We start from the raw sequence: 72,089 nt of genomic DNA, 5'->3' as shown, positions 1-72,089 counted from the left end.
GGTTACACTTTTACTTTGTGTAGCCTCAACACAAATAACTTTACCAGCAAGTAGAGCTACACAAGAAGAAATTCATTTTGAATGAGGATAGAAAGCCAGTCTCAAAGTTTCATGGGCAAAAATTGTCTAAAAAAACCTATTGTGTCAACTACAGTTGCACTATTTGATATAAAGATTTAGATTTTATAAATTTACATTTCTAAATAAACTAATTTTGAATAATTAAAGGCACACAATGAGTATATAATGAAAAGCCACTATACACTATTAATATTTCTTTGGAGTTCTGCTTCTCAATTCTATAGTGTTTTGGGGACAGGGTGGTTTAAATAAGGGAAAGAATTTAAAAAAGGGAGCTAAATCTACCCTATGTTTCAATCCAGGCAATGTAATGTCACTGGACTTACTAACTCAGTTTTCCATCCACAGGAAGACAATGCAAATTATCTACTGCAATACACACACATTTAAGCCGAAGTATCCTTTTATTACAGAGCCTTTTGGACTAACACAACCTTCCTCCCAGCAAGGAAATAAGTGGTTGGTTTTAGTTCAAATGAGTTTTTGACTCTTGTTCACCAAGCTGCTCTGCTCAAAATGTGGTAAGAATTGAGAAGACAGGACTGAAAGAACTAAGCCTACATCACCATTGGTAAATAACTCCTGGATCCGTACCTTCAGTGTCAGTGCCCCAAGAAAGATCGTGTTAGAAAATAAGCTCTAGATTTGCTGGCTAAGTACTGGCTAAAAATATCTTAGAGAAGACATCAGTAGATGCACATTGTTTGCTAACAAACATAAACCAACAGTGATGTTTGAAGGTAAAGGAGTCATGCTATTTATTTACAATCCAGCTGCAATCTGATGATTGTTTCCTTCCTTAAACCAAGGCACTTTTTTTTTTTTTGAGAAGGGAACAAACAAACAGAAACACCCCACTATGTTTAATCGTAACGCCTCTTTCTGTCAGTGAGGTCATTCATTAACTGCCACACCACAATAATTGCCCCTGTTGTTTATTACATGGGTTGCCAAGACTTGATCTTCTATTATAGCATTGTTGAATAGTAGAAATTAGACAAAGTTCCAGGCAAATAATGCCATCATTTAACCACCACAAATGTGAATTGCTATTTCTTATCTGCTTGCAATAACAGACTTATCACAGTAGGCATTTTCTAGATGGAGACTAGTGGCTTTAATTTTACATGTAATCATTAAAATCTAATTGGTGTGAGGTTTCCTTGGAGCAGATAAGATGTCTAATATAGTCGTAATTACTGCTTAAAACTTACATTATCTCAGGCTATTTTAAATGAAAAGGAAGTAGTGTTATGACAGTCAATCTTAAAACATACAGAAAACTACAAAATATGGTCATTGGAGAAGATCCATGCAAATCATTCTGAATAGGTAGCATTGAGGAATTGGGGATGGTTCTTCCTGCAATGCACAGGTATGCAAAGCTTGATATTAGCCTCAACATTTGAAGCTGCACTGTCACATTGATAGTGCTGCCTGTGAGCAAATAACTTCCATAGACCCTATCCAGCACATTCAATCTGTAAATAAATGAAAGTTGACTACCTTCTTTCCTCTAAAACCCAGTTCAGAATATGGCATGCCAAAGTATTTGAGAAGTCATGTTGATGTGTTAAGGCAGACATGTTTCACAATTGTGAGTTTCTTGGACTGTTTAGCAAAAGATATTAGCTTATCTGTTCAAAAAAATAAAAGTTTACCTTCCCACAATGTCTTTTGAATTGCAGAATTTAACGTTTAACAGCATTTAACAAAAAAGAGCTTGGGAATTTATTTTTTCTCTCCCTCTCTTTGGTGCTGTGGACCTAGATTAGTATAGGCAACAATCAAAATCTTTATGCAAAAATATCACACTATTTCTCTTTGCAAAGGACTTTGGCTCCCCTGTTCTCCAAACACTGTCATTTTTACCATTCTTTTAACACATACTTTTCATCTAAAAGCTGTTAAAAAGGCCTCAGCTCTGTTAATGTAGGCATCCCTTTATCTGACACCAATGATTTTTACCAGGTCACTGGTTTAATGCCTTGAAGCCCTTGATAAATTAACCATCAGTGCGGTCAAATGATTTTGTCAACTTCATAACAGTATCTGCAGTTTCGAATAACTGGTTCCCAATGGAAGATCTGCAACAAAAGCCCTTCAGCATTTTTTTAAAAATCTCCTCCAGTCTACAAGAGTTAAAGAATTTCAAGGAGCATGCTACTATCAGTACAATGCCATACCCCACACTTAGAGATGACAGGGCTTGACAAAGGTGGGGAGGGAGGCGTGTAATTGCATTAGGGCAAGTGAGGCATTTTTACCTTGTAGGAATACATCAGGAGTTAAACATTTCCCACAGTCTGCCTCTCTGGACCAAATCCAGAAAAGCATTTCAACTCAAGGTAGTCCTTGCTGATCTCAACTAGCTGTATGCATTTTTAACATTAGGCGTTGTTTAAACTCTTGCTGGATCAAGATGCAGCACTGCTTTCCAGATGAAAAGGCAAAAGCATACAGTATAAAAGTCTTTCACACACAAACACAAGCATTAATTTAACATTATACACCTGGTCCATTTAACACCCATTCAAAAGTGGCATTATCTAACAGAATTTCAGTCTTCCTTCTAGAAATCAAATTCCTTCCTAAAAGAATTGGAAATCTTAATCTTGTTACAAAAGTAGTCCATGTGGGCCTAAAAATCACTGATAAAACAGTGCTTAAATGAAACAAATTTATATTATTGATGGTTCTCATGACCTGTGAAGAACTTTTGGAGTGAAGGACAATTCCAATTACTAAACCATTCAGCACTAATAGGGTGTGCCTTCCTCTGAAGAGTACTATAGGATTTAGGGAGCCAGCCCTAAATGATGCCTGCAAAATATATCAGTGTAGGTGACGTATAGAACACACTGATCTGAAGGCACATCTGTTTGGGTCAGAAATCACAATCAGAGCGAGTGGCAGATTTCCAGTCCTTGACAATGCTGCATCTCCCCAGGGAGGGAAGGGTGGAGGCAGCACAGCTGAGTGACCTTGATACACTGAGCTAGTCACAAGTCAGCATGGCAAGACTGCGCTCCAGGGAAGTTGTGATGTTATTAAAGCAAGACAACAGGAGAAATATTGCCAGAGGCACTGCTACTACAATAAGGATTCGTGAGAGGGGGAAACTGAAAGAAACAGGAGAAGCAGTTAGGAAAGAGGATCATGGCAGGGAATGGGTAACAAGCAGGGCAAAGGGGAAGAACGATGTGGATATATACAAATCTACTTTATAAAGATGACAACTACATGTTCTGTATTTTCACAAAATTCTTGAAAGTCCAGACATAATGCAGTTAAGGTATCACAGAACTGCACAGACAAAAACGTATCCTATGTGTTACAGTTGTGTTGAACAAAGGATAAGGTACTTTTTCCTTATAGCAGCTACAAATCACTGAAGGTAGAACTGTCATTAAACTACAGAATTCAAGAACAATCAAGGAGCACAGCAAAGACAAGGACTGCTTTAAGACCTGTGTTAACTGCAGTATCTAGAGAGCTATGTAAGAGAGAAAAATTCATCATCATATGTGAATAAACAGATTCATTCAAATACCATTTTCTGCTATAACCTTTAAAGCAGAGTCTGTCCAGGAAGAGACTGTATTTCCGGAGACAGGCTGTGATGTCTGAAGCTGTATGTAAGTGTCTGAGGCAGTTCATCTGACAGATATTTCTAATTCTTTCCTCCTCACTCATTGCTAGTTTTCTATTAGTTAGAAAAGGTGGTAGAGTTACAGCATGATCTCCCTTTCAGTTAAAACACCTGAGCATATTTAAAACTGCCATTGGCCATTGCTGTACCAACTAGCTTCCAAAACAAATGAGAAACTAAAGGCATTCTCAAATAGCACAGGCAAGCAATGAATTGTCTACTGATGACACTTACGTTGAAACCTCAAAATCAGAGAAAGGAAAAGGAGAGGAAGGGAGGGAGGGACAAGTCTAGTTGCTTCGACTTGCCTTAGGAGAGTTGTGGTCCCCATTCTTTGTTGAGAACATGACCAGTACAGTACTTATCACTGAGCTAAACAGAACATGGTTGGTTCACAGAATTGTAATTTTAGTGTTAAAATTGCTGGCTGGCAATTTCTAGCAATTTGTAGCTGTTAATGCCAGCAAGTGCTAACAATCACCAGGAGTCAGATTCCAGCTAAGGCGGTCAGCACTTCAGTTCTTGGCAAACATTTCACAGACAATATTTTGACGCCTCTGTGATCACTTGCAGTTCAGTCAGATTAGAGATCACAGGTTGAAGCACATTGCACTATAGCACTCTTTATAGCGATTACCTCCTTCTAGTCTTTGAAACGAAGGAGAACAGCACTGCTTCTACATCCTAACAGATGTTTCAAAAGTAGTATACATTCTGTATTTAACTTTAAAGATGGGTTGCTTCCATCTCCATACTAGCTTCCACAGAACATAGTCACTTGCACAATGCCTGTCTATAGAGTTTCACCCAGTACATTTAATAAGCACATGACTTCGAGGACACTCAAAATGAGGCACACACCTTTACTTACAACTTCAGCACTTGAAAGAAAATTCTGTTGTTTCACTTGTACTCTGAAAAGCTGGAAAAAGTTATAGACATCTAAGTTTTGGGTTTGTATTCTTTGCCCAAAGATTTGAAAAATCAAATGACAGAAGACCCAGAAAATGCAAGCAAGCTCCTTTTCAGGTTAAAATCAAAATAGCTTTGCTGAATTTTAAACTGTAGCATTGCTTACACTGATAAATGTCTGGCCCAATATCTGTCAAACTATGCAAAAGACATGATATGTGGAAGAAATGGGTTTTCCATTAGAATGTGAGAAAATTCCAGTATATGACCTTAAGACTCAGAAACCTTCCATATACAAAAATGCAATGGTACAAGTGCCTGCACCTTGTAGCTATATGCTTGTACTTCTTCAAACTCAGGTTTCAAAATGCTGTCAACCTCGGTATCCACCTAGTGAGGCTAGACGTTTTTCCTTTATAGATATGCAAACCAAATATTCACAAGAGAATGAGCAGTAATGTTTATTTAAACAGATAGGAGGAAAACAGACACTTATCTCTAGACCATAAATTTCATTTTTTGAAAGTTTAAATCTTCTGGATGCAAACGCAGCACTAGGAAGAAAATAAGTTTTCAAACTGCACATAAGTTCAAAACACGATTGTTTCATATGCTTTGATGTCTTAGAAACTATTGAACTGCAGAAGTCCTGACACATAAATAAATCCGATTCCTGTTAGAGTCAACAAAAGTTGCAACTGCATATAAACTGAATAGGAGCTATTATATAGTAAAATGCCTGAAGGCATTTTTCTTTCTATTTTAAAGTTTGCGTCAAATTTTCCATGCCTTGGTAGGTTGTTTTCACAGGACTTAGCTAATCTTTTTAAAGTAAAAAATAATTGCAGACTTTGAAACGCACTGTCAGAAAGCGTTTCTAAATTTGGATGCGCAAGGCCTGAACAACCATTGCACTGCATCTTACAGTCTTTTAAACCACTACAAAGTAACTATCACTTTAGAGGGAGAACTGTTTTATATTAACACAAACACAGTGGAAGATATCTGATCACAGGGTGTAGGGCAATAACAAGAAGGTGCATTCTCCAAGCAGCAGCATTGTTTGCTTAAATGCAAATATTTTCCAAAAGACTGACTTTTTCTAGCTATTGAGTAAATAACTTCTGGGTGCCCATCAAACATGGGGTACACTCCAGCAGGCTTGCAGTCTCCATAGAAGAGCTTCCCACTCTTGCCCACTTTCCTAGTTAAATTTCAAAATGAATAGTACATCACAGCAAATCAACATTTTTCAAAACCCATGCTTTATTTTGCACAGCATCCATATTTCAGTGTTAAAAACAATAAAACAATCTTTGTGCAAAACCCAAAAGATATTTTAAAGTAATTTGAATGAATTTGATCAGAGCCTTTAAATTTACTCTCCTTTCTAACTACGGTGTTTAGGTCTGGTCTACATTTGAAAGCCTGCAGCTCAGCAGTTGTGCTAGTTCAGAATTTTCTCACCAAAGAGTCATATCACTGTCAGACTCACACCAATATACCACTATGGTCACCACCTCACATATACAAGTACTTCCATGTTTCTTCTACATTTTTGCATACATGGCAGTTGCATTCATATAGGTTGGGGAGTGTGAGAGAGGGAATCTCTTCAACACTAGCCATGTAGATAAAAGCAACATTTGTTCTGACAACTCCACGAGCAGGCTGCTACTGCAGAATCCTGTTCAGCACAAGACAGGTTCTGGTTACTAAGCTGAAGAGCTGCTCCTGAGCAAGCTGATACTGCCCTGCAGAATAAGCAGCAAAGGCTCTGGGCAGACCAACCACAGCTGGAAAGACAGACACTACATGTTAACCTGTTGAAGGTGATGCCCTTCCTCAGCTGTTCCTAAGGCATTCAGCCTATGTTTGGCTTGCCCAGGCAAAGTGTGTGGGCAGCATGACTCGGCTACTATAACTCTGCCACCATCTCAAATGAATGTTGCAGTTTCAGAGTAATTTCAAGTTACTGGACGGAATACAATAGGTTTGCTTTTTTAGCTGCAGTTTCTTATTTCTGTTCACTAGGAACTCCTTTTCCAGTCTATTTGTGAACAAGATATAACATGTCATTTGGCAGAGGAGGTTATGTCCTATCACTGCAGAAGGTTGCTAAGAGATTATCATCACAACTGTCAATTCAAACCACGTTCTAGCTCATGCAGTATTCAAGCTATTCAGATCTGCACTGCTACTCTGAACAGCAGATTCATAGAGCTCCAGTCTTAGACTGTGTGTTCGGTTTCTTGATCAAATCTATTCCTACAGAAGTGCACAGTATAAATTCATAACAAATTAAAATAAAGAAATATCCTAAAAATGGGCTCACCCTGAGTCTAGCCTCTTACTCTTCCCTGTCACCTCCAGTCTTCATCTCTCAGCTTCTTGTGGCCTTTCTCATCAGATTCACATTACTTACTGCAAGCCTCTCACAGGTCTCCTGCCTGACTTCACCCCAGAGGAAGTGCATCAATAGAACGAATTCTAGTCCTAAGAATGTTCCCACTGGACCATGTTCTGTACAGGAATCTGCCCCCTTGCCACAGCAGCTGGAAACTTCAGACCAGAAAATGAAACAAATTTTCAAGAAAGTGAAATACTGTGTAATTAACCTTTTTAACAGCTTATCATGATATGTGGCAGGCTTCCAACACTCACCATGTCTTCAAATCAAAAAACGAAGATTAGAGATCAGCAATCGTTTTAGTTACTGGGCGTGATGTTGGAGCTACCTGTGAAATCTTCCTAAATGATATACGAAGTCAGTCAGTAAGATTCCTCCTAAAATGTAGAAACAAGATTATCAGACTGCAATAACAGCAAGCTTCAGTTATGCCAGCATTTTTACAGATTTCCAAGGGAGAAGACTGCCATTTGTGTTTTGGCTGCTCAGAACTCTATGACCTTTTTTCAGCATAAGGAGAGGGAGTTTTGTTGCTATCAGCAACATTCATTGGACAAATTCTGTCCAAGATTGTCTTAAGGAAAAGGCAACAAAAATCTAACACTAGAGTCTGGATAGATTACTAAGACGACATGCATAGGAACTACAAAAGGTGTCTTGTTTGCAAACCTGCACTCACAAACAAAATAGGAGGACCATAAGATGGCTGGACTTAACACGAGGTAATACAATTTATTATATCTCTGTTGATCCCAGCAGTATTATTCAGGCAGAAAATAATTAAGTATCTTTTATTCTTTTTTATTTTACCCGGTGGAATCATACCATTTTACTCAATAGCAGTCCTAACTTTTTAGGTCAAGCAGTTACATACAAACTATGTAAACCATTTTACCTCCTATGGACAGTAGTTTAACGTAACCTAATTCAACATATTATATGTTTTGATATTAAAAAAAAAGAGATACAAGTTTGGAAACAAAATCCAGACTAGAAACATCACATGCATGCATGACCAGGGAACAAAACTGTTAGATATACTAATGTTTTGACACGATATCAAAACAAACAACTGCTCTCACTTGAAACTGACAATAAAAGGCATCTTGCTTTCACTTACAAAGGTACGTTCATGTTGTAACAATGTGTTAGAAAAGTGAAACTTATTAAAGCATTGAGGGGTTAAGCTTAAATTATCTATATAATCTGTAACAATGCCTGAAGAATATACTGCTCTCCAGAGTATTTTTATTTTCTGACAGCTGCTTAAGTAACCAAAGCTGTACACTGAACACACAGATGATGAAGCATTCATGAGCTTAAACTAAAGCACCACTTCGCCATATACTTTTACATGGCTTTCGGTATGTTGTTTTAGGATTTCTTTCTTTTTTTAGCAAGATGGTAGGCAAAAGTCAACAAAAAAAACCTATAATTTTTAAGGAGAGAATAGCCACCCCAGTGAGGCACTAAGGTGGTCTGTGCCTAGCCCCCCAGACACCTATGGCTGGGGTGGCAGGCCCAAGTCATGGGGCCGGGGTCCTGCAGCATGGATTTCACCTACACAAAGTGTGTACTCTCTACACTTGGTGGGGGGAAGTACTGTCTAAAGGACATCTCCAAAAAGAGCCAAGATAAACTTACACTGCCAGATTCCCCTGTCAACTCTCTCAAAGGAGCCCAGCCCATCTCCCTCCCCGGGGCCTCTCCAGCTTTTCCTGCTCAGCCTCAGCACACCATCCAGGCTGCCACGGCAGTGACAGGGAGGACCCTGCTCAGGAGAGGAGCCCCCTCTCCCAGCCCTCGCACCCACTCACAGCACATGTCCCCTGGAGCGCCACACTGCCAGATCACGCTCCGCTTGCTGCCAGACATGTCAGGCAGCCGGTTCAGGCAGTGTGTAACTCACAGGCTGGCAGGCGGCTTCCACAGCAACAGCCATCTCAAACAGCAGCAGGAGGGAAGGCAGCATGCAACCGCCATCCCTGGGGCACACAGCTCTCCAATGAGACAGACAAGTGCGAAAGGGCTGCCAAACACCAGTGGGGACACCTCCTCTGACGCTCCCTTCCCACCTCCTCTGGGGCATCCCACCCCCTCCTCCTTCCCTCAGCATTTCCCTGGCACCCACTTCAGGCTGGGGGCAGCCCTGCTGCCATCAGGACTAACCAGCCAGAGGCACCTAGCAACACTCCTGTTGTCAGCAACTGTCTTAAGCCTTTGATAACAATTTCTCATGGTGTTCTGGTTGAGAAACTGATAACTGCTGGCCTGGATAGGCACACCCTCCTTTGGGTTAAAAACTGGCTGGATGGCCGGGCCCAAAGAGTGGTGGTAAATGGGGCTAAATCCGGCTGGAGGCCGGTCCCCAGTGGGGTTCCCCAGGGCTCAGTGCTGGGTCCAGTTCTGTTTAACATCTTTATCAATGACCTGGATGAGGGGATTGAATGTACCCTCAGTAAGTTTGCGGACGACACCAAGCTGGGAGGCTGCGTCGATCTGCTCGAGGGTAGGGAGGCCCTTCAGAGGGATTTGAACAGACTGGATCGTTGGGCTGAGGCCAATGGCATGAGCTTTAATAAGGCCAAGTGCAGAGTCCTTCACTTGGGGTATAAAAACCCCAAGCATCGCTATAGGCTTGGGGAAGAGTGGCTGGAGGGCTGCCTGGCGGAGAAGGACCTGGGGGTCTTGGTTGACTACCGGCTTGATATGAGCCAGCAGTGTGCCCAGGTAGCCAAAAAGGCCAATGGGATACTGGCGTGTATCAAGAATAGTGTGACCAGTAGGAGCAGGGAAGTGATCCTGCCCCTGTACTCGGCACTGGTGAGGCCGCACCTGGAATATTGTGTCCAGTTTTGGGCCCCTCGCTTTAAGAGAGATATTGAGCTCCTGGAGCGAGTCCAGAGAAGGGCGACTAAACTGGTCAAGGGGCTGGAAAATAAAACTTATGAGGAGCGGCTGAGGGAGTTGGGGCTGTTTAGCCTGGAGAAGAGGAGGCTGAGGGGAGACCTGATTACAGCCTACAAATACTTGAGAAAAGATGGTGGGAAGGTAGGGGAAGGGCTCTTTACATTAGTGTTGGGTGATAGAACAAGAGGAAATGGGTATAAGCTTAGTCAGGGGAGATTCAGGTTGGATGTTAGGAAGTATTTCAACTCTGAAAGGGTTGTCAGCCACTGGAATAGGCTGCCCAGGGAGGTGGTTGAGTCCCCATCCCTGGATGTGTTTAAGAATAGGGTGGATGATCTTCTTGGGGATATGGTTTAATGGGGATTAGGGATGGTTGGACTCGATCTCTGAGGTCTTTTCCAACCTAGAAATCTATGAATCTATGGTTTTGGCAGTTTTTTATGTTTTCTTGCAAAGCTCTTCACCCCAATATCTGCATGTATCTGTGCCTGGAACAAGACTTTTCTAGGGGAAGAGCGACATGGCACCATCACAGCTGGGCCCTCCCTAAGCAGGGCAAGGAGAGAGGCAGCAGGGCAGAAGCCCCAGGAGGAACACACAGCAGCAGCAAAACCAGAAACAGAGATAAACAAAGGAGAAGGGTGTGAAAAGCAAGGTTTTAACAGATAGAGTGAGAAAGCATGCCTATGCTGTGTTTTTCAGAAGCACTCTTTCCGTAAGTGTTGGCCACAGTGCAGTGCAAGTAGCAGTGTGAAGAAAACAAGCGATATCCTTTGGGGAAAAGCCAAAAATTTGAAGATGGACAAAAACGTAAAACAAGGTGGCTAATTATTTATAAAAATAATTGTTCCTAGAGGTGACTGACAATGAAATGGATTTTACACAAACATATGCTTAACTAAGGATTTATTAAAACATTCATTTTTCTTTCTCAGTCAATGAGTTACTAGTACTGGAAAACTCACCAGCAATATCCAGAATCTAATCATTTAATATAAACTACCAGTATATTTTTTATTGGAACGATGTCAAGGAGCATCTCTCTCTGGTATCGAGCCATTCCAGTGCAGCACACAGAGCTGGCACACAGTACCAGTCTTCACAACTGCTAATCTATGCCAGGAGGTGCGACAGAGGAAAGAGCAAGGTTAAGAGGCTAATAGATTTGGACAAACAAATAATTCTGAGAAGATCATGATGTTTCTTCAATGAGTTTGTTTGTGTTGATAAAAATATGCTGAACTGTTCACTCTGCCTTTCAAGCTGGGCAGCTGCTTACTCAGCTCTTACTGCAAATTTTAAAAGTGATGTGTCTTCAGGGTAAATTTTCAATCTAGATACTAGTAAAGTCATTGCACAATTATCTTATGAGATTAAGCTGTCACAGATTATAAAGAGGGTTAATCACCAAATTATTTAAATCCGTATTTACTCTGTCATATTTTTTACGTCAGTTTGATATGCAGGAGGGCTGTTTCCTCATTTACTGCTTCAATTCTGTCTTTACCTAAAATTAGCCAGAAACTCACTATCTGATACAAAACAAACCTGAAGCCTGAAACAAAACAGAAGTATTGTGTCCTCCAATAAACCATCCCATGGGATTCCTGTAAGCTTCATTAGACATATTCTTGAAGAGGAGGTGGATTAATAGGAAAATGTGCAGCTCATTTCAGTAAGATCAATAAGCAAATACAAGGCAAAACGTAGTTCTCTTTTTCCAAATTAATAATGATAAATATTCCAGTAATATTGTAAAAAAAAATTGTTTCTTTCTCCTTTCATATTAAAAATTCTATATTCATATGATGCTACAATTTGACCTTAGTCTCATACAACAGTACACAATCCGTGCAGTATTGATAAAGAAAAGCTCTTTTATACAGACTGAGTTTTCCTTTTATTTCATAGTTTAACTTCTAAATAGTTCCATATCCAATGTCTCCATCAAGTTGGACAATCAACCTACAAGCAAGGACCCAGCATCACAGGCAGAACAGCAACCAGCTGAGATCAGATCTTGGGAAGGAAAACCGGTTAGGAACTTGCTGCTGGAGAATTTGAGTCAAAAAGGCTCCAGTCCTGAAACTGAACCCACTATTTGACTTCTTTAAGTCCCATATCAGCAGGCAGTTTCAAACACCTCTCCCCCATCCCCTAAACTCAGTGCTATTTAAGAGCCGGATGAGATCCTGACCATAGAAAAGCCATTAAGAATAGAGCAATTAACTTCAAAGTCATTAGAATTTCATGTATCTTTACATTTAGACTTCTTTGGTTAAAATCTAATGCTATTTACCTTAATAACAGGAACATTCACCCATTTACTAGTCAAATACAAGCTTTTGAAATTTTATTGCATCTCTTTAAGCCTCATTCCCAGTTTAACATTGGACTGATCTACAGATTTTAAGTGCTGCTGAGCTCTATTAAATAGTTGTCATAGTCTATTTCTCGAGTTCGCCTCATTTTAGTGGGAAGGGAAATTATTCTTTTTCAGACTGTGTAAAAAAAAAAAAAGAAAAAACCACAACCAATTTTTTTACAGCATTTAACTAAAGGTAACATTTCATACATAACCTTAGGCAAAGAACCAGAAGCATAATGAAACAATGATTTTGGAAAAGGTATATTGCTGTTAAGATTGGAAACATTTGCAGTGCTGACAGGTTTCCAGACTGCTTTTGAAAAAAAAAAACCAAACCACCAAACAAAAAACACAAAACAGGAAACTTGGCATACGTTAAAAAGGATGTTATTCCAAAGGAGAGGGTCACTGTGAGAAAGCAGCTGATGGGAGATTTAGAGAGCAAAGGCAAAAGGAACATAGGTCTTTTGTATTTACTGATCTTTGTTTCTCTATACAGTCCATAAAATATGCTCACTGGAAGACCCTTTACACTGGTGGAATGAAATCAATCTTCTTTAACATAAAACAGAACCTCATTCAGTGTGTATTTTAAATAGTAATTGACTTTGAGATAATTTGGGGAAATGAACTAAATTTCATTAAAGAAGATAACATCTTTAACCAAGAGGCCACAGAAATGATGGACTGACATGGGCAGTAAGTATGCACACCAGAGATAACAACCACCCTTGCAAGAGGCAAATTGATTTTCTGCTTCTGTGAAGCCTAACAAATGGTTTTCTACCACATATTTTGTTCCCAAATCACTCTCAAACCAACCATCATGTTTGTCAGATTTACTTGTTCCCTTTTTAAAAAAACAAACAAACAAAAAAAACCCAACAAACAAACACAAATCAGATGGTTATCTTTCAAATCTAGTATCATTTTATCAGACCTCTAAAAGCACAACAGCTGGTAGATACCATGCTAGGAAGTATCCCTTCACCCTCATCTTAACAGAAGCAGTTTCTAAAGATATTGTCAAGCATAATGTGATGATTGGAAATAATTCACTGGCTTTCTGCCATTGTACAATTTACTCACTCCTGATTTATTACTTACACAACTTTATGTATGTAATAAGGGTAGACAGATCCAGTACAGGACTGACAAAATATCATTTCTTTCTTATTTGCTGAGCTACCTTTTTTTGTAAGAACTATCCCACTAATATACAGCCGAGGCACACTAGCCTAAGTTCCTGCTTGTCTCTTCATATGCTGTGCAGGTGCTCGCTATATTTAAAACGGATTACTGTCCATAGAAAAAATAATTCATTTGGATCCAGTAGAAACGCACCAAGCTATACAGCACACTTGTCAGAGAGATTAATGTAGACCTTAGGAACAAGATTCACCTCAACTCTAGGGTTAAGCCCTAGCTCACCCTCACTGTAGACAGACCAAGAAAGCTGCAGCAGCAGAACGCACCCCCAGCATTTCACAGTGGCAAGGCCAGCAAAAGCTAAAAGCAGCACACAGCCCAGGCAAAACCAGTTAGTCCCTTGGGTAACCCCATTAGCTATCTCTGCCAAGGCTTAGGCAACATCTCTAAGCTGCTGTCAGGACAGCTCAGTTAGGTAAAGGCTAAGGAGAGGAGACAGTGACAAACATACTTGACTACTCCTCAGGTGAACTTCAAACAAGCAGGAGAGGAGCCCAGGCAGACACCAGCTGGTGAACCCCAGGGGAGCTAGGGAAGCCAGGCAAATATGCTGCCAGTGCTCTATACCAGTTGGTAATACCACCAGGGATTTCATCCTAAAACATTACATATGTACACACACATCACCTCTCACAGCAGCAAAAGGCAAAATCATTCTTAGTCTTACCTGCAACTCTATGTTCTGATTTATCTAATTTATTATTCTTAAACAACTAAAGAGAAGTAGAGTTAGGGCAAGACAGAAGCATCCTCCTTCTGAGCAGCCACCACTGTAAGAGCTTCTTAACTAGGCAGGAAGAACTTAAACCTCTCCCAGAACAAACCTCCCACAGAAATCAGTTACACAGCTGCCACCATCACAAAGGTGTTAACCCCTCCTCTAGTACAGCTGATTCTGCAAGCATGAATTACCACCTTCTTCCTCTTCTCCCATCAAAATCTGTTGTGGTAGGCTGACCCTGGCTGGACACCAGGTGCCCACCAAAGCTGTTCTGTCACTCCCCTCCTCAGCTTTGACAGAGGAGAGAAAATATAATGAAAGGCTCGTAGGTCGAGATAAGGACAGGGATGGAAGGCTCAGCAATTACTGTTTGGGGCAAAACAGACTCAAGTCTGTTTGGGGAAGTTACTTTACCCTTCTCTGATCTGATTGGTAATAAATTAATGAGAAATAAAACCAAATCGTAAACCACTTTCCTCTCACCCCTCCCTTCATCCTGGGTTTGACTTTAGTCCCAATTCTCTTTACCTTCTCCCTGCAGCAGTGCAGGGGGATGGGGAATGGGGTTTGCAGTCAGTTCATCACGCGTTATTTCTGCTACTCCTTCCTCCTCAGGGGAAGGACTCCTCACACTCTTCCCCTGCTCTAGCGTGGGGTCCCTCCCACAGGAGACAGTTCTCCATGAACTTCTCCAACATGAGTCCTTCCCACCAGATACAGTTCTTCACAAACTGCTCCAGCATGGGTCCCTTCCATAGGGTGCAGTCCTTCAGGAACAGACTGCTCCAGCACAGGTCACCCACAAGATGCCACGTCCTGCCAGAAAACCTACTCCAGTGTGGGCTGTTTTCTCCCCGGATCCACATGTCCTGCCAGGAGCCTGTTCCAGCACAGGCTTCCCATGGGGTGTGGGGTCCTCCACACGCTGCAGGTGGATCTCTGGTCCACTGTTAACCTCCATGGGCTGCAGGGGCACAATCTGTCTCACCATGGTCTTCACCACAGGCTACAGAGGCTCCTCCCCGTCCTCTCTCACATATTTTCTCTCCCCTCTCTCTGGCTGCAATTGCTGTTTTTTTTGTTTTTTTTTCCTCCCCTTCTGAACTATGTTATCCCAGAGGTTCTACCACTGTGGCTGATGTGCTTGGCCTTGGCCAGTGGGATTTCTGCCTTGGAGCCGGCTGGCATTGGCTCTATCACACATAGGGGAAGCTTCTAGCAGCTTCTCACAGAAGCCACCCCTGTAGCCCCCCACTACCAAAACCTTGCCACGCGTGGCACAAACCAGCCTCTGAATGGTAACTGTATTTGAAATAGTCATTATTTCCCAGGTATGAATTCAGACACCCACAGCATAATTGCGTCACTTGGGTTTAACTCAAAACACGTCTCAAGCTGCCTGATTAGGCAGTCCCAAAAGTTGCTAAGCCAGTCTTATATCAAAAGTCATTTTCTCAGCGAGATGTATTTGAAGCGAATATGCTAAATGAGATTAAAGAGAATAAAACATAGCCAAATAAACTTTGTAGGTGTTCCATACCTCTTAAAGCAGTTTGATTCCTGTAAGCACCCAGGGACACCAAACTGCTGTTCTTTAACAGTAATTTGAGCTGAGAACAGAGAATGAAGTTTCTTTAGTTCATTACTGCCTGTGACATGAACAGGTTTAGCTAATGTAGAGTTAAAAAATAGGGAAGCTGCAAATTCCCCCAAGTAGAAGCTATTAAAATGAAATACTCTTTAAATAGCAACAATAGATGCCTTGTTGCTTGGAGAATTTAAAACTCGATTAGCCAAAACACCAAAGTCAGTATATAGCAATATTCTACTGGCGGGGAGTTGATCTAGAACAGGAAGAGAATCTTTCTGGTTACAGTGATTGAATATTTATTCCATTTGTATTAAACCAATTAAATTGTACTGAAGCAGTGACAAGCATATCGTTTTGCGATACTGAAAATGAACTTCTATTCAGTAAAGAATGGTAAAAGACAGAGATCTTCAGGTCATGTGTTGATTATGCGTGTTTTCATGAGCTGTCACCTGCAGTAGTATAAACTGCTGCAGGCCAGACTGTCCTTGGTTACATCTGTACAAATCCTAATGAAAACTAATAGATTTTGACAAGTTTTTCCAAAGATGTCTTTTTAAGAAAGAAATAAATGAGGGCAAACAATTTATGTGATGGCATAATTTAGCCTGTGGTGCTCTTACTAACAGCAGTAGGGTTGAAAAGGATAGCATCCACCTTAGCTTTCAGGTCTTAGGTGATGTTTACAGGGCTAAGAGGGATCAGAGAAAGTCTGTTATACATAAGCAGAGCACACCTGATAAAACCTCTTGACAAAATAAAAAGTCTTATTGAGTCATTGACACCTTCTTTACAGATATAGCATAACAGGGTTTCAATTAGGCTTGAGAGATTTTTTCTCAAGACCTACTTCTAGAAGGCAAAAATATACTGTTTTGCAGTTATCCTCTGTCCATAATAACATACCATACTCATCTTTTTCTAGAACCTACGTTTATTCAGATCATTAATATTAAAAAAATGAAAATTGTTCATGCCACAAAAGTTAATTAACTAATCTTCTTAATGATGATGCCATTGAGTTCAAAGTAAAGCAGTAAGGCATGTTCTTCATGGAGAAACAGATTATACACTAGTTGTGAACTGTAGCCATGCCAGAAAAAAAAAAAAAAAAAAAAAAAAGAAGGTAATGAAGATTATTATGTCATCTATCATCCAGGAAGCCATGGCACTCCTATGGGATTACTAGGGAAAAACATTACACTTAGATTAAGGCAAATCAGCATAGGGCTAATCGGAAAACCATTGGCTCATGTTGATTGTATCTGCCATTGGCAAATCAACAGAGTTTGTGAACTCTGAAAGAGGTGGTGATGAGCAGCTGGAGACAGTAATCTCTGGAATGTGTAAAGAGGATATATACCACAGTCTCACCCTACCATTTTTGGTTATTGCTCTGAGAGCATATGAGCTACAGAGCAAGTTTTTCAATCTTGTCTTGGCTTGTGGAGTAGCATTTACTCCACACTCTGTTTGGAAACGGGCCCAGAAACAGTGTGCATGTGAACTGCCTCAGGAGATGAGCAGGTCTTTGCCAAGGTACCTCTAAAGAAAGCTAAACTCTCTGTTCTGGTTCTTACACATGGAGCTGACAGTACGTCTTACAGTTAGCATATTTAAAGCCTTCCACAGTAAGACATCTTTTTAGTTGTTTATAACTTTGCCAGTGTTGACCATTCCTAGGAATTTCCTGTGCTGCTGGGTGTTTGCCTTGGGCTGAAAGATTTTGGAAAGTATCAGCTTAAACAAATGAGCCAATTTCAAGAAAGATAAAAGTGAATAATGATTTACTATTAAAAAAAAAAAGGAAAATTTCATTTAAATTTTAAACAGCTTCAAGCTAGAGAGTAAGAAATCATAATTTGGCAGAGGGAAAGTATCACTGCAGTGTCATGGTGTGAAAATACTCCCAAATTTTGTTGATATAAGTTTCCAAAAACTTCCGTTCCCACATGAATAGTTGAGCCTTTTGGTACAGTCTGCCAGTAAAATGCTCTGAATACGTAATTTCTATCCTGAACTAAAGAAACTTTGTTTTTCCTGTAATTGCACAATTGCCATGAGTAATTTAACACCATGCTCCAGAAGCAAGAAAAGAGAAACTCCTCCTCCTGTTTCTGTAGCTTTGGCACCGAAGAAAAGAGCAAGCTGTGTAATTCAGAAAAGAGCTAGGAAGAACTGGGAAAGACAGCAAGTTAGGAAGACTTGACAGTGACAGAGAGAAGGAAAAAAGTACAGTAACAAAAGACCGAAGAAAATAGAAAAATAGAATAAAATTTAGAAGGGAAGGAATGAAAACACGGGAGGAAAAACTAGGGCAGGGAAGGTAGTGACAAGGTCCCACGTGGACAGTTCCGGCAATTGTCACCAGAACAGATGACGTCCTAGACAAACATGTGCTAATACATGAAAATTATTGGACCTTCTTTATTTACATGAGGATCGGTGAAGCTTTACACCCTTTCTCCTCTGGCATAGCTGGCAGGATTTGGGACCAATCCAATTTGTCTAAAGCCTTTCATTGTGTTCAGTCTCACTTGCAGAAGGCCTGTAGTAAGGAAGAGATCAATAGTTCAGCAGCATCTCCTTTTGCCTAACCTAACAATCATTCAAGGCGGAGTATTTTGGGTTTTTTTGAAGGATTATACAAGCGGGCAGCCCCTTGGCAGATATTTAGTCCCAGTAAGGAGCATTAAATTGCATAATAGCAGTCTTTTGTTTTCCTGTTCTCAGCAGGCTTCAGTTTCTTCCTTCTTGTCTATATGTAATTCATTGTCTGTTGGTGAATATGGCCATGACCTGCTAGACTCGAGCATAATTGTTAGTTATTAAATGAAACAAAAATACATTCTATAATTTACAGGTTTCAGAAATTTGAAGTGGTTGATCCAAGTACACAACACCTAGGCCGGGCTGTTTTCCTTTCCTGTTTTCTGTCAGAATATGTAGGAGTCGAAGGCTTTCCATCAGGATACTGAAAACCTTGATCTAAGCAGAGATCAGAGGCAAGACCATGCAACGTAGGGGATAATTTATTAACTCATGGGTTACATGTGGAAAGTTATTATTCTGTATAGTATGATGGAGGAATGGAAGGGTAAAATTTGACAGTTGCAGTTATCAAGGCAATGCAGACTTCACTAGAACCATAATACAATTAAGAAGATGTCTCTGATCAAAGCAAGTTGTGCTCCTGCTTTTGAACTCGTCCTGAGGAAAGGCTCAGTCAGCATTTTGCTACTGTAAAACTGAAGCCTTCAACCTTTGAAGTTATTAAAGATTTTAGAGCATTTTTTACAATGAAAAAATCGAAGTTTAGCTAAGTCTCTAAGTATATTCTATTTGAAGCAAGCATTTCCTCTAAAATTTTAACTTTCACTTGCTGTTCTAAAGCATTTTATGATGTTGCTTCACACAGCTAAGCAATAATTGCATCACATTGTAGCTTTTCGGGGTTCCTGTCAACATAGAGAAGAAGGTTTTGGGAGGTACAAATTTACTCCCTTCTGCTGCCTGCAGAATTAGATAATACATGTGATTGTTTTATTTCAGAGACATCCAGGTCTACCCTACCCTTAAGGAAAGGATGTCTGGGATATTAGGTAGGTTATTTCTGCTACAAAGTCTAAAAATAACTGCTATGCAGCTACAAGCGGCAATACTGTCAGCCACTACTAAATGTAAATATTATGCTTGTTCTTGTGCCTTAGGTAGGAAAGCGGTGTGTTAGAGGAGATATATCCTCTGGCCTTGGCCGAATAACAGACCATGGAGATTACTGTGCTTTAATTACGAGTCCATCTCCATAGTTTGCAAAATAATTTTCCATAAGATTGGCCCTTCTCACTTTCCTCGTGGATAATGGATACAGAAAAGACTAAAGGTATTTGCATTTCTGTTGCTTGATTATGAATGAAAATCAGATACATCTCAGATTAAACTACAGATTTAAATTACAGATTTGGTGCTCAGATTTTGTGGGAGTAAAACCTTTGGATTTTCCCAGCCAAAATGCTCTCAAACGATAGGTAACTTTCACCACTTTGCCATCCCTCAAGTGGAAAAGCCTAGAGAGGTTACTGGTAGCTATATGGGACTCTGGCAACCCCCACAGCTACTTCTGGGCACTCTGCACTGTGTTGCTTGATGTTAATAAAGACTTGGCTGTTTATTTTTCCTCATGTTTTGTAATTTTTAAGCCAGTTCTTAATCTAAGCCATTCACGGGTCATCAGAGCTTTCTGCAGCCGTCAGTCAACAGCTGTTCAGCTGCTAAGAAATAAACGATCAAGATTTCGGCAGGATCCTTTAAGATTCATTTAAGATTCTGCATGTGAGAAACAGAAGGTTTATGTGAGGCTTTAAACGTATTTTTAATCCACTTGACCAGGTAGCTGTTTACACTGACAACAGTAAAACGCAGGATCCACATTTGACAGCATTAGACTAGAGCTGGTTGCTTTTTTACAGCTAACAGTCACTGCATATTTAGTTCCACGTTTGCTGAATGTGGTTTTCTCTCATTTTCCCTCCTCAAAGGAGAGAAAAAAGATGAAAGAGAAATCAGCATAAGAGAAGTTCTGTTCCTTACTTCTGAGGCCTAATGACTAGTTTTCTCTAGCGGAGGTGATTTGTACTCACTTTATCAGTAACCACGCTGTATTTATCCACAGTTATTGCTGATGAATTCTAACAGATAACATCAAGACTCTGTACAGTATTCAACCCTTTTAACTAGCCTTTCAAGCAGACGAGCTGCCGTTTGTGGCTAGCTGGGGACTGCAGTGCTGTTCCTAGCGCTTGCTTCTTTTTCAGATTATACGTTTGAGATGGTGGCAAGAGACCCTCTGTTTCATTGATCAGGTTTTGCAGTGAATGACTGTCCTTTCAGAAATGTCTGAGTACAATAAAATGAGTGTATAGAACTTCATACCTTCACCATATGCCTGGCATTGTACGTGTGCATCATCTTGGTAAACTACATTGCATTAATTATGCTAAGTTCACTAGGTACACACAGATATGCCTGGTTACTGAAAAACCAGGCTTCCATTGTAAAACAGTTCCTCCTGAGAATAAAGTAATTTCAGAAAGCTTAAATATGAACTGTGCTGACTAATAATAGTGTGTTCTTGATATACAAAGCATTTTAATGCCATAAAGTCTTTAATGTTGCCTGAGTCATTAATTTGACTGTAGTAAATTCCACACACTGCCTGGAAGCAAAGATCTTTTACTTGCATAGGTCCACAATGGGAGATAAAGACAATGAAACTGCATCTCATAAATTATGGATTGAAGACAGTATACAAAAGTCCTCGGATATGCCTGAAAACAACTACCAAAGTGAGCTGCATTTGTCTTGCCTTTTGTTCCTTATTCCACAGTTTTAAACATTCAATTGCTTTTACATTGACTCACTATTTAACTTTAAACTTTATACTTTTGGGAATATCTGATAACACACAAACAGTTTCCAGAAATGGTAGCATTGTGTTACAAACTCTGACTTCACAGATTCCAAATTTTCAGCTCTCAGCCAACGAAGCACTTCTAGAAACCTTCAAATGCCACCTCAGACGTACGAGCAATGTTTTGGGTTTTTTTTGCTTGCTTCTTAAAGTTGGCATAGATTTTCCCAGGACATTTTCTGAGACAAGTTAAAATTTGGATTTACATGACTTCTAAGTTGCACTGACTTTGTAGATGCGTTTCCATTATCATCATTATCATGAGTCAAAACTACTGTGAAGAAAACCAATTTATCTGCTTCATGTATCAGCTATCAAGTTTTCTATTATATCATGACACTAACATCTTTCTTTTTAATATAGTTTTGCAGACTTTTTCCAAGACCATTTAAAATATTTTGTTTATCTTTTTCTTAAAACTTAATTCATTCAGCATAATAATTGTATTTAACAAAATAGAACAAACAATTTCTGCTTTGAATGACTTATAAGTCGTATTACTTTATAGTCCTATATTCCATAATCATTGCTGACAGCTAAGACAGGGGTCCTAGTTTGACTGAAGTTTGCATATCGCAGTTACTGGCAATCTAAAAGATAGTCTAGAATGAGAAGTTGTTTTTCTGGGTGGCATTTGCAAAGGCACCTCAGTGACTTGATGACTAAATGTCCCTTTTAAAATTAAACGGGTACTTATCTAGGAGCCTGATTTTGAGTCTACAGCTGGCTTTCAATGCACAGACCTGCAGTCCTTTTGATCATGCAGGAAAGCACTTGCATGATTTTGGAAAGCCCAGTACATTCTTTAACTGATCTTTAGGCATCTAAATGCTTTCAAAATCTGGCTTTATGCCATAACCGATAGTGAGAATTGGTTTATAGGCTTCCTTGATTCTTGCCCTAACTTCTGAATATTTTACCTGCTGTATGACACGGTAGAGAGAAACAATACAACAGCCTTCATGCAGCATACTCATGGTTATACGGAGCAATATGAAAGCCAGCTTAACTCACTGCAAGGCATTTCATTGACTTCAACAGGTTTTGGATCTGGCCACAACTGACAAAAAACTCCGTTGATGACTTTTAATAGTGGCACTTCTCATCAATTTAATTATTCCTCACAATAGCCTTTAAAAGGATTTATTTTCTACACAATGCATAGATAAATTATACTGATAAAGCATAAAACGTGACACCATTATTCCCTAGGAAACTGGTCATGGTTTTTGTTTTATTTTCTAGATGCTTAATACAACTAATCATCCATTTTCCCTGAACAGAGAAACTATGTATATGATTGTTTCCAGCAAAGATGAAAGGAGAATTTAATTTCATGGCTTATCAATAAGAAAATCTTTCATTTTCCCAAGTAATGTTTATATTTGTAGGTTGGAAACTGAGATAAACTCCCACAGAAGAATAAAAAGGCATTAACTCTCCTGTGAAGGCTGCAGTCTGCTTGCAGTTAGAAGGAAAGCAGCTCCTGCTGGACTGCTTGCTCCCCGACTAGATGGTGGGCAGAGAAGGACAACAGTTTTAGTGCTGCTTCTTCTGAACCAATGCGCCAGTTAACACAGTGAATTCCTCCTCCAAATAAAGGGGAAGAAGGACTGACTCGTGTCTTCCTGGCTTGAGACAGCCAGAAAGGTGCTACTCCAGTCCCTGTGCTCTGTTGCAAATGACATCACCGCTGTTCTTCAGTTTGCTCTTCTGAAAAGTGAGAAGAATATTTACCTTATGCAATACGTAGCAATTTGATGATAAAATGCACAGAAAGCATCAATGTTATAAGCTGCTGAGCAGTTCTATCAGATATAATTTGCCATTAGTCCAGGAGCTGATAGGGATCCTATCTAACCTTACAGGAACACAGCTTCAAAGAATTCAGCCACCTTTTCCATCATGCCATGAGTATCAGCTACTAAAGACAATCATTTATGTTTGACTGGGGTATAGGTACAGTATGTGATAGAAGAAAGGAATACATATTAAGATGTCCTGAGCCTGAATTCATTAACAAATTCAGAGCATAATTAATGACTAGCTAAGGTTATGTCTCCACGAATGACTAAGTCGGACGAGCAGGATTAAATGAATGTCCATCCTAAAAATGAAGGAGCTGTGAGAAATAAGGAATGCACAGAATCCCAGAAAGAATGACGCACATTCATCTTGTCTATACTTGCAGAACCATCAGCCTTGAGTAAGAAAAGACATACGACTACAGTTTTCTAATAAAAGCCTGCATTATATGAGAATGAGATTCATTGTATTGATAAGGGTTTTGAAGTATTCATTTTGGCTAACTGGGAAAAGTCTGAGTCAGAGAAGAAGAACTGTTTTGTAGTCATTTTTTAGCATAAAAGGCAAGTATTGAAATGGGATGGTCCTTGATTGGCAACACAGCAAAGCAAGTAAACGCCTGTTCAATTGTAAGCATGTGATTAATCCCAAACCTCTTCAGGGAAAAACACTTCGGCTTGTGCTTAAGACTTCAGTGCAACTCACAGTTCATTACTCAGACAAGCAAAGATAGCCTCAAGGGCCTGTTTCCAGGAAAGAAATCTCCAAGAATGTCATTTTGATTTCAGACCCACTTCCATCCTAGAGAAAAAGCCTGATGTGAAAGTACATTTTTTTGGCCTACAAGAGGCGAAAGAGATGTGTTCAGGTCTTCTGGACCGCAGGCCTGTGCCATTCCACCGCAAGCAAGTAACACCTATTAAAGTTTTCCGATGAGATGAGAAGCACAAATTCCAAGTTCTCCAAATCACCAAGATCATCTTAGAGAAAAACTAAATATATAAATGCTTGAACTTACCCCAGGGATTTTTATTGGAAGAGGGGGGCTTGGCTGCAGTTGAGTCCTGTGTCTAAAATTTAGAAAACGAATGTGGGTTTTCTTCCCTCCGGGGTTCAGTCTTGTTTACTTTACAAGGCTATCATCTCAAAAAGGTGACTTATCCTCCAAAGCCATGTGGAAGTAATTTATATAATTTAGTATAATTTAAAAACAGATCACTGAAACTCTGACTCAGTAAAGCACTGAAATACGTGCTCCAATGCCACTGTGAATGGATGTCTTTTTATAAGATGAAGCTGGGCACAGAGAAGGCAGTGGCACGAATAAGTAACTTTTATCAAATCCACTTATTCATTCAGCAGCCCCATATTGTATCCTCCGTTGCATCAGCATTTTGCTTTTTATTTCTAATAATTTTATCCAAATATTTTATTTTGAACCAGATTGCTGAAACAACAGGGATTGTCACATTCAAAAGACTGACACATATCACTGAAGACAGACACGAGGACAACCCAGAAAACTCCTTATGGGCAGAAAAGCACTGCTGATTTTTCTTTCATGAAAAAGTCCAAGTCTGAAAGAGAAGTCATAGGATATGAGAAAAGGAATAGCTACAGAATACTGGTGCTGTGACCCAGAGGGTAAACGGGTAGATTGAATTATGAAGTAAGAGCTAGAAAGGAGCTTCCACTACCTAATATCTTAACAAAAAGTCTAGAAGCACACCAGAAAATTTGTGCTGACAACCATTTTCACATAATACTTTTCTAAATTTCTCATTCTACCCTAATGTGTCAACATAACGATACTGCCTCACTTGTCAAAGCTCAGAAGGAAATGCATAGAAAAGGAAAAGCTGAAGAGACAACAGTGAAAGAATAAACATAAGTAAGAGAAATGCAATTTGACAGGCAAGTTTTAGGCCTTTTTTTTCCCTCCTAAATATAACTGCAGTTTCCTGGGGTACAGTTGTGCTCAGATTTTAACCCACTAGTGTTTTATCATATAGGCACCAATGTCATTCAGCCTTCATTCTGATTTCATTAGTCATTACAACAACTTTATGTTAAGTCTTCTCACCCTTCACTCCAGGCTTCTGGTTATTTCTATCAAAACTGGCAACCTCTCACTACTAGTGAATTCTGATGAACATAAGGGAATTTAGCAGTTAGGAGAAGCCAAAGGCAACAATATCTGAACTTCCTCTGCCCTGTAGAGTTCTCATATTACTGTAGCTAAACGTGAGGTCTAACAACTTGCTGTGTCTTGTTTTCCGAGATCTTACTTTAGGAAGACTTATTTTATTTGCCAAGACTACTTCCTCCGAACAACATGAACGTGACCAAACCTCTTGTCTTTTCTGCATGGGAGTCTCACTTAGTCACATTTTGGAGGACATTCACACTTCTCCTTGAAGAAAAATAGAAGCCCTACTACTGCAGCTAGGCTGCAGAACTAAATTATACCAGGGAAAAGAACGTGACAAGGGCAACTAGAACAGGACCAGTTCTTCAAAGTGTAAGTTTTATAGGATAAGTCAATTAGTACTGAAGGAAAATACAATGCCTCTAGAAATTACTGTCTGCCATAAGCATCAGTGTTTCACAGTGGCCTAAAAACGAACAGTCCAAATTCTTTTCCTATCTGTCATTTAAAAACACATGGGCAGACAAAGTGAGCCAACTCCCATCCAGCTGCAGCTATACAAGTTTCAAAAGTAAACTGAGATCTTACTTAAACTCTAGTAACAACTCTACTCCTCCTTGTGTTTAAAAAGAACAAGTTACTTTTAAATCAAAATGTTTGAGGGACCTTTGCAAAACGCTTTTCCAACCATTCTTAAACATCTTTGTTTCCCCTCCATTACTATTCTGGTGTTTATGCTTCAAAACCCTTTAAGTTTAGTTCTGTCATTTCCCATATTACTTGAGGGTCTACTGACAGTTGCTTATGAAATTATGTCATAATTTTATGTCAAAATTATTGTAATAAAATTATGAGACAGCAATTTCAGCTTTCAATGTATCTGTTGTTTGCAGTATTGTTTACAGTCCTCAACATACACAGTGCTGGAATTGTTCTCTCATAGTCATTGTCATTACTCAGAAGAGTGTGGATCTGAACCTGGATTCATACGGTCCCATTTTTCAAGTCCGCCAAAGCAGAAATTCTGAAATTCAGGCTGGCTTACACTTTTATGAAACATTACTCTGACTAAAAAAGACAAATAATATCTCTCCAGTATAAACGGACTGGTATAACGTTAACTTGTCTATAACTAAAAAACTTAACAGAACCTGCAAAGGTTTTTACACAGGGTCAGCATTTTTGCCATGTGCGCATAGCAATTTTTCGGTACTAAGAGTACTAAATTGGAATTTATTGTATCATTAAAACACAGCCCAACTCTGCAAGCTACAGAGTATCTGGACAGAAGTGCAGTCTCCTGAGTGGAAAGGCCACAAAACCAGTTGACAAATCTAGGAATTGTCATAAAACAAATGTATAAGGTGGTAGTGGAGACAGCGTAATGGAACAGCGTAGAGTTTAAGCCTGTGTCTCTCAAGGTTTAATAGTAGAAGAATCATAAAAGGCCCAAATATTCCCAATTTATCAAATGCTTCAAAGTCCATGCTAGGTACCTTAGGGAATTACAGCAAAGCACTGAATCCGAGTGCAACAGAGGGAGATCTTGCCCAGCTGCGGCTCGGTCAGGCGCACACACATTCAAATTTCTCTGCACAGCTGAGGGCCATGCATACCTCATCTGCTCACATCACTGTGAATCATGAGACACGGTATCACTCTACCTTCCTTCAACACCTTAGAAAAACCTCTAAATCCACCAGGATCCAGTGAAGTTACTCACATCTAACACCTCACCTTCCTAAAGCCTGCTGCTCCCTTTTAAGATTCAACAAGACTTGGCAGCGTTGCCAAGAGGAATCAACCTATATAAGCATGCAGCTTTAAATTAAGTAAGAGCATCTAAACTTCATTATATGTGGTACCCTGGAAGGCTCAGCTGAATGAAGAGCTTACAATAATAGCTCAGCACAATAATTATGCCAGTCCCAGATCTGTTGTTTTGAATTTCATCCATAACCTTCAATTTGGGTTTCACACACATAGATACCACTGTAGAATTGTCATTTCAGTTCTGCTTTGCATGTAATTTTGTTTAGCATTCTCAGTTCCAGCTACCACTTGTACTACACCACATCTTTGTGACAGCTTTCTCTCAAGCTAACGGGTTTTGGCAATGCACAGTAGATTAAAATAATTCTTATTAATATTTTTCCGTACTAGCTCTATTCCAATACAGCTCTGTATTCCATCTGGCTCTCAGCACTGATGTGTTTTTCTGAGCTCAAAAATCAACCTAAACTGATTAAAAAGAAAAACTAACTCTGACCCAGTCGAAACCAGGACGAACTATTAAAAAAAATTACATAATTTTAAAAAAGAATCTTGAGCTATGCAGTATTTTAGCAAAAGGTATAATGATCAAAGTAGAGTGCTGCAGTTCCCAGAACAAACTTTTCAGATAGAAAAAAGTTCTTTTTCTCCCATTTCAATTAGAATATCGACTTCTGTTACTTTGAAAAGCACCTATTTCAGATATAAAATATATACTTAACATTTTAAACAATGCAGTAACTTCTTTGTTTATAGAATTCTTAGGCTAACATTTCAGTATGGTCTGACCTATTGATTTTACACTCTAAATACTCTAAATATTTAAGCCACTTGCTTAAAATACAAAAAATATCCACATATATGTTGAGAAATTATTAATAATTTACATTTTTATAATACCTTTCATCTAGGAAAATTAAGAATAGTTTTACAGATGGTACAGGAGTTAGTTTGCCTGTTACTGTAAAGCAGTACTTCTGCAAAGTGGTGCTTCAGATGTTGTTCAGAATATAGGAATCATTTAATAATAGATAGCAGCCTTCCACCAAAAGTAGAGTAATTCACCCAGCTGAAGTTGGAAATTCAATAATTTAATGTCAGTGTAGTACCCTAGATCCACACTGGGGCACTGGCTGATACCAGAGCGGTGAGTGCCTCACAACTAACCTCTGGGAAGCACTCACCTCGAGGCACACAAATTGTGTCTGTACAGTCTCTGCTGATATCAATAGGCTGGTGCTGCTGTTTGGAGCTGGCTATCATGGTGATGATGGCTCTACTGAAGAACAAACTCAAAATCTGAAGTACCATTTAATGTTCCAAAAACCACAAGCACGGATGAGAGCCGTGGCTGTTATAATGCCAGGCTGGGTTTCAGCTCAGGAAATGACACAACCTAAATGATTTCATGACGTCGGTGGTATTGATATACCTCTTTGACAGTGTACACGGAATTTCCTCTAATGATGATCCCATATGCTTAGTCTTTCATGCAGGGTTTAGGTGAGCATAGTGACATCTCTTCTTCATATTACTTGTTAACTTCTGTCCACATTATCTTCTCCAGACAGTGTTTGGTCAGCTCGCTACAAGCCTCAAGACAGGGCATGTATTCATCTTAAGAATGAAATAGGACAAGACAGCAACTCAGAGGGAATTTATGTAAAGTCTAAGTAGAGCAACTGACCATAAACACATTCGATGGGTCTTTCATAGCACATAGGAGTGACCTGCAGTTTTCCAAGGTGCCATTTTTGACATAAGCCCTGTCAGATCTGCCACCTGCCTTGCTGAGAGACTGCCTCTGGCCCCCAAATGCAATGTGGCAGCTGAGATCTGCTAATGCCCTAAGGCCAGCCCTACTCTGGAAAAACAAGAAGCTGCTTCAGCACCTTTACTGTGCTCCTGCCTTATTGACTTGAAACAGCCAGTTGTCTGACCCCTTGGATGTGCTGCGAGGCTTTTTAGTATTGTGGCTTAAGAAGTGCTGAAGGGCAACCGTGCCACAGGTGCAGTGGGATTATTATTAATCATTGGCTCTGCATAGCTACTGAATTAGGTATTTTGTGATTAGCAATTGTTTTCTTTCTACACTGATTATAGTGTTTATTCATCAGTTTTCTGTGCTTTAATTTGGTTGCTTGAAGTGCCTGGAGAACAGATAGTTCTGGTCCTTTTATAAATTCAGAAGAAAAACAAAATAAATCTGCTCAGGCATTAACCTACATTCAAAAAAAAGTGAACTACTTAGCTGATTTGCAGCTTTAATTGTGCTTTCCCTGATGCAGGGTAAAATTCTCAGTGGAAGAAGCCATTCTGGGGAAAAGGCAGAGTGCCAACCACATGTTGTTTCACCCTGCCATCCCAGGACAGGCAGCCACCCAGTCTGGACACACAGGTACACAGTGCTACTTATTTTAGGAATGACTAGAATCTCCTCAATCACAGATAACATTAAACTAACTGGCCAGAAGACACCCAATTATAACTCCTGGACAACCATCTGTGCTCACTCAGGCTGGCTCCAGGAGAGCAGGACCTGTGTCCTACCCCAGTCTCACCCAGCTCCTATCTTTTTTCCCAGTGATGGAGAGTGAACTAGAATGCAACTGCAAGGTGAACTGGTTCATGGAACCGATTCAGAAATCCAGGAGCTGAAAAGCATTGTTTTTCCTCATGAGTTTTCAGTTCAGGTGCATGAACTGGCTGACCAAACAACTGCAGTACCTCAACGAGGACGACAGCACGAACGCAGAGCTGAGGGTGCAGATGAAAGAGTTGATCCTGCAGGCTTAGCTGCTCTTTTGACACTTTCTTATGTGTTATGCTGGCCTCTCACTGCTAGAAAGGTAGGGAAAGAGCACAAGGTATCTCCCCCAGCAGCATATGTGCCAATCAAAGTGAATTTTTCCCTTAAAGTTATTTCCTGAACCTGTATTTTAAATCTTTTCCTAAAACATAAACCTGAATTTAATAGAAGTATTTGGACATTAATTGCAATCTCCCTCTTTAAAGTCTCGTCTCCGTCCTGCTCATCAATGAATACTGCAGCTAGGTTCCCTTTTTCTGTCCATCTAGTTCTAGACTAACTGCATAAGAATGCAATTTGTTACTCCAAATTCCAGGTTAGTTATTATAGATTCACACTGGTATAAATAAAAGCAAAATTTTTCTAAAATGCTCTATCTTAACTGAACTAACCAAGCATCAAAAAAAAACCCCAAAAATCAAATGCTCTCTCTAGGGAAAAAACAAACAAACAAACAAAACCCAAACCATACAAACAGCTAAAATGGTAGAACTTCAACTAAATACCATTTACAAAGAACAAGAAAAGAAGTTAAAGCGTACCACTGCAAAATCTAAAATCCCACCTCACAGAACATTGACAAAGCTCCATCATCTTGTGCTTGGAATGGAACATTTTTGCTCCATCATCTCACTGTTATAACCTTTCTCTTTTAAAAAAAATTATTTTCCACATTGCTTGCACTTTGTATAAATCCACACAAAAAGTAGCATGCATATTTTAAACCATCTAATATGATTTGATTGTAAAACTTAAATCTCTCAGTAAACCTTCCTGAGCAGTAAAGTCTGCCAACTTCATAGCCTTCAAAAGTCCTACAATCCGGAATCTTTACAAAAAGAAAATAAGTGAAAAAGTTATTATTTTAGACAACTTGGAGGGGTTTCTGAAAGTTAGGTACAATGTTCCCTTTTGCCTGAGGCCACTACACTTGAAGTGTCTCCAGCACTCTGCGTATGAAGGTTTTAATAAAACCGAGCTAACAGACATTTTTAAGAGTCTCTACCCCTTTAAAAGTAATTGATGCACAAACAATGCACCATCACCTAAAGAATTATTGGCACAGAGCTGATATGACCTACAAAATTAAGCCATAGCTTCACTATTTCAAACTTGAACTCATGCAACCTTTGAACCTCATTCATTATCACTCTGTTATATAGATACAGAATTGAACTTAAAATCAATATATAATCCAATTACTAACTTTGAGAACAACAGATAGATCTTTCCCAATATTCTTTTTCCTCTTACTGTAAATGCATACATGGGCTGATATAAAGATTTTTAGATGTCTAGTTGTTTATAATGTGTTTCATGTTTGCAAAAGGATTGTGATTTTGATAAATCCAAATCAGAAATCTGATTTTAGAAACCACTCACCTCCCAAACACTAACAACATCTAAACAAAACATCCTTAAAACATCAGAAATGGGGCACTCGCATCACCAGCACTTGAAAATAGAGCTCCATGTGCACACTGAAAGGACACATCCTGTAAATTAAAGCCTAGATGGTGTACACAGCGCACTGAGCTCTTTGGGGGGAAGAAAAATCTTTTGATTCTCTTTGGTTTGTACAGCATCTATACTGTCATACTAGACTTTTCAGTTTGGCCTTCACTGATGTACTGTAGATCTCACTTGGGAATTCAGAATGGTAATTTTTCCCCCACTTCCCTTGAACAATTAAACTGTAATCTGCAATGCAGCAATAATTTACAACGTGGCTCTAGGCAAAAAGCTGACTGCAGATTCTCTGTTAGAAATGCTATTAACACAGCGAACATCAAGGTCATTCTCAAAGCCTGTCAAGAGCATCTAGAGAAGCTCCCCATCTTTTTGCATATGGTTAAGCTTTAAGGTTGATTACGTTAATAGATGCACATAAGATCTGATTTTACTGAATGAGGTGTAACATTTATCGCCAAATGATTTCACTGGCTTGGGAAGCAGAAGTTCCATACATAAATGCATGTCCGACAAACATTAATATTCAGGCTCATTTAAAAGTTTGCAAAGACAATATGTCTTAATATCATGACATAAACATATAGAATTTTGGGGCCTCCTAAAAACTTTGGAATTTTGGAACTTCTGAAAAGGGAGTTGAAATTGTGACTTCTGTGTATTTTCTTACATACTGATAAAATGAACCAAAAACTTAAAACAACCTGTTACTTCAATTGCTTGTAGGTTTTAGGCAGTTGGCAGTAAATTTACTTTTATATAAATAAATGTTATCTCATTACCAACAATCTCCATTAGGATCTAGCAGACCATGAAATAGACTTTGCAAGATCAAGCAATGTGCTAAGGCCCAGAAAAACATTATTTTAGCTCCCAGCTTCAGAAATTATGAGGGAAATGAAGCACTATATTGCAGTTTGAAGCACACATACTAAATAAGCCTTTTTAGTCAAGGCATTGGGAAAGAGAAGTGCACATTACTCATAACTGTGAAAAGTACAGTTAGGTTATTTGGCACCTGCTTCTTAGCTTAATTTCCGACTGTTTTCGACTTCTTACAGAATGTGCTTTTTGCAGAGAAGAGGTTGTAATACTTCTAATATAGGATAAGAAAGAATTCATTTTAGACACTAGAGGAGACAAATATATTCTAATACATTACCAGAAACAACTTTCATGTTCAGAGCAAAATTAACATTTACAGATCTGTCGTGGTTTTAGGCTGATTCAGCAACTAAAACTCACACAGTCTCTCCTTCTCCAATAAAGTAGAGAGGAGAAAAATGTAATAAAGGGACTGAGGGATGAGGCAAGAACAGAGGGAGCACCCACCAACCATGGTCCTGGGCAAAACAGACTTGGTATTCTTAAAAGCAAAACAATTTATTGATGATTACTTAGAAGGACAAAGGGAAACAAAAGCGGTTACTGGAGAGGACAGAAAGAAACAAAACCAGATCTTAAAACCGACACCTTCCCCCCCTCCCTTTCCTTTTCCTCCCGGCTCTACCTCCTCCCCCCAGCAGCACAGGGGGCAGGGACTGGGGGAGTGCAGGTCAGTTCATTCCGTGCTGTTACTGTTGCTTCTTTCTTAAAGGAGAAGGAGTCCTTACACCCTTTTCCCCTGCTCCAGTGGATCCCCTACCCACGAGGAAAAATCCACAAACTTCTCCAGCATGACTCCAGCCCACTGGAAACAATCCTTCCCCACAGATTGCTCCGGTGTGGGCTTTACCACAGTCTCAGATACTTAGGGAGCTGTAGCCACTCGCTCCAGTGTGGCTCGTCACGCAGACTCCAGATGCCTCTCTGCCGTGTCGTGTGTCCCAACACGACCGTCCTCAGGCTCAGGCATCTTCTCCCCACGGGCTGCGAGTGGGTCTCTGCTCCACCGAGGCCGTCCTGGTTGCAGGGGGGCCGCCTGCCATCTCGCCACCAGCTGCAGAGGAAACTCGGCTCCGGCACACCTCCTCCCGCTCCATCCTCACTGACCTGCTGTCGATGCAGCTGTTTCTCTCAGATCTCAATCCTCTCCAGGTGAACTCAGCCCAGTGGGCACCCCGGGAGCGGGGTGCCCCCGAGTTCCCCAGCTGGCTCCGCCGCCGCCATTCTCCGTGGGCGGCGCCGGCCCGACACAGGCAGCTGCCCGGCCGGGAGCCAGGGAGCGGGGGCAGTGCCCTCCTCCCTTCTCTCCTCGCTCCTGGGCAAAGCACCTTTTCCGGTTCCTTTGTCCTGACTTAAATAGGGCAATTCGCAGAGGCGCCCTATTGGCTCAACCCCGAGGGGGATGGCAGTCTGATCTGGTGGCCAGAACTAAGCCTAACCCGGTTCCAAAACCGGGGAGGTCACAGGGAGCAAAACCTCCCTTCTGCCACCAGAACCCCCACCCCCTCCACATCAAACCATGACAAGATCTATGGTAAGAAAAAAAATAAAAGTAAAGCAAGAAGAGACAAAAATATTGTTCTGAATGCTAACTAAATATTAGAGCTTGGGATACATTTTAAGTCAGTTCACTAAAATAAAACATTTTGTTCCCTAGATGCCGCAAGAGATTTAAAACTCAAACAAAATGTAAACTATAAACCAAATATAATACTGAGCGATCATATCTTAAATCAGCACTTTGGGGGAAAAGGGTTATTTTTATTTTTATTTTGTAAAAGAACAAGATATTGTATCTGGCTTCAGATCTGACAAAAACTTAAAAGACTTGTGTACGGGGGGAAAAGAAAAATAATAAAAAAAAAAATCACAGAAGGAACAAGATTTTGATTGGCAGTAGATTCATAGATTCATAGATTTCTAGGTTGGAAAAGACCTTAGAGATCATCGAGTCCAACCATCCCTAATCCCCATTAAACCATATCCTCAAGAAGATCATCCACCCTATTCTTAAACACATCCAGGGATGGGGACTCAACCACCTCCCTGGGCAGCCTATTCCAGTGGCTGACAACCCTTTCCGAGAAGAAATACTTCCTAACATCCAACCTGAATCTCCCCTGACTAAGCTTATGCCCATTTCCTCTTGTTCTATCACCCATCACTAATGTAAAGAGCCCTTCCCCCACCTCCCCACCATCTTTTCTCAAGTATTTATAGGCCGTAATCAGGTCTCCCCTCAGCCTCCTCTTCTCCAGGCTAAACAGCCCCAACTCCCTCAGCCGCTCCTCATAAGTTTTATTTTCCAGCCCCTTGACCAGTTTAGTTGCCCTTCTTTGGACTCGCTCCAGGAGCTCAATATCTCTCTTAAAGCGAGGGGCCCAAAACTGGACACAATGGTAGTTGTGGTTCAAGTAGTAGGTGGTTCAGGAAGGAGGCCTGTGGAGGGGTTAGGGTTAGCCTGTTTTCCTACGAAGACAATGCTTACACAGCCACTCTGCCTGTCAAGGCAGGTTTTAATCCTTTGGCTGACTTCAAGCAATTCTGGAAAAGGAGCTGTGGCTTCAAACCTAATTGTACTCCTCAAGATTTCTTGTCAACTTGCATTTGTAGAGAAGAGACACCTAAATTAGTACATACCAAGAGGGAAGATTAGCAGAATTCAACCACTGAAGATTTTGGCTTGTCAGCAACTATTTTAGTGGTCCACACTCTTTTCTCTTTACCATAGCACTGCTCTTTGTCCTGCAGTGGGATAGAAAGGAGGGGAAAACTTCTTCTGGGGGCTTATGTTACACTAAAGTCCATAGCAAACAAGTTTAATTCACTTAATACCTTAAGAAACAACCTGTTTCTCTTAGCTAAAGAAAATATATTTTCCAGTCCGTGAATACCACATAAAAAAAATTTGAAAAAGTGAAAATATGAGTCATAGTAGGAGTGCTTTCAAAAATCTGTATTTAGCACTTCTTCCAGCCTTACTTGTTCTGTATCCGTATTTGAAATTACTACAATCAATTTTTAAATTACTATTTAATTTAATATGTGTAAAAATTGAAACAAAAGTTTTGTGGCACTGAAATCAAACCATCACAATGAGATTATAATAATGATAATGGTAATACAATAGGTTCTAAAAGTGCATGCCAATATAACTACACAGGTGCTTTAAATTGTGCATAATTGATAATTAAAAACACTTTTGTGAAAATTCACAGTGCACATTCATTTTTTCCAGAAATTCCAGCTTTTGATTTTCAGAGTATTAATAATGATCAAAACTTTTTCCAGAATACACAGTTAGTATGTACAATTGGCTTCTATCTTTGTATCTATACCATTATTATAAAATCAGAACAAAAAGAGGAAAAAAAAATGTCATATTACTGATACTTATGGTAATCGCAATTTTACAGGTCAAAAGTCTAGGTATTATGAACTCTGTACTCTTGGGACATTACAACCAATTTCACTATTTCTCTCCCCCAAACGACTCCCAAATGATGCTGTTGCTTGTGTATTACATTATTTCTCCCAGGCCATGCTCCTGAAATCAATTGAAAAGCTTCTAAGATGGGAAATCTCAAGAGCTTAAGACTAAAACTGTAATTCCATTGGACAATTATAGATTTTTCAGCTTTAGCTGACATACAACAGAGGCCAGAAAAATCAAGCAATGCTTTTACTGAAACTCACTTATGCCCCATTCCTGCAGCCCCTCTGCTGCATTACATCCCGAAACAACACACACACTTGGCACCAAACACACTCCAGCCCAGCCACTGCTTCTCACTGTTCTCTTGGTCCAGCTTCCAGATCTTTGGGGCCATTTGCCATCCTTTTTTTTTATCATGCAACTAGGAGGAAATGTATAGCATCTTCAGAGCAGGACTTGAAGCACAAGAATACATTCTCTTCCCTCTTTACTAACATATTTCAGACAATTTGAAATAAATTGTCTCTACTCAGCTCTCATGAGACCCCACCTGGAATACTGTGTTCAGCTCTGGAGTCCCCAACACAAGAAAGACATGGAGCTACTGGAGCGAGTCCAGAGGAGGGCCACGAAGATGATGCGAGGGCTGGAGCACCTCTGCTATGAAGACAGGCTGAGAGAGTTGGGGCTGTTCAGCCTGGAGAAGAGAAGGCTCCGGGGTGATCTTATAGCAGCTTTCCAGTACCTAAAGGGGGCCTATAGGAAAGCTGGAGAGGGACTTTTTACAAGGGCGTGTAGTGATAGGACAAGGGGCAATGGATTTAAATTGAAGGAGGGGAGATTTTGATTAGATATAAGGAAAAAATTTTTTACATTGAGGGTGGTGAGGTACTGGAACAGGTTGCCCAGAGAAGTTGTGGATGCCCCAGCCCTGGAAGTGTTCAAGGTCAGGTTAGATGAGGCTTTGGGCAACCTGGTGTAGTGGAGGGTTTCCCTGCCCATGGCAGGGAGGTTGGAACTAGATGATCTTTAAGGCCCCTTCCAACCCCAACCATTCTATGATTCTAAATACTAAACTGTGCAGCTCACAGAACCTTGTTTTCAAAAAAATAGCATGGTTTTGTGGGGCTGCTGAGGTAATAGGTAATTATTAATTTATATGGGGAAAATTTTAACTGCTAAAAACTCAAATCCATTTGAGAAAAGTACTGGAGCACTAATTTACCTGTCTGACTTTGAGACATAAGCTCAGTCACTGCAGGGCTCTCCAAAGAAACTATACTCAAAAATCACACTGCTAAGTGGTTTTAGTCCTTTTAATGACTTCAAACAAGTGTGAATTATTCTATCTGGATTCCAGTATAGCTCCTATCATCCAATTATCTAAGTGCCTGGAGCCGTCTCTCAAGAGTTAACTTCCATTTATCCCCTCCCGCCAGGGTTAAGACAACCTTGCACAGCTCTTTCCCACAGAGCTTTTCTCAGCCAGTCAGAAAACATTTTTCCATTCACCTCATTATAATTAGGTCATGTTCAATAAACCACTAGTCATTTGAGACCAGTTTATCATCTCTCCTAACAAGGCAGAAGTACCCTCAAGTCCAACAGACTTAAACTAAGCATAAACTGTTGAAATAAACGGTGGAAATGAAATACTCTCCTTATGTATTTTTTCTTGTACAGCAGCCTTTGTAAGTCTCATTTGCAGTTTCACCTGGATCACTTTTGTACTGGCTTTGGCCAGTTAACTTTAACACAGGGTTAACTTTCCACAGCAGCCCGTACAGTGCTGGGGTCTGGATTGGTGACTAGAACAGGCTGGATAACGCACCCATGTTCTAGCTATCACTGAGCCCCCCTTGCATTCTGTCAAGCCCCTCCCGATCTCCCCCGCTGCTTCCACCGGAGCAGGCTGGGGGTGGGCGAAAGGCTGAGGGGGGATCCAGCCCAGCCTGGCCAAGGGACACCCCGTACCCCCTGGTACCGAGCTCAGCACCGAACTGGTGGGAGAGGGAGAAGTGGGGTTTTGTCTGCCAAGGCGGCTGCTGCTCAGCACCCAGCTGGGCACTGCGCTGCTGCTGGGAGGTGGTGAGCCATTGCCTTTGCATCACCCAGGTTTTTCCTTCACTTGTTGAAACGTCTGAGTCGATGCAGGAGTTTTCTGGCTTTTGCTCTCCCTATTCTCTTCCCCGTCCCGCCAGCCACTGCCCTGGGCCCATTTCATATTATGAGACTCCACTGCTCAGGTGCCAAAGTTACCAGACATTTAGCACAGATGTTTCTACATTCAACTTCCTTCCTTCCTCCCTCAGAAATGACTCTCTGTCATAATTTATGGAATAAGAGTCAGAACAGCAGAGGGATCCAACTGCCCTTGACTTTCTGCCTCTAAACAATTTGCCTTTGTCCTTTTAAAATATTTCTGGAAATTCTTCTATCCCCCAAAAACAATACATCTTCAGTGCCATGTTACATAATGACCCATTGCACATATAATGTTTGGCAAATAAATAATAAACTAACCAGAAAAGCTGCTCTTCCAAAACACTGAATACAGTTGAGGGTATGCAGGCTAGCACATATTATGAATGAATTTGCAAACAAAAATACAAGAACCATGTAATATCCAGCACTGTTGGCTTAATCACCTCGTCTTTAAAGAGTCAGGTTTAAAGACTGATTGTTCCAGATGGCACTCAGGCGACAATATGCAGCTTCATTGACAATGGTTACTAGAGACTTTTTAAAAAATATTGCACATAAAAGCACAGCGTTACAATGGCATTGTGAAAATGGGTTTTTTTAGCTCTTGAAGGTTTTACAGAAACAAGAAGGTGGCACTACAGATTGTATAGAGCTGCTTTTCTTTGAGGACAGATATTTCTCAGTTTTGCTAGGAAAAGAAAAATCTGTGTTTACTTGCTAAAAGGCAAAGTGTCTCTGTGGAATAGACCCATGGAAACCCCAGTGACCATATACAAATGCTTGGTGAAAATGACAGATTTGCACATCTCTCATCGAGGATTACTGAGTTTAATCTGAAATACATTTTGTTTTACTGTAACCACATTTAAAGGTTATGAGCCATATGTAATCAAAGTGTGACATTTCAGGAAACATTCATCTTTGAAGTTTGAAATACTGAAGAACTTTTTACAATTTTAAGCAGTTCTCCTAGCACATGCTACTAGAACAATCACTTGTAATTTTTACCTTTTTAATCTCATTGGGAAATATTAAATGAGAGTCCCATGTTCATATATGCTTCGTGTCAGAAAATCCATGCCAATAAACTTAATATCTGTGCACTGGCATTTTGTTTTGTCTGTTTCTTTGGTAGTTTCCTGAATATGATAATTTTCTTTTTTATTTTCTTTTTTTTTTTTTTAAGGTACAATTGTATAGCTCATATTTATAGAAGTAAGTTTTTAAAATCACTCTCTGAAGGAGCCTCTCCATTAATTATAGAAGGACCAGAGTATCAGAACTTGAGCACTTCAGAGGTGATATTCAGACTCCCTCTCAATGAAGCCAATACTTTAAAAATTATCCCATCAAATGAAAACAAGTTTTAGTTTCACTAAGGATAACATTTTAAAATAACTACTCAAAAGATAGTTTCAAAAATTCAAAGCAGCAAAACTGACTAACTTTGTGTCACTTTTGTAAATCAAGGAAAAACAGCACTGCATCTCCTACTAAGGAGCTACTCTCCTTTGCAAGCATATTTAACAGATAAATAAGCTCTTTCCTAACTGAAAAAGTACTGGAGATATGTGAAAAGTATAATATCTTTTATTAAATCAAACTACTCAATCTACTGCCCTCCTTCAGTCAAATATTACTCCAACTGTAAGAAGTAGTTGAAAAGATCAACATTTTTAAATTTGTTTGTCTGATTATACGCTTAAGTTAGCGGAGAAGCAAAATTAAACAGAACCATCAGCTTCCGTACTCATTATTCAACTGCTGGAAATGAAACATATACAGACATAACTCTAAAATTGCCATAGCATATTCATTTCACTATTATTAAAGCCTTTTAGTTGCATGATCAGCTTGATGTTGTTATAGTAAGTTTCTTAAATATTTCATTTGGTTTTAATTTTCTATTCCAGTCATTAAAAAACAAAAACTAATGGACAGCAATCCCAGTGCATATAAAGGTTACATCAAATCTAGACATAATTAATTTCCTCTGGTGTCTAATAAAGGTTTTCTGAAATGATGCACACACTTAATGCTTCTCAAATGCATTTTCAATGAGATCAAATGTAAACTTGATTCTGAGCAACTTTAAATTGAATTTTAAGTGAAGTGTGTGTTTAAGTGCTCTGCTGAATCCATTCAGCGTTGTAGTATGGGGAAGATTACAGTGTTTAAATGTTAATCTTTCAAAATCAGATTTTATTAGAACAAACGCATTGTGATCAAGCTGACAAGAAACCACCGGAGTAAACAGAATCAAGAGCACAAAGAAATGTTTCTCTCCTTTCCAAGACAGAACCAGGAAAAGTTACTGCTGGAACTCTTTAGTTACCTTTTCCACAGATGCTCACATTATGAAACTCTCTACAGGCAAATATTACTATATTATTGTATGGCACATAAATGTATTTACTTCACAGTTATTTTGAACCTCAATGTAAAAGCTAAAGAAAAACTAAGAAGAAAAATTTGTATGTGTAAACTGGGGGAAAGGTAGGTAAGGAGTAAAACTTTTCAGTGTATAAAATCCTGGGACATCTGGCTGACCAATACATATTTCCTGAAAATCAGAACTGTAGCCCCAATTTTTGCTGTATTTTACATTTCGAGATTAACCAATACTTTGCCAACTCTCTTCTGCGCTTCAATTTACTTCCTGCAACAAACTGCAAGGTGTTGCTCACCAGCCTGGGCTGCAACTCCAAGGATGCTGTTGTATCTTCCACAGCCAGGAGGAAATGGCCCGCCTTTTGTAGGCAGGGTCTATACCTTAAGTTAATTAGTGCATTAGATTCAATTCAATTCAAGCCAGCTGGGTAATAATAATTGGATGCCACAATTCCCCCTTTTTGTTTTACAGTTTTTTGTTTTCAAAGGTGTTTTCAAGAAGGCTTTACGGTGAGCAGAGACCCAGTCCATTCATTCCAACTCCAGCACGCTTCCCTCCCATGAATATCACGTCGGGGCTTGCGGCTTTACCTTCTTCACCAAAGGACTCTCGCTCCGGCTCTGGCTCCGGCTCTTTTGGCTCTGGCTCTCGGCTCGGACTCTGGCTCCAGCGAGGGAGTCGGGGTCCTCAGTGTCTCTTCGGATGTATCACATCAGGGTCACCAGTTGTTGCTCACCGGCCTGGGCTGCAGCTCCAAGGATGCTGTTGCATCTTCCGCAGCCAGGAGGAAATGGCCCACCTTTTGTAGGCAGAGTCTGTACCTTAAGTTAATTAGTTCATTAGATTCAATTCAATTCAAGCAAGCTGGGTAATAATAATTGGATGCCACAGCAAGGTATTTTCAAGTCCACTTCTCAAAGGACTGCTGGTGTTCTCTGCAGCCACACACCTGAATTTTCCATCTGTGAAACCCATGATGTGCAAGGAAGAAAAGGGAAGAAACAGGCTTGAGCATTATTATGGCTCTCCTCCCAGGCTTGGAAATGTCTCCTGTACATGCTTTACGAATAAATAAATATATATCTATATGTTATACTATGAACCTTGAACATTCACTCCTCTGAGAGAGAGATTTTCATAGTTCAGCCACACTTTAAAGCCCCGAATATAGCACTTTATTTACCCAAAAGCATTGCTTAGCAGGCTTAAACAGTTTCAGCAACTCTCCAGAGTTCTCTTCAGGGAAAGGCTTGGACCAGAACAGTCTACTTAAAATCCGTATGTTGTACGCAACTCGAGTATTTCCTCACTGAACTGGAAAGTGATAAAAGATTCCCTATTTCCCTGCTGCCACAATGCCTATGGGCAGTACAAAATGGTAATACTTAGGATGGTGAACTACAACAGCAGCTTACAGGGCTGACCAGGTTTGTTTTACTGTTCCCTCCTCCCACACCTTTTCCGGATCCATCCACACGTAGCCTAATACCTGAGTTGTTACTCTGGGTGAAGATTGTCTCCTTGCTTCTCTATTTCACGGAGATCTTTCATGGAGAAGCTCAGTTCTGGCAGTGCCTAGACATTATCATGATATAAATTACTTCTACTAATAATTATATAATTATTAATGCTACTACATATGTCTTACAGAGAAAGACTTCTACAGCACCGTGAACAAGTCCAGGCTTTGCTTTGATGTATGTGAGCCCGTTCTTGAATAATAATACTAAAATACAACCTTAGCACTTAAACATTATACACATCCCCTATTTATGATCCCAGTGCAGTAGCAATCGATATTCCCCTTCTGAATTCTGGAACAGCTCTCTACAAGTACCAGTCTTCAAAAACTGGTAAAGTCTCTGATAACTTACTGCACCTACAGGTAGCACAACAGTAAGGGAAATTCAATCCTTGGAATTCAAAACTTTGCACGAATCTTGACACACTGTATGTCTTCACAGTGTTGTTCTCGTGCTCAGTTACTACTTCACAGAAAACCCAGCTGTAGGTGTCTTTCAGTAGGAATAAACGTGTGACAGACATGTCTCTGGTTAAGCCACAGTGACCGGCACTGCACTCCAACGCGGTACACGTTAGCAGCAAAAGGAAAGTGCTGCCTAGAGAAAAGGAGACAGGAATCAGCTATGTTTACTGTATTTTTGGTAAAGAGCCACAGAACCCTTCCCCTGCTTTTCTGGACTATCTGTCTTCAAACACAGCATTGTCTTCCAAGGACTTTTGGAGTAAAGACTTCTCTGGGACAGGGTGGAATAGCAGGTCAGGAAGTGAGTTAATTCAACACTTACTCTGAGAGATCTTTCCAGGGATTTCCAAGGATCCATGGCCATGTCAATGCTCGACTCGATTCAGAGTGAGAACGTCCCCTAGGTTCCTGTAACAGGGTAAAAACATTCTACATCTTATTAACTGTCCATGAGGGTGTGTGGGTGAGATGGTCTCAGACTTTTTTTTTTTTTATTTTTAATTTCCCCAGGCATTGTTTTGTTTCACTGAAAACCAAAGTGGTATCAAAATCTCTCTTTTTTTTTTTTCAGAAATCTTACTGTTGTACATTGTTTAACTGTAATAAAAAGATCCTCTATCACATGGTATTATTAAAATGGAGACCTTACGCACAGCAAACAAAGAAGTGAGAGGTTTGCCATAGCCTGCTGTACTATTTTAACTGGCAATTAACACACCCATCATTTTATTCTGTCTTTTTTTTTCACTAGGAAAAAAAGTTGGCAGTTTAGAGGATATAGCTAGATTTTACAGTCAAAGTAGTTAAATATGACTGAGTTTTAGCATATGCAGTAAGTAACATAAATGCTACTGCTTTCCACATTCAGCTTTGAAAATGTAGTCTGTAAGTATTAAAAGATGCTCAAACATACTGGGAAAAAAACTGCAAATGTACAAACCAGGATGAATAAACAGGATAAGCGTGAACATTTTGACCCCAAAATTGTACTCAACGTATAAAATATACAAATTTTAGTAACACTGCCTGGTTTTGATGCCCTTGAATGCATGCAACGTTTTTCTTAAGAGATCCAATTACTTCAAAGCATTTTGGACACCTGGGACATCTAGTCAAAATTACAAAAGCCATAAGGATGACATAGACTGTCATCTCATTTTCCTATGTGCTTCATCAAAGTGCTACAAACATGAAGGGCTATTTACAGTTTTCCGTAAATAAGCCAACTAGCAAGAACCTAGAGGTCTCATCAAAAGGCCAAAGAAGAATGGGCCTCATTAAATATCTCATTAAATAACATAGATCTTTTAATTGCAAACATATGATCTGAATACTCTGTTCAGTAGTCTTCTCATAGAGAAATCATCTGACCGTACATTTCAGCCATTGTGAATTACTGCTCCGTGTCTTTTTATTACATCCACTGATAGTCAAGTATTGGTGAAAAAAAAGGTCCCTTTCTAGAGACTCAGTCCAGTCACAGTAATTGCAAAGGAATCTCCAAGATATACGGTTCTTCCCAGAGTTAAAACACTGTTTTCAACTGGAACCTGACAAAGGTGCACTGGCTAATAGCTGCCCTTGTAGGTTTCCTTTTTGCAAGCTACCACTTTGCATCAAACTGAACTAGGAAATAATATATCCCAAGTCCTTTGAACTCTGAAACATTTTGGAGGTAAAGCATTCTTCTTCTACCTGCACGTTGCTGCACTCACATTTTTTGTTCCCTGAAGAGCAACCAGCGTTCACCAACACTTGGCCTTAGACTCCTTTGTCATTAGGTAAGGAAAAGCATAGGTCAAATTTATTCTGGCTCTTGACTGCAAAGCAGAAAATAGTTACCAAAAGGAAATCAGTAGAACAAAAGATCAACATCTACCTGGCACTCAGGGAGACCATGGGCTGCTGAACAGATTTCCTTCCGTGGACATCTCAGCTGCCTCGACTGAGGGGCTATTTCAGCAGACATCCTCCCCTTATTGTTACTTCTTTGCAAGAAACAGCTCTTACCCTGGTTCATGGTCTTCTAATTATATGTCTTTTCTTTTTGCTAAATATTGAGCACAAATAAATCTTAAAGACAGATCCTGATCACTGATACCATTGTATACCAGATGCAAATTACCACATGTAGCTCACTGGGAACAAAAGCTCTTCTAAACGTCATTTCTTCTCTCTGGATGACTTTCCAGTGTGTGGGTTTTTTATAGACATGGTTCACTCTCCCTACAATGCATGTGAAGTAAGACAAGTTTGACTTACAACCCCACTGCTATGGTATATTTTCAGTTAGCACACTTTCTGTAACCTAAGCAACTACGTTTAGCTTATTGCAACACTTCCTGAATCACCACATGCAATTAGAAACCTTTTATCACTCAGATACTCTACTACTAATACCATTTTCAACTCATCCCCAGCATTTTCAGAGAGACAGAACGCATCACAGAAATGGGTGGATTTAAGAAGGCACCATGTTTGAATTGTGCAGTACCTACTTCCCCGTGCACGCTGTCAGTAGGAAATCCACCACAAAGCTGTGAAAGGAGAAATTAATAGAGAAATGTTTTCAATATTAAAACTACAACAGGAATGAGTTTTTTAATAGATACTTACTGTAACACACACCTGTGTTACATCAAAAGACTCTTAATCTCACCATAACATGGTGACTGTAAATTACTAAAAGGTCTTTTGCAAATATGTAGATCTCCTAGATGTCTGTAGCGGACAGTCAAGTCCTGTTTTTTTACATGTCTTCCAGTCACTTGTCTACACTCACAGAGTAGTTTCCCACATGCCTTGACATTTTATCCTACAAGTTAGAACTGGCCAAAGAATATTAATCTTTAATATTGATTTTTAATAACATTTACATAATAGAAAAAACCTTTCTCCCTGGAAGACTATGAATTATGAATATTTCTGAATTATCAATAAGATGATTAAGACGTTGTAGGTAATTGATTTAACTGCAGTTTTTATGCAGCCCAAGTTTTCCTGCCCACTCCGTGACTGATTGGTACCTAAACAGTAACATGCGTTTCCTCCTTTACCTCTTCAAACCCAATGTAAGGTTGGGAAATAACCTTGAATTAATTTCACACATATGTTGAAGGTTTTACCTTCTCTGGAAGGGACAATGGGAAACGATGACAGAAAATAAAAATTTTAAACGTTTAAGACAACCAAATGTAAGCAGATGCAAAATGGTTTAAGACTCTTTTTCCTACCCCTTGAAAGGGACGTCATTAGCAAGGCAAAGTGCTTCTGCAGAAGGCACCTCTATTCAGCAAGCGACTCAACAATGTTTGATTCAAATTTGTATCACAGCAACTTTTAAAAATATGTGAGGCCTTAGACTTTAGGCATTCAGAGACTGTCACAGCCCTGGACAGGGCTGTAGTGTCCCCGCTGTACTTGCACCAGTATTTGTAGTAATCTACAGTTCCCCTGTAAATCCTTATCTCCTACGTCTCCAAGTATTAGTAGGATTTTGATATATTCCTTTAAAAAAAAATTATAGACAAAGGAAAACATTGCTAATGAGATCTTGTTCCTTTATGTATTTTCATCAGAGGCTTTCCTTAAGAATTTTAAGTAGGAGGGAGAGACACACATACTTTCTTTTGCTTCTCTTCAAAACCAAATATTCTCTCCTAAAATTCCTTTTTTTCCATTGAATGCATAATTTAGATCTGTTTAGATACATTTTGCTCATTTCTAAAATCATTAAAAGGTAAATCAAATAATTTTCAAAGAAATCTGCCTTTTTTAAAAAAAATACATATATATTGATTAATGCTCCATATTAGAACTAGATAACAAGTGGGAGATGAGTTTCAAGAAACTAACCCCAAAGTATGCTTTGCCATATTCATGTAACTTTGTGCATTCACTGTAAAAATATTCTCTACTCATTCACTGAGCATGCTGGCTGCTGATAAAGAGTTCCCTTAAAGAGAGCAATTCTTAGAAGTTGTTGACAACTACATCTGCTTTCTGCCAAAGCTCTAAATTTACCCTTAGGAAGGCAAGCATGAGCATGTTAGGCTCAACCATCTCAACATATAGTTTCTAAAATGAGTAAATAAACAAAAAGAACTGCTCTTGATATTCTACAAGAAATGAAATAATTAGGCCTATTATTCTTATATCGATTTTGTACTGTGAGCCACTGACGTCAGCAAGTGCAAAATATTCCCGATTTTTTATTCCGTCAGAATTCTGATCATTGTTTCTTCATGCTCTCGCCGGATGGAGGCAGGCCCTTCTTCCCATAGCAAAACTACAAGCTAATTTGCAACAGTAAGAAAAAATTTTAATATAAGAAACTTCCAAAAATCCCCATAAAATAAGAAAAATATGTTTTCTGATAAGGAAAAAATATCTCTTAAAATCCAGGTGACAGTTGCACAATGAGAACTGCTAGATTTTACAGAAAAACAGACCTGTCTATCCCAGCCTGAAAAATCAAAGAAGATAAGGACTGCCATGTCAAAATTAAACTGCATTAATGGTTGTCAGCAATGAAATCAGCTGCTTAACTATTTTGAGGAGTTTCAGAACCATTTTGGAGGAAGAAAAGCACAAAATCAAAATGCACTAAATTTTGAAAACCTCATTCCTTTAAGAAGATAGAGAGCATCTATTTGGGAATCCGTAGTTATATCAAGGGCACATTAAATGGATGCACTAAGCCTCCATTAATAACATCAAAAGCTAGAATCTGTAGTAAAAGTTAAGCATATACAAAAGCATCATGTTCAGAATAGAAAGACGCATATTAAAATTCTTTGACTAATAGACAAGCTATCTGAAACTTTGACCTAAAAAAAAAAATGCTCTTTTTTCTATCTGAACACAAGCTGTATATTAAACAGTCTATTTTGCTTTGAAATATATTCTGCTTTCACATTTCTGCTCTCAGAAGACTGGTGTTAACCCACCAAATTCAAGAACAGCCTTAGATATTTTTTCTTTTCAAGTAGAACTTTCCTGCTCTGACCTGAACACGCAAGTCAGTATTCACAGCTCCTTAAATTTGTCTACTAGCTTTTGAACCACACAAAACAGGTATACTCTCATATTTCCAGCATGGCAACAACAGACTCATCTGCTGCCAAAACAACAGACTCCTCATTGTCCTGACATCACATGCACACTCTACAAAGACATCCAGCAGCCACAGGGCCTTTCTGCATCTAGCAAAAGTTCATTAGTGTAGCGCACAAGTCAGACTACCAAATACTTTTGACTGGAGTAACAGTGAAACATGTTCATAAAACTCAGCATGAAATATAAAAAGAATATGACACTTAGAAGGCAAACTGACACATGTCAGATCTGGAGAGTCACATTTAAAAAAATGACAAATCAGCATAGGAAAAAATTCTACATAAACTAGTTGTGCATCTTTGAACATGATCTGGAAGTAAGGAAACAGAAAACAAAAAACTGGCAGACATTTAAAGCAGAACTAATAGTGATGCTAATAATGAGTGAACTGGTCAAATGAAGGCTATCAAATAAATTATCAGGTCTGTATATTGCAACTCCAACAAAAAAAAAGTAGGTGAAACCAACATTAATGAAGTTTCCATTTAACAGACTGGATTTTTAAAGGCTTGGCAGGACTGCGAGATAGAAAGAAATTTTGAGGAACTTCAAAAGCTGTTTAAGCAGGCTGCACACCAAATCTTCAAATCAAGCAGCACACTCTCCTAACAGAACATTTCTCTGACGCTCACTAGACACATGCATTTTACAGAGGTTTCACAGTCCAATCTATCCTAATCTCCAAATCACAGGTTTCAAACAACATCGATAACTAACACAACAGCTTAGAAGTTAGAACTGAATTCAAACATGTTGTATGGAAAAACAGGAACCCATGAAAGCACCATTAATGGTTTCTACAAAAACATTAGACTGACTGTAGAGCATGAACACATTTTAGTGCCTTTTAAAGGCAGCCAAGGTCTCCACTCTAATAAATGTACAGAAACTTGCATTTAACCTAGTCTTTGTGGTAAACCACAGTAGCACGCAAAGTTTAACATATTTGAAGTGTCTCCTAAGAGAATATCTCACAATGAAAAAGTACCTGGTAAGAAAGTACCAGACACACCATGTCTTCAGGTTCAAGACAACCAGGCTCAGACTACACTGTACTTTGGAAACTGCTGAAAGAAAAGATGTAGTAGTTCTTCATGTTAGTTTCTTCTTAAGATCATAGCGAACTTGACTTCTGAAGCATGCCAGAAAGTTTCCAAGTTTCAATCTGCATGTTTGCAGTTCCTGGAAATGTAAGTTGAGGTAGCAAAAGTGTAACTAAAAAAATTTAAAAATGCAAATGTTTGAGACAAGTTGTTCCTATTAGTTACACAGGCTCAGAAAGTCAGAAGGGAATATATGCTCTAGTATAACTGGAAGACTTGGTTTCAAATGCAAATGCTCACTGAAAAATCCAAAGTAAAGGAAAAACATCAAAAGTCATTATGTATTTACATTACATTAACTGCTAGAATATTGTACTGAAGAGACAGTGGTACCAGCATCATAAATGACTCTAAATACAAGGAAGAATAAGTTTCTCAAATAATAAAGGGAGAAGATACCAACTTGTTCAACTTGAAAATATTTTCTTTCAGTTAATAAAACAGAAAGATATGGCTTGATCAAGTTGTTTTTAAGAAAATGAGTCCCACTTGTGATAATCTCCAAAACAAAGAGATTCCTGACAGATCATTCATATTTTGGATCGAACAGTCTACTAGAAAGGAGGAGAGGGGAAAAAAAGTTCCTGTCACTTTTGACAACGGTGCGTTCTGCAACACTACCAAAACCAGTTCTATGTATATTTTAATGCATCCGAGACTAAATCAATCTTAAAAGACTATCTGATCTGAAAATGAGTATCTGAGATAAGGTTCTTAAAGTATTCTTTATTAATATCATTAGAAGTTGCAGAAACAACTTTCTTGTAATATAAAGGCACAGGGAGACAGTTTTGATAAAATATTCCAATCAAACAGTAACTTACAGTACAAAAGGACAATTCTAATGCACATACAAACCCCAAACATCTCATTCAAAAATATTTCACCGTGTTCATCAATAATAATGGGCAATGACTAAAAATATAAATTGTTATTGTACAATAAATATCTGATAGGTGCAAATGGAACAAGATTTATTGCTCTCCACACAATGTTTTCCCTGTAGTGGTTTGTTGTTTGTTTGGTGTTTTTTTTTTTAAGTTCCAAATTCCTTTAATAATCAGCTTTAACTTGTTTCTGAAGGAAATAAACCCTAAAACAAATCTGACAGGGCATTCTGATAGTTACAGAACTGTGTCGAGTAGTAACCAGAACAGGCAGCCTTTGTTTCTTTTACAACTTTAGCAATCATACTCCACTCACTCGTTGGGAAACAGATGTTTAAAAATCAACATTAGTGATAAGTCAAGGCTTTTATGGTAGGATAGTGTTACCTAGTCTGAGAGTTAGTCTATTTTCTTCAAAGAAGTGGATTTTATGATGAAAACTAACATGAACCGTCTCTGGCAGCTTATGCCAGAGCAAGCATGTAAAATGGTTTTCAAATGAGGAGAGGAGAGAAATGAAAACTAAAAGCACCATTGGGCATTCTAACTGCAGAAAATGAAACATGGGATTGGAAGCAAATTAGGACTACACAGTAAAACATGACTTAAAGTGAGAATTTCAAATTCTAAAATATCCTGAATACAGTCACCTAAGAAACCAAAAAGCACTCTGCATCTTTATATGGCTCCACTTTTTGAGCTTTGAGAAAGAAGGGCCAGTCAGTGAGTTTGCCATTTTCCTCACCTTGCACTTGCAGTAATTTGGTAAAGCAACAGTTTCCATCAGTCTTCTGATGCAGTGGGGGAGGCATACTAACTTTGCTCTTGAAAGTGACTCATACGACTTTGTGCAGAATTCTTTTTCGTTTGCACAAAATATTGTGTTATACACACATTTAAGAAATATCAGTTTACTTCATTACTGTTACAAGAAGTAAAATGCATACATTTCCTAAATGTATCTTTTTATGAATAAAACTTCAGGAAAACGAAGTGTTATAGTAGGGGTTTTTTTTAAAAAAAAAAGGAGTAAGCTTTGAAGGGAGTTCTCATAGCAGTAACTGAGGTTTTTATAAAAGCTATAATTTATGAGAACAACTCCAGATTTACACAAACCCTAACACATCAATTTTAACTGCGCTGGGAATAGTCAAACTTAGTTCAAGAAAAGGTGTCTAGAGTGAAGACAGCTTAATCTATTTAGCTAGTAAAAGAAATTATTAATATTCAGTAAACTCCATTCTCAGTTCTGTTGAATTCAGGTGTAATGATGTAAAACAAACTGCTAACTTTCTAGACATTATTGTTCAAATTAGGGTTTTATTCTAGTATAAGCACATAGTTTTAGAAGTTCTTCAAAGAGCAACCAACGACCACTGAAATTTTGAGAACTGTTAGCTTCACTACAGTACAGCATTTCTTCTTTACTATTTGTTTAGAAACTAATAAACAAAACCATCTTCTTTGGTTTATGCTTAACTACACAGGACTAGTGAATTCTTATTTTTAGTCAAGCTTCTATCCCCAATTTAAATTAATATGGATCTTTTCATTGTAGCCTCTCTCCAATTCTCAAATTCTCTCTTGTGAAAATAGGAGTTTGCTCATACCATGATTTCCTGCTAAAGTCATGTATATATACTGGCATGAAGGGTAAAAGTTTTGTACAATAATTACATTAAGTGGTATTTCCAATCGCAGAACTACAAAAGACATCGAATTAATGTTAGTTCAAATGACATTTGAGTTTATGATCATCTTAAAAAAAAACCCCACACAACGTCTAAGCATAGTAAAATACAGTGTAAAACCCCCTAAAATCAGACTAAACGTGGGAATCCTGAACTCACAGTAGGAATGTACTGCACAGCATTAACATGAAAGCCCGCTAAATTTGAAACAATGCAGACAACTAGATTTACCTGGATGTAAATGCCACTTCAAGGTGTTTAAACAAACACAAAAATGAGACAATGATGTCAGGAAAAAGGCCTTTAAAACAGGCCATCAGTCTAACTTGACTTTCCAAGTAAGAACATCAGCTTCACAAAACTGTGACACAAATGCAGTTTTATGCAAAGTACCCTTTGACACACAAGCTGTCAGTTAAGCTATCACAGTCTTTTTGACCTACTCCCTTTTAAATAGTCAGGGAGGAGAGTCAGTAGTAGCTTTAATTCAGTAAGTACCTTGTCTGTTTGCAAAGGAACATTATAACACCATAAAACTGTATTTTTATGGTATTTAGAAAAGTGATAAACTAGTTTCTTTTTTTTTTAATTATTTTTTCTTTTTAATACATAAGTTCAAAACTTCATTTTCTATGTGTCTTTGCAATAGTGTTTTAGCCAGTGTTGCCAAAAATTTTCACTGTGGACTACCTCACATTGTTACTCAACTGTGCAAGGTATTCACGCAGTTCTTTTGCGGCTTGGAATCTACCGTATCGCTTCTTTGGGTTGGCACACTCATCCAGCAAGGCCTCCAGTCGGCCGTCTTTGGCAATTTCAGCTGGGGGGTCATGAAGAAGTCCTCCAGAAGTGCCACGCCATGTGGCATGTCTCGATAAAAGGTTCTGACAAATAGCATAATAATTATGGTCCACAGTGACACGAGCACAAAGAATCTCTTTTGAGAAGGACAGACAAGCTTCTTTATCACAGTCATCATATTTGCTTTCATACCATACATCCCAGTTTTCAGGTTTATCTGTGAAATATAAGGAGACAATTAAAAAAAGTAAGAGAGGAGGACAGAGCATATATGCATCTAAATACAATCAGAAGCTCAATACACAGCACACTGGTAATATTTAAGCTATAAACCAACTTTGTTTAGATGAACTCTTAAATGTTCTAGTCTAAGATTGCATCTGACAGTTTAATATACCCTTCTGCTGAAACAGTCCTGGCAATACAAAATTAACAGAAAGAAAGAAAGAGGGTAAAATAGACACCAAAGAGAGGGAAGCAGAAAAAACAGCACACTAAGCACATAAAATTTACATTCACACACATATCCAGAAGAAAAAATGTAGTGGAAACAAGTACAAGAGAATGATTCATAGCTGAAGTTGAGAGAAAAACAAACAAGCAACATGATTTATTTTAGCAACACAGATTTGGTTTCTCCAGTTGCCCTGGGAACTAACACTGGCAAGCAGTCTACCGAAGAACAACAACAAAAAAAAAACATTGCAAAGTAATTACCATAAACTTCTGAAACATTATCTTCCAATTTTTTACTTTAGACATGGTAGTAACTAAGAGGTGCGTAGAAAAAAACAGACGCATTACATATAATCTTTGAAGAAAGAAAAAAAATCCAACAAAACAAATGGCATTCACATACACGTATAAACCCTTCTTTATACATATTTTAAAATAAGTTATCAAAATTTGGAGGTGTAACTAGCAGCCTTGTCACAAAGCCTTCTTTAACTTAAAACCTGATTTACAGAAAATATCTTATACAATAATGGTAACATGTAAAAGGTTACTAAGTGTGAGATCTCCTGAGTTGTTACTACATTTTTTTCATTAAAAAATGTTCATCCTAAGTTTCTAGATTCCTGTCAGCTTTGAGAAGAGGTCGTTATCATGGAGTCTCACAGTTTGGCAGATCTCTCAGCACTGTGATGTACGAAGAAAAATTCATCTGTGTTTGGTAATCTCTGAGCTGACTGTTGGTCGACTCATTCATAGTGCACTGCAAACCAGTCTAGGAAAAAAATGTACTGAAGGATGACTGCTAAAACTATAAACATATTATGTAAAATTTGTATAATAAACAGCAAACTCCAAAATGGAAAAAAAAAAGCCAGCAACAAAGGAGAATGGGAAAAAAGGACTCCAGCAAACTCAAATATGATGTCCCACACAGAGTACAGTTAGATATTACTGTACAGTGCAATTGGACAGAACATACATATTCAAATACCTAAACAGGCATATTAATCGCTCTAGACAGAGACTGTTTAATTAACCTTTCCAGAAGATTAATGAAATCAGTATTAAATGTCAAGTTTATACAAAGACTGAGAACTTTCCTGCGTCCTCATTTGTTTTTTGTATTCTTGATTGTTAGATTACAAATCAGGCAGCAAAATCCTAGTTAGATCCAAATTAGTCTGAGAACTACGGACAATAGATGTAAGCACGACACTTTCAGCATTCTGCTTCTGCAAGAAGCTACTTGCTCCTATTCCATGCACTTATCAACACTTTCAGAGTTCATTTGGTCATCTTTGTGACTGAGCAATTCAGACATGCTCCAAAAGGTAAAGTCTTAAGTTACACTACTTTAAGAGGGTGGGGAAAAAAAATATTTGCATGGCCCATAAGTACTAAAGTAAATGTACTGGATATTCGATACATTCAAAGGTTTTCTTGGTAGGCTTATATAATTTTAATCTAAGATCCTTGAGAATGTATAATAAATCTAACAAAAAAACCCCACCACACCAAAACCCAACAAAATCCCATACCACCAAAAAAAACCCAAACCAAAAATATACTTCCTTGGAGAAAAGTGCGTGGATAGAAAATACAGTCTTAAAGTTAACTCAGCAGCACAGCACATCAAGTCCATTTGCAAAACTTAAAAAAAATCCATTCACCCAAAGCAAACTGGCATCACTTGGCCTACTGCAATGAACTTCTGCAGAAGCTAGGGTTTCATGTCCAAGGTGTCTAGCCCTTAGGTCTGCAAAGTTTTCCTTATATGCTCAAAAGGAATATAAACCCATGTAACACCACTTTGTCAAACATCTCTCCTACTGCCACTGCTTTGAGCTTTTACAGCTGACAGAAAGATGGATGATTTTTCACTATTCCCATTTGGAAACAGCACTAAAATCACCCATTCCTTCCGTTCCGTTGTTATGGAGCACCTACCCGAACAACTGAACCAGAGGTGGGCTATGTAACTAAGGCAAGTGAGTGCAGCAAGACTGTCTTGTCACTCACAGAAAACAGAATGCCGAGACTTCCATCCCTGCAGACGTCTGGAAAAGATGAAAGGAACCTCTCTATTTTAGCTAAGGTAGCTAAGTCAGCCTGTCAGCCCATCTGTCTGTCTGTCCATCCCTCTGTTACAACCTAGCCAAAGTCCAAACCCCCTCTTCCCACTCCCACCTCTCCATTTAAGCATGATTACAGAGATTAAAAGCATATGTAAATCAAGTTCAGGTAAGAGCAACATTTTGTAGAATTGACAAATTGGTCAAGTTAATTAGTAGTCTAATTGCAGAAGAAAGCTAATTAGTTTATTCATTAGTAGTCTAGTTATAAAGCCAACAAAATGCGTGTTTAGCGACTAAACATACTTTAAATATTGTGCTTGCAAGAAAGAAGCGAGAGACATGGGGTGAGGGGAGGAGAGAGAAAGAAGAGACTTACTCTGTCTGATTAACCTTTTGTCTGCGACCAGAACGTTTTCTGCATCTACGATGATAACTTTCCCATCTCTCGGTCCAACTGCAAAGTTGTCAAAGCTGACATCAAGGAGGTAGAGTGCAAATTCAAAGTCATTATTTGTCAGCTGCTCAGCTATTTCCATTAATTGCCAGGCCAGATCCACTCGTTTCTCCCATGGTGCATTAAAGTAACTCCATAGCTCTTCTCCAACGTAATTGACAGCCACCATTCTTCCACATGCTCCTAAGTACTTTGCGAATGGCCAACCCTCATCAGATGGAAAACTCTGTATATAAAAAGATTTTTAAAAATTTTCATTAATATATAACAGCTTAGATTTTAAGAGGTTGTTCAAAAAAAATGTAGGAGAGATACCTGTAAATACCATTAACACAACACTTCTATATACTTTTCTAAGGTTTAAAGGGAAAGAAAAATAACAACACAAAAAATATTTATGTGAGCAAGAGGCCTTGCTGGACTACTAAAGGGACAGAGTCGGAGGACCTGAGGTAATACACAATCCACATGTAGCTTTCCATATACTATATACACATATATAAAATCACATAGACATGCACAAGTCCACCATCTTTTTCTATTCGTGTTTTATGCGCGTGTTGTACTAATGCAAGTGTACTTCCCACCAAGATGATTTTGCATCTGACATTTTTAATTAAAACCCATCTTTTTAATAACCTAAAGGAAAAAGCTTTAAAAAGTGACACCTCCTTCTCTCTGTCTCCTCCCCTTTTCCCCAGTAGACTGGATTCCTTTGAGGATCTTCTCACTTGAAGGCCTCTCACAGAAAGAATTATAGAACAGATTAAGATATAAAAGCAAGCTTAGGGTTTCTTAGGCCTCTAGTATTCCTTAACAATCTATCCCTTGATTAATTGTTACATACATAATCTGTGTGTTTATTACACATAGACATCATAATATTTTTATCAAAAGTAAAATCTGTCTCCAATAGTAGCTTTCTTCAAAATTAACTACAAGCAACTAAAAAATGAAAACAAAACAAACAAAAAAAACAAACCACAACACAAAAACCAACCACATCAGAATATTTTTAATGTTTATAAATATGTAAAGGGTGACTGCCATGAGGATGGAGCCAGGCTCTTCTCAGTGGCATCCAATGATACAAGGGGAAATGGATATAAGCTGGAACATAGGAGGTTGCGCTTAAACATGAGGAAGAACTTCTTCCCAGTAAGGGTAACAGAACACTGGAACAGGCTGCCCAGAGAGGTCGTGGAGTCTCCTTCTCTGGAGATGTTCAAAACCTGCCTGGACGCGTTCTTGTGTGATATGATCTAGGCGGTCCCGCTCTGGCAGGGGGATTGGACTAGATGATCCTTTGAGATCCCTTCCAATCCCTAACATTCTGTGATTCTGTGATTTTTCCTACTTCAGTTGTACTGAATGTGCCCTAAGACTTCAACATGAACAAACAAGCATTTAAAAAGTATCCTCCATACCATGCATCGGAAAAAAAAAACATAAAAATATTAGGTTAAGAAGCTCCAAATGTGCAGAAGTTAGCACACTCTAAGAATATAATGTATACTAATTGTAATAATTAGGAGATATCACTATATGCACATGCTCCTTCCTCGTGCACTACCTTGCTATCATGTCACCAGAAGCAACTCATAATTCTGCAATGATGATGTAGCAAAGGTTTTACCACACCTGGATTGAACAGCATGGTGGGTTTCAGTCTGAATGGAAGCTTTATACCTCCTGGAATCCATGATGGCAGAAAACATTTACAGTAAATTGAAAAGAGAGACACTAGAAGGAAACACATCATGTAGAACGGATCTGAACTCTAAATCCAGTCCGGGAAGAGGTGCCCAGCACTCACCCATCTGCATATGTATCCCACTTAAGAAAAAAATAACTTAGAAGAGTTAGAGTGCTTACATACCCAATCACCATAGCCTTAGACTCGTACCTCCCCTACAACAATCCCTAGTTTTATCTGTCTGTGCTTCCTTTGGTATCAAAGTTTTGATCATTTTATCTTAAGTACTGGGCACCAGCTGACGCTAAGGCAAGGTTAGAATACTGACGTTGGTCAGAAACACTGGCAGCTCCGTAACACACAAGGAACTGCAAGTCACATCTACCCCCAAGAATTAATACTTATTCTTGAAATGCAAACAGCAAAGTTAAAGCTTTACTCAATTCACACACTAAGATTTCAAATTTAGTATTAAAAAAGTCCTGAAAAAACAAATAGATCACTATAGTCAATACAATCATATAAATCACCAATACATGCTACAATCTTTACTCACAGAACTTGCTTGCATTTTTCACTCATCATTTTCTGTGTAAGCATGCTTCCATGGCAAGAATCAAGTTTCATGAAAAAGACTACTAACTGGCCTCTGACCCAAAATGCCACTGGATCAAAGAATTCTCTAGTAAGATCCAAGAGGAAAATTCTTATTGTTGTTTTCTCTACCTTTTAAAAGACACTACTGATAAAAACGCAGGAAGAAAAAGCAAAACAGGACACTTGCTCAGCACTACAACAGAAGTTTCTCTTGGTTACATCAAATTTTCAGGACTTGTTGGAGCAAGTCCGGAGAAGGGCCCCAAAGATGATCTAGATGGCTAGAGCACCTCTGCTATGAAGACAGGCTGAGAGAGTTGGGGCTGTTCAGCCTGGAGAAGAGAAGGCTCCAGGGAGACCTTAGAGCAGTCTTCCAGTTCATAAACAGGCCTGCAAGAAAGCTGGAGAGGGACTTTTTACAATTGTGTGTACTGACAGGACAAGGGGTGATGGCTTTAAACTGAAAGAGGGGAGATTTAGATTAGATATAAGGAAGAAATTCTTCACTCTGAGGGTGGTGAGGCACTGGAACTGGTTGCCCAGAGAAGTTGTGGATGCCCCATCCCTGGAAGTGTTCAAGGCCAGGTTGGATGAGGCTTTGAGCAACCTGATCTAGGGAAAGGTGTCCCTGCCTAGACATCTTGGAACTAGATGATCTTCCAACTCAAACCATTCTATGACTCTATGAAAACATTTTTTATTCAATATAATTTAAAGTATTTAACATAATGTTATGGAGGCCCTAATTGAGCCTGTACCTGAAATGAAGGCTGAGCACCAAGTTAACTTGTACCTAGCTTCCAACAGTCCTTGCTTGCAACACTTAAGAACATTGAAATTTGTTCATCTACAGTTTTAAAATTATTTAATATCTTAAATATAATTTTGAGAGAGTAAAAATATCCATTTGTTTATGTGTTAACACTATTTCATAACTAGATCCTACTGGAAGCTGAGCATCCATCTCAAACTATTCTGGCTCAAGATGTTCTCTACGGAATTTTCAAGGACTTTTCAAATTTCCACATAGCCAATCATGCCTATATGGTACATTTGAAGAAATTAAAATAATAATTAATATATACTGTTGACTGAGTTTGCCATCTATACGGCAAAAGCCATTAACCTAACCTCTAAGACAGGAGATGTAGAAGAGAATTTTAGGGAAAATAACTGTGTTTACCATTGCAAAGAATCTTTCTTGGCTGGTCAAAAGGGCATGAGACACATATTAGTAACAGAACAGGTCTGGGGCGCTCAAGTGTCTGGATTTTCATCACCTGATCTACCGCAGATCAGGTACCTGACAGGCAAATCTAGTCATGAAAAATCCTGAGAATGATACAGAGCTAATTTGATGTGTTTGAGACCAGTATTTTCAAATTTTGATACCATGTAATTGAGAACTAAACCGCCCTCACTAACTTAATCTACTATGCAGTAAGTGTAACATTATCCAGTCTTTAGGGGTTTTTTATCTGTAGGCGTCAGAGCAACTATGAAGGTGTTAAGTAGGGCCCAATATCCACTAGTTCAGGGCAAGTCAAAGTCATGCATTCCATAGTTAAGAAGTTGGCTGGGCTGGGGTCTTTTGCCCAACCTTCCAACAAATGAAATGTGTGCTAATTCAGTGTTCCCTACTTATTCTACAAGCAGACCGATATAATGAAAATTCATGCCTGTAGCATCAGTAAACCCCACCAAAATGAGGTTTTGTGCACATTTATTACTACTGTATTCAGTCCTGGATCAAAATAAACCAATTAGCAAATGGCCATTGTCCATCAAATGAAATTACTTTACAAAGGAACGTGTCATTTCACTCAAAAAGCAAGCAGGATTTGGTGCTAAGGTGTAACCTCCAGACTCTGGGCAAGCAAAAATTTTTCATTCCAGTGAGTGGGATCACAGGAGAATTCAAAATACTGCCTACCAGTATCTATTAGGAAAGAGCCATACAGCTTAGTCTTGAGGAAGTCCAAATGTGTGTACACATTAGTCCTGTTCCGGGGCAAGTCTACTTTATCCAGATCTTACAAAAACAAATTTATATCTTAAACTGGAGAAAATTTACCCAATTACACTCTCTGATAAACACAGGTTTAACTGATATCACCAACTGTGCGTAACACTTTCATATTGCTGCATTTTATTGGCAGTCAATGCAATATATTGAATTCCACTGCTACAGCAATAATACCTAAATATTTTTATTTAAGTACAACTTTGGACCACCCCTCTCTTTTCCTATATTCCAGTCCTGCTCTGCTTATGCCTTTGCCTCCCTTTCCAAATACAAATTCAACCACAAACAATTGAACCTGGCAAAGGCCATGCTACCACTGGAAGCGATGGTGTCCATCCCTCTCAACCCATCAAGTACACTCATTTCAATCCCCTCCTCCATGTCATTAGGAAAGCCATGCAGCTGGTACTTGCTGGGCTGGTGTTCAGTTGGATTAGTAGCCTGATCCAGCTCATCACATCATACTGACAAAAAAAAGATAGAAGGCCTCAATAGCCAGGTACAAAGGAGAAGAAAGGAGCTAAGAGAGGACTTCTCCATTCCAGCAGCAGCTGGGATTTAAGTAATTAATTAAAATGATTTTGAAAGTACAGCATTAGTCACAATGGTACAGTGATCTTTAAAACACATCTATTATGCTTCCTGCACTGTGTACAGTGAATTTCTTTTCACACAGAAAATTCTAGGAGCAGTTTGGTTTATGAAGAAGTGAACATTCCAAACATTACTAGTAAAACATCTGCGTGCTTGTCCTGGTTTCCGCTGGGATAGGGCTAATTTTCTTCTTCATAGCTGGTATAGTGCTGGTTTTGGATTTAGTTTGAGAACAATACTCACACTACACTGATGCTTTTAGTTGTTGCTAAGCAGACAAGGATTTTCAGCTTCCCAAGCTCTGCCAGATGCACAAGATGCTGGCACAGCCAGGACAGCTGACCCAAACTCACCAAAGGGATATTCCATACCACCTGACATCACATCTAGTATATAAAACTGCAGGAGTTGGCCAGGGGTGGCACAATCGCTGCTCAGGAACAGGCTGGGCATCAGTCAGCAGGTGGTAAGCAATTGTATTGTGCATCACTTGTTTTGTATATTCTCTTATTATAATTGTTGTTATTATTATTTTCTGTCCTATTAAACTGTCTTTATCTCAACCTACAAGCTCTGTTATGATTCTCCTCCCCATTCCATTGCAAGGAGGTAGCATCTGCATGGGGTATAGTTTCAGCTGGGGTTAAACCATGACAATGCCGTACTGTAACACAGATATATTTATAACTCTGTGGCAATAAAAAGATCTTTTGACAACAGGAGTGCAGGGAATCCTGCCAACATCTGCACATGTACAAACATCTCTGGTTTGGCTCCCTTCCAACTGGCATGTAACAGCCACATCTACACTTCATTACCCAAGTCAGTAGCCGAAGAAGGGGATAAAAATATGTACAAGTGCCTCATTCCGCAGTTTTATATTCACTCAGTGAATTTGACAAGAATACTAATTGAAGTGCAGATCTGTTGTCTTCGCAAGCAGAGATTTGTAACTTCTTTACTATTCTACTTTGAAAGCATCTTTCTAGATGAAGTCACAGATAGCTTAACATGAGGATTATTTTTTTTCATTACTAAAATTCTGAAAGCCAGCAAGACATGAACACAAATTTGTACAGTCATTAAACATATTTTCCATGAACAAGCTGCATTTAGAAACAAAAAGCTTAGTAGATAGCTGTGGAGTAATGCATAACATTATTTTAGAGTTTATTTTAATTCTCAAATTATTAGCAGTATAAATATTTAATTAGATAATTTTGTACTTGAATATGCTATTTGAAGACTTAAAAATGTGCATTTGACAAATTAAGATAAAAACTAACCTCTCGTTCAAAACAGCTAGAAACAGCTATTTGACAAAAGAATCTGCAATTCTGATGCACCCACTCATGCTGTATCTGTGAATATATACACTAATGCCATGGAAACCACAATTAAGCTTTTAAAAGTATTTTAAAATATAGTAATGCATATGAAAAACTACAAACAGGTACGTTAGTAAGTTTTCCCTCATTAAAGTTGTGACCTTTCTCTATTCACAGAGAAATATGTATCATCTTCTAACAGAAAGATGGAAAACAGACAAAAACTTCTGCTACCTCCATTCTCAGAGATACATACATCAAAAAAGTATTTTAGTTGCCCTAATTAGTGTAGCTACACAATATCTCCCTAAATAAGGCTTAAAAACCTAAACCAACCCTGTCAAAGGGACAAAGGACACTTTGTTCCTGAAAGAATAATACTGCATTTATGTATTTAAAACAAATGTACTGTAGTCTCAAAATAAATATTGAAAATTAATAGGGTGAATTTATCATTTCACTGAAGCATAAACCACATTATCAGTGCATTTGTCTTCCTCACTTCCATCTGTCTAAACACGAGAAGATATACAAATCTGCCACTGGTTTTGAATGTTCAGAGCTGTGAATTAGATCATGCAGTAAAGACTCACCAGCTTGAAGCTGATAAAGCCTATTGTAGTCTGCAATAACACAAATCCTCTTTGAATTAAACACTTTAAAGGATATTAGTTGATCATAATCAAGCATATAATTCATCCTAATAATCAAGTTCAAAAAAAGCCAAAGCAGTGTAGGTAACAACTGACATCTTTGAGCTATTGTTCCGCTGTACCATTAAAAAAATACACTTCGTTTTCAAAACTGCTCTTGAAGATGCTACATGTCACAATCAATTTTTATATAAAGTAAGTTCCATCTAAAAAAAAATCAAACCAAATAAACAAAGAGCTACATCTTGGTTTGCAATATGCATTGTATTTAGAGTAGGGATTTCTCTTCCTATTCCTCCTTAGGATCCTGAAGGCTTTCATGGCAGAATTATGCTCTTTGTGATGCTTCTGCTAAAATCATCCTACTGAAATGTGCTTGCCCAAGCACAAACTGGCATGGCAAGTAGAATTTAAATAATACGCTCTTTCTCAAAAGGAAGAAAATTAGCTCTCTCTCACAGAGTGCTGTTGATTCTGCAGTGTAAACAGAAGTAGCACTTGTATTAGTCACCAAGGCAAATAAGTAAAGCTCTGGAACCAGGCAGACCTGGAGATCAGATTTTACAATGAAACTTTTCAGGTCAAAGAAGGTTAAAAAGCACAGCCTAAGCACAGATGCCTTCTTTTGTCAGGAATCGATCTGCATTCTAGAAGATATGTATTCAAATGCATTTGTGAATGCTACTGAGTATAATGAAAACAATTTCATTCTCAACTACATGCCAAATCATTTGACATTCAACTAAAACTCCCACAGAAGTCAAGCGTATACATCTATATATAGCCGACACACACAGAGTGAAGAGTGGATTTCATTGAATATTCCAAATATTAGTATTCCCATTGAAATTATGTTTCTTTCATTTATTTGCCTTTTGCTCAGTTTGATTACATTTCAACTAGTCACTACAAACAGTTCTTGCCAACAAGAGGTACATACCAGGCTGAACTGACATACCATAGGACAAAACCACACAAGACAACTCTAAACACAAACCCACTCTGAATCAGAAGTTGCTCAATGATTAAGTCAAACACTTGAACTGTAGAAGTTTTATTTCACAGTGTTAGCAGAGGTATACCATTTCTCCAAATAAATTAGTGAATAATTATTAAATGCAAGAACAATAGTAAAGAAAATTTTATGTTGTATTGGTTGTTACCTGTTGAAATTAGTTTGTAGTTCATAAAAGTTTGTTCAGATTGAATTTGCAACAGATGAAAATGATCACTGTCTACTTCTCATCAGTTATGAGCCTGGAATATATCACTATATAAAGAGGTCCTAGCAAAGATGGCCTACTCTTATTTCTGAAAATTAATTTGCAAAATTAAAGATACTAAAACAAAGCCAAAATTACTTAACTCAGGGAAGTAAAACACAGCTTCCCCTCTACATCAGACATAACAGAAGCAAATGGACAACACTGGTGTTTCAAGGTTTGGAATGTGGGGTAACACTTTTTTTGTGTTACTGAAAACTGTCAGTTACAATTTCCATTTAAGTCTGTATCGCGATTTCTCAGCAGCCTCTAGATTAAGACAGTCATTCATCAAACCATAAAAACTTCAAGAATTTCTAGAGTATTCTAAAACATTCCTTATACTTTACTCACCTATCTTCACTTTAGGAAAGTTTCACCGGAAAGAAGGATGAAGATAGTTTTGGTCATTTAAATATAAGGAAATACAGTAACGTGACAAGTATGAGCCATTTCTGGCCTAATATGTATTCTCATATGTCACTGCAAAAATTAACTCTTCAATTTTCAACACAATCAAATCAGCAGAATATTATTGTAGCACAAGACTACTCAATTTTAATTCAACAAAACCGTAATTTTTCGCTTGTTTTTAAAGATATGCACAATGGAAATTCAGGGACAGACAACAAATTCATCTCCTTTCTCCACAATACTTAGAAGTACGTAAAACAGGAATCAAGAAAGACTAAAGACTTTAACACCTAAAATTAAATAATTTGCATTTCTGAGTTATCTTTTCTACAGGTGTCACTCGACCGATTGCATAAAAAAGAATTTTAAGAAAAGTTAAGAGTTGAAAAGAAAAAAAAAAATCCATTTACCCAAGAGTAGCACTTGTAGAGACATTTCTTAAGCCTAGTTTATGTTTACTGCAAAAAGAAAAAATAGCTTTCAAACAAAAAAAAAATTCAACTGCATAGGAGTAATTGCGGGGGGTGGGATGTCAGAGCTTATAATCATCTGCAGCAGACTACAGTGAACCTTCAAAATGAAATAAAATCACAGATAACCAAAAAGTCACAAAGCAACTGGAGATATGACTAGTAACAACTGATCTCAAACCAGGTTTTAACCTTTTCATAAAGATCAGAGTAAAACATTCAACATTTTAAAATATTACACGCTAAATACTACTCAGTAGGTCAAAATGCCAGTATCTGTATGAGACAGAACTTAATAATACAAATCAACTAAAGGACATATCAGGTAGTGCAGCTAACTGCCTTAAACCCACTACTTGGTATTTAGCATAGGAATATGTATCAGAAAAAACAAATTGAGTAATGAAGACAGTTTAAAAGGCACCGAGTATTAAAACTGGATAGTATTCTAACTGTGTTTAGAGTAGAACTACAGAAAATAACCTATGACTAGAACAGTGTGTATGACAATAAAAGAAAAGAAATCTCAGGCAAGAAAAGTTGTCCGTTTACTTCTTACTGCGTTATGTATGGATCAGCAAAACAATTCTGCAAAGCATTTGGCTAAATTGCTACTTTGAGTGAATTCAGCGCAAGAAATTGTTTCCAAAGAGATCACAGTTCATGTTTTAATATATGTTTACCAGATGTCAATTATTGTTCTTCCCGTAACAAAACCAAACAGAAACCTCAATGATGACATAAGAGAAACCAGAAGAACTCTAGCTTATGTGGCAACAGACTGTTCATGCAGAGTAATTATACTAGGAATAGAGACACAGCTGTTGGTTTTGGGTTTGGTTTTTTTTTCCACAAGGAACAATGTCAGAAGTTGGGAGAAGAATAAAGCCATTAAGCTTCAGTATTTAGAAAGCTAAATACATATCTGAGGGAAGGGTAATGATATACACAATCTATTAAAAATGCAGAAATATGGCTTTTTTCTATATAGATATTGTAATTTTTCTTAGAAAAAATAAAAGTCTTTGAGACTTTAATGTACATACAAGATACAAACATTCACCATCATTCTTTGAAGAATCTCCATTTTAAACAGTCTGTTAAAAGCTACAGCTCGAGACAAAGTCGGATTAATGCACTCTGGACATAATTCACAGACACCTTCTATGATCTGAAAAAAAACCTCACATTACTTGCAAACATTTTGTTTACTTTTATTTCAATAGCAAAGTTTGTGTGCAAACTGCAAGTTTGCTTTGAAAACAAAGCAAATGCACTGTCATTTCACTTGTGCACCTGGCAGAACCGTACACCAACACGACAGCCAGCACAAAGGCCAGACCGAGCATCGCGAGACCAGCTCTGGACGCGCTTTTGCCACAAGAATTAATAGGACCCATGTTTACGTTTTGCCGGGACAGATGTGAACTGTCTTTTCAGCTAATCACAACATCTTAGGAAAAATACAACCATTTTACTGAAAAATACAATTTTCTTATCTGAAACAATTTCTTACTTGAGCAGTAGTGAGTTATACTGTAGTTCCCCCAGCTCCCAGAACAAGGAATTCTCCACTTTGCTTTCTTGGGTGTTGTTGGGTTTGGTTTTTTTTTGTGTGTGTTTAAGTACAATACTTAAAACTCTGCCACAGCCTTTCGTGTGTTGGACAACGTGTGGTTACATACCACGGCTCACAGCGTGGCAGCTATGGTGGCACAACGACATCAGCTCAAAAACTGTTAAGAAGCAGCCACAGTGGCTCTAAATAAGAAATCTGGAGGCTGACAGAGATCAGAGCAGAAGCTCCATGGAAATAAAAGGTATGTCTAGACAAAGTTTAACTATTTCCCCAAATCTTTCTGTTGAATTGCCATGGTTTTGTAAAAAAAAAAAACCAAACAAACTTACTAGGAATTGGAGGGGAGGGGGAAAAAAAAAATACTTTTTTAAGAGTCAAACACTGAATAACAATCTTAGCCTCTATGGAAATTAACAACAGGCAGCAAACATTTTTGGTTCTATAACAGTAAGTTTATGTTTCTATTTGTCAGTGAAGATAAAAATTAATCATGTTACTTCATAAAGTTGAATAACGCCTGTCATTTGAGTGCACATCATGGTTAAAAAAAAAAATGAAGAAAGTTTCTCCACTACAGTTATTTTTAAAAGACAAACTAGAAGGTGGGTGGTTTATGAAAACTCATAGGGTGAGGGTAAATCTACTTACATCCATGCTGGTTCTATAAATTGTGCAAGAAGTGAATATTCACACTGCACTCAGTCTGCAATCCAATTTATTTTTAAAATCTTGCTGTTCCTTCACAAGGCAACTTTGGCCGACCTATATTTGCAAGTGTTTGACACGCACAGTCATCATATTCAATTATGAATCACAGGCCATGCACAGATCCTATCTCCCAGGTGATTCCTATTTAAAATACTCTGTTTTCCATTAAATGAGTTGAAGCAAACAGCAGTAAGTTTTGTGGTTGTTTTCATCCGAATAAGCTGTTCATGTTTATTTAAAATATTGGTTTAGATGTAGCAAATTTTGATTACAGATCAGAACTTATTTTACTAAAAACTACTTGCCTTTATTACAGGAAAGGACTATTACAAGAGGAAGGAAAAAACCCAAATCTATCAGAAGTTAAATCTTAAACATCAACACTTCAAATTAAAAAATTATTTCCTCAACCCTCACATACAGGTTGTTTCATTCAAATGTGAATTCAGACAAAAAACATGAGAGGATTTAATTACTGACTAGTTTAGTAAGATTCCATGAAGTAAAAATAATACTTTAATACCCAGAAAAGATGTATACTGTACTGAATAATAATGCAGCTGTCCTTCCATTTCCTTCATGAAGTAAAAAGGGAACAGGGCTGACTTCTTAACTGAGTACACCTATGTAACTGTTTAACAAATGCGGATAAGGAGAGTTAACAAGAAAGCGGATAAGGAAAGTTAACAAGAAAGCTATAAAAAATATAAATATTGAGTTAGGATTACAATAAGTAATCTATACAAAACTATGCTGGTTTACTACTATTCAGAGACTTGTAACAAAAGTATATTATGCTATGGGCTAAAGCTCCACCTGAAAACTTCCTACAGCAAAAGCTGTCAGTCAGTTGTGACAATATGCAGCTTAGGAATAATCCATACTCCAAACAGGATTCAAGCTAAAATCCCAATGTCTGATAAAAAGTCTTATAATCCACAAATTACTAGCTCTAGATGATTATAGTGAATTTTTCATTATAAATCAAAGATCAAGCTTTAAATTTGGTGCCTATTTACATTCAGCTGCTCCTATAACTTAATTAAACAAGGCAGAACTTTAATGCTCTGACCACTGAGAACTTAGAAGTCATCTCCTGCTTCTAAACCCAAACTGTTATCCATGACAGTGTTTTAAGCAGTCACAGTAGTGTTTCATGAAAAGCTCAAGGCAAAAAACTAGCAATACTTTTCCTTGTGCCTCCCGGTGACAAACAGACAGCATCAGTTACATGCATCAAATGTATATTTATTTCTTTATTTAAAATAAAAATCTGAATCTTCAGATGACGTCATGCAAGCTTCCTTTCTTGGAAGCAGCTGATTTTCAGAACAGGCCTACAAGTCTCATTCCCCTGCCAATATCTGCCCTCAGCAATACTGCAGAAACTATAACATAAGATGTTTTAGATATCTCATGTATAAATACAAGCAAACTTCTCAGTAGCCAGTTGTCACTTCTGGAAAGTAACTTCACCTCCCATCAAGAGTGCTTTGCATTTTCCTGCTGCAATAGCTGCATAATATAGAATTAGCTGCTCCTTAAGAGTTTCTCAGGCAGAGGGTGAGAATGAGTGGTATGTGACATGTTAAATACAAATAAGAAGAGTGCATTCCGATTCATACATTTAAGGTCTTTCATTCCCAACCGAGGGAAGGTATTCAAACCTTCAGTATCTATTACCGAAGTTGATGAATACTCTTCGGTAGGATACATTTGGAATGCTTCAACACACAAAGCTGGCCTGAAGTTCTCCAGAAATATTTTCCAGGATAGCCTATTCATCAAAATTTAAAAGACTCTGCAAAACACTTTTGATCTGGTAAGAGGTGACGGACAACTTTACCACACTGGACTGGTAAAGGCTGCCTCACTTCCCACCAATTTGACCTGCTCTGCTCTCAGCAGCACCTTCGCTAAGATAAATGGCGAGTAAAGTGCTTGTTAAGCTCAGGTCTGAAGATTTTCATCTCCAACAGATTTGCTTGACAGCCTCGGGGCTCATCAACAGTTTATCAAGAAGCTTGAGAAGTTTATCAGGAATCAATGCTCTTACATCAGCCAGTGCTGCCCACTGCCTTTGATCCGCTCCACAATAGTAAATGCTGCAAATGTGCCAAACCCTTTGTCTGTGAAGAACACAATGGCCCCGCAAATTATGAAGAAACACACAGAGCTGTTTTCTGGCCATCTAGGTCCACACTCGCTATGCGAGAACCAGTGTTCAAAACCAAAACTGTAAGTTCCATGAAATGGAGCCAAAACAAATTGATTCTCAAAGAATTTCCAAATATATTCGGCAAAGCAGTTTTGACTTTCTTACTTAGGTGGACTTTTCTTTTTTCACTGTGCTCAGGAGCAACTACGGTAAAATGGAAAAGACATACTGTACCCTAAGTCCGCTGAGAAGCAAACTGGAAACTTTGAAAACAAAACCCAAGAGCTGTACGTGAAGAGACTGAAGGGCAGAAGGAATACTACCTAAAAACATATATTAATTAAGTAGAGTTCATACAATGCATGCGCTAGAAAATAATCAATAGGTGAATTTGCTGGTGGGTAAAGCCAGCAGCACTGACTGCTTTTTGAGCATTAGATATTTCTTGGCCTCTCACTAGAGAAACAGCAGATGTTTATAACCGTAATCATGCAGTGATGCTTTCAAACATATTTGAAAATATTCTTTTTTTATCATACAGCAGATAAAGGCAAGGACAGTCCAGTAGTTAGCCAAAACAATTCTGAGTCCAAACTTACAGACTAAAGGCATACTTGGAGTTCCCTCGATAGTGTTAAGAGCTGAAATGCAAAGATCCCAATCTAAATAGATAGGCAACAGAAGCAACTGAGTGGTGCCACAGAATAAAAGTTTCCCACAAATTTTTCACCTAAAAATTTACGTGACATGTTAAAGCACAAATTTCTAGTCTATGCACATAACCAGTCCTCCTAACTAAAGAATATAAAATATGTAACTGCTGAAAGAGAATTTCTTTGTCACTCCATTTTCAGGCTACAAAACACCTATTTCTAATTTTTACCAACAAAAACCCAAAACATTGTATTTAGTTCACATAAGATGACATAGCACATGAGCCAGTTTTTGAGAAGGAAAGTACAACAGCATTACAGTAAAGTCTCTACCCACTATCTATTAAACTTAGACCCTAAGAAACTAACCATCGACTCCCATAGCTGCCTAGGAATATACGTATTACGGGAAACGCCCCAGGATTAAAGCCCAACACTTAACTGTAAGAAAGGCATAATCCAGCAGAAAGCATCTGCCTCACAGCATGCCACCCCGCCTGCAGAACAGCTGCCCGCTTTCCCCGCTCACCGCCGCACAGCGAAGCGAGCTCCCTGCCAGCATGAAACAGGCAAGAAGGACGGAGAAGGAGTTAAAGCCTTCAGGCACCGCAGCGCCGAGGAGGAAGACAAATCGGGAAAGTGCACGAAGTCTTGGAGGCAGGAAGAAAAACTATGAGACTGAGATAAAGAAACGCCTCCTGCCCGGAGCGGGAATGGGAGCCCCTCTCCTCAGCCCGCTCAGCCGGCATCTGTACCGAAGAGCCGCTGTCAGGGGCAGATGCCCCCGCGTTTCGCCGCCGCTCGGGGCCCACTTTTCCGGAGCCCCGCTCTCCCCGCTCCCCCCGCCCAGAGGCACGGCTGCGCGCGCCCGCCGCGGCGGCACAGGACACCGCGGCCACGGCGGGGGAGGAAGGGCCACGGCGGGCGCTCGGCCGGGACGGGGCTTCCAGCGAGGGGCCCGCCGAGCCCTGCCCAGCCCGAGCCGGCGGGGGCGGCTGCGCAGCACCAAGGAGGAGAGCAGGCGGGGGCAGGTGCCCATCCCGGCACCGCCGGCCGGGCGCCTCGGGCGCGCTTACCTGCAGCACCAGCGGCTCCGGGTTGAAGGCGAGGGTGATGAGCAGCTGCATGCGCTCCGAGTCCTTCAGGTTGCGCAGCAGGAAGCTGCCCGAGTCCTTGGTCTCGGCGTAGCGGCGGACCAGGCGGTCGAGCAGGCGCTGCGAGGGGCAGTGCACCAGGTCCGACCAGCCCTCCACGGCGTCGGGGGTGAGGAGCCGCACGTCGCCGTTGAGGCTGGCGAACTCGGTGGCGTGCAGGGCCTGCAGGAGGTCGCAGCGGCCCCTGCCGGTGGCGCGGCGGCAGATCTTGGTGTCGATGTCGGCGAGCTCCTGCGCGGAGCCGAGGCGCTTGAGGACGACGCGGCGGCTGCCCTCGCGGGGCTCCCCGTAGCGCGCGAAGTAGACGTTCTTGACGTTGAAGAAGTCGAAGAGGCGCAGGCGGCCCCAGCTTTCCAGCCGCAGCTGCCCGTTGAGGAACTTGCGGCACCAGCTGGTGCCCCAGCAGGCCGGGCACTTATTGAGCTGCAGGAAGCGCCGCTCCGACAGCTCGTTGCGCTGCAGCGAGGCCAGCAGCGAGTGCGTGTTCAGCACCAGCGCCGCCGCCAGGCTGCCCAGCACCGCCAGCTTCACGTAGCGGTACAGCCGCCCCAACTTCAGCGACACCAGCCGCAGCATCGTCCCGGGCCGCGCCGGGCCCCCGCCCTCCGCCGCGCTCGCTCCCCGCCCCGGCCGCGCCGCAGCTCCAGCACCAATAAACTCTCCGCCTCGCCGCTCGCCCGATAAAAGGCAGCCAAGTTACTGAGGGGACGACGGGGAGGGGGGAGGGGAGGGGGGAGGGAGGCGCCAGCGGCCCGCCGGCCCGGGAGGCCCCGCCCCCGGGGAGGGGCTCCGCCGCCGCGGAGGTGGGCGCGCACCGCCCTCCCCTCTCCGGAGGGGGCTTCTCCTCCCGCTGCTGACCCCGCCCACCGGGGGCGGGGCGTCGCGCGATCGCCGGCGGCCGCGGCGATTGGCTGCACGTGACGCGGCGCGGCCGCGTGCGGCCCGCCCCCCTCGGAGCCGGAGGGCGGGGCCGCCACGCGCGCGGGGGAGACGCGGGGAGGGCGGGGCTCGGGGAGGGCCGGGCGCGCGCGCTGGCGAAGGGGCGGGGCGGAGCGCCCTACCCGCCTCCTCGCCCCCGGCTCCGCCGGACCTCCGTGCCGTCCGGGGCGGCGGCGGAGGGGGCGGCAGCTTCCGCCGCCATGTTGTGTGTCCGCCGCCCCGGGCGGAGGGGCTCACTCGCTGCTCAGCGGGAAGCGGCCTGCCTAAGGCCGGCCCGGGCAGCGGTGTTACGCGACTGGGGCACCCGATCGTGTTGGTACCAGTTCGGTTCCCATCGCCCTGCGTGGCCCTGCCCGCCTCTCACGGCTCCCCCCCGCCCTCAAGGGCGGCTGCCGCGGTCCCGCCGCTCTCGCCTGGCGCGGCAGTACTGGCGCCAGCGCGGCTCAGACCTGCCGCTAAGCGGCCGCTCGCTGACACGCCTCGCGGTGCCGGGCGCACCCGGCGGGTGCCCGGGACGCCCGGGCGCGGCGGGACCCGGCCGCTCCCCTTCGGGCCCGGCCCGGCCTGTGCGGTGCCGGTGCTCGCGGCTGGCTGGTGCCCGGCAGCCCGCTGGGGCTGCAGCGCTGCCTTTCGTGCCCGGTTTACGGTGCTTTTCATCAGGAAAGAAGCGCAGAACCGAGGTTCGTGCAAAGCACCTCGTACAACTCCGTGTCGTTCACAAGCAGTTGACAGAGTAAACCCAGCTGCACAAACCAGTTTGGTTTGCTGAGGCCACGGGACGGGTTTTCCCGTTGCAAGTTCCAGTGCTGGCACGAGCAGTTCATGTGTTTGATGATGTCTCTGTTTTATCCTGGGACCACTACACGCATCGATCCTTTGAAATGCGTTCATCCCATCCCGAACCTGGAGGGAAGAACCTACAGGTTGTAGCCATCCAGTCGCCTGAATGAAGAACGCAGCATGCTGTGCAGGCTGCCTTCACAGTCCTTCCGTGTCAACGTTACTGGCCACAGTTTGAGAACCATCCTGTAAAACTA

General features: G+C 39.8%; 1 protein-coding gene across 1 annotated transcript; it reads right to left on the bottom strand.

The window, feature by feature from the left end:
• Positions 1 to 50,623: 50,623 nt before the first annotated feature.
• DIPK2A (divergent protein kinase domain 2A) lies at positions 50,624 to 70,689 on the bottom strand. Its single transcript, XM_086618419.1, has 3 exons — positions 70,036 to 70,689; positions 54,744 to 55,047; positions 50,624 to 52,053 (listed from the first exon to the last, which is right to left on the bottom strand). The coding sequence occupies exons 1-3, from the start codon at positions 70,687 to 70,689 to the stop codon at positions 51,722 to 51,724; spliced, it is 1,290 nt and encodes a 429-aa protein (XP_086474545.1). The 3' UTR covers positions 50,624 to 51,721.
• Positions 70,690 to 72,089: the final 1,400 nt, after the last annotated feature.

Source organism: Tauraco erythrolophus, chromosome 11, assembly GCF_009769465.1.
Source record: "Tauraco erythrolophus isolate bTauEry1 chromosome 11, bTauEry1.pri, whole genome shotgun sequence".
In the NCBI taxonomy this organism is placed as follows: Eukaryota; Metazoa; Chordata; class Aves; order Musophagiformes; family Musophagidae; genus Tauraco; species Tauraco erythrolophus.
This window is presented reverse-complemented; position numbering and strand designations above follow the sequence as displayed.

Excerpts from the sequence above, each read along its gene's own strand:
- DIPK2A (XM_086618419.1), bottom strand. The coding sequence starts at position 70,689 with ATGCTGCGGCTGGTGTCGCTGAAGTTGGGGCGGCTGTACCGCTACGTG. Across the intron at positions 55,048-70,035 it reads CGGAGCCGCTGGTGCTGCAG|AGTTTTCCATCTGATGAGGG; the intron begins GTAAGCGCGCCC and ends TTTTATATACAG. Across the intron at positions 52,054-54,743 it reads CAAAAGGTTAATCAGACAGA|ATAAACCTGAAAACTGGGAT; the intron begins GTAAGTCTCTTC and ends TATATTTCACAG.